The sequence below is a fragment of the Mytilus edulis genome, chromosome 6, assembly GCF_963676685.1.
Source record: "Mytilus edulis chromosome 6, xbMytEdul2.2, whole genome shotgun sequence".
NCBI classification, from domain to species: Eukaryota; Metazoa; Mollusca; class Bivalvia; order Mytilida; family Mytilidae; genus Mytilus; species Mytilus edulis.
In genome coordinates this window covers 70,027,459-70,097,628 of record NC_092349.1, presented here as the reverse complement: position 1 = coordinate 70,097,628, position 70,170 = coordinate 70,027,459, and the positions used below count along the sequence as shown (strand labels likewise).

The following is a 70,170-nucleotide window of genomic DNA, read 5'->3' as shown; positions in this document are numbered from 1 at the left end:
ACATTAGAACAGTGATTAATCAACTCTAATTGCATTTACCTTGACAAACTACATTAAAGACCTACCTAAATACCAAAAATTAAATACTAGTAATTACCTCTTAATAATTCAAATTGCACAAAAACGATATTGTTGATTGAGGCAATTGTGATATCGATGCAAAGACCATTGTATTGACTAGTGGATGTTTGTATGACAGCTAGTGGTAAAATTGGCGATTAACAATTTTTAGATAATATCATATTGTGTACGTTAACTAAACAGAAGTTTTTTAAGTTTTAGAAGTTCGATATCTAACAGTGGGAAAAAATGAAATACAATTTCGGATTGTTGACTTTAATTGAATAATTGAATATAAGTTTTTGAAGTTCGAAATCTAACAGAAGGACTGAAAATAATATCTTACTCCGGATTCCGAGTTGTTCCAATATTGCAATATTATCGAATGCTTAAGCGCATTCCAATATGTCATTCATGTAAAGAACACATAATGGGGGCATACAATTAAGCCTTGATGTATACCTGAAGTACTCTCCCTCCATTTTTATGATTGGTAATTGGTTTACTAGGCTTTACATTTCTTATGAGTCTCATGTATGGGACTCTATCGAATACTCCATTGACGCTTTGAAAATGCAGTCTAGGTGGCATCCTTCATATAAGTATTCGGTCACTCTGTAAACTATCTGCAGTATTTGTAGGACAATTGATTTATTCGACGAAAACACTATAAAGTTAGTTGCTTTCTTAAAATTATCTCCATTAGCTTACACACAACAGACATAAAAGAGATGCGCTCGGTACCAAGGAGATATTCACAAACTGACAACGTCTTGAAAAGAAAAGAAAAACACACAACTAATAGACAAACACGGGTGTCGTTATGAATTACAGTTTGTGGCCAGAATCTCTATAAAGATACATCTATGATACATTTAGTTGATCAATTTAGAAACACTTAACCTTACCTTGATGTTAGTTTTGTTTTGAAATTATCAAGAATTATACTGCGAACATTTACCCAAAGGAACTGACTTTGAATATATTTTATTTGTTACATATGCCATTGCTATGTACTTATACATCCAGTCATTGTGTTATTGTGCCATAGTAAGTTTTTGTTTTCTTGTTTCCAATTTTTGCTTATATGCTTTGTCTATATGCGTTTTTGTGCTTCTTTTTTACGTATTATTTTCATTTTATTTTTTTATAATGATTAACATTATAACACAATGTTGACTGCTGTACCCCTATTTTTGACATTTTAACCTTTTATGTCTGTTTGTTTTGTTTACACATCGTTGTCAATATATAGAATTTTATGTGACTGTCATATAAGTGATAGGTTTAGCTAGCTATAAGACCAGATTTAATCCACCACGTTTTGCATCAGAAAATGCCTTTATCAAGTCAGGAATATAACAGTTGTTGTCCATTCGTTTGGTGGTTTTTAGCTTATTGAGTGTGCCATATGATTAGGGACTTTCCGTTTTGAATTTTCCTCGGAGTTAAGTATTTTTGTGAATTTACCTTTTCAAATATATAAAGTCAGAAATGTTTGTCCTTGTCAAGATTTGGATATTCCAGCTTTACACAGGCAACTTTATTAACTAATGTACAACGAAAGAGACGATTTTTCTTTTTCGATTGTTAATGTTTCCTTTTTGGGACGGTAATGTTCCGTTTCCCCCTTTTTACAGTGTTTATATTTTGGATCTAGTTCTCTATGCAGTGTCGGTAGTCGGGTTATAGATTTCAGGGAACGTTATTAATAAATATATTGGCTATTTATTAAGTTACGGATTACGTAACCATAAACTAATTAAAACTTCAAACAAAAGAGATGATTTCAGCTTCCCAGTTTTGAACTTTCCATTTCTATGTAGCAACATTCCTCCAATGCCTGCGTACGGGATATATATCTCCCAGTCAATTTTCCAGGACTTGTGTTTCCTCTCATGATTTCAGTGATTTATAGTTGCTGCTCAAAAGGAAGCTATTTTACCATGAATTTTAAATAATAAAGTTGAAATCATCCATTCGTAAATTTTACAGACGCCGTCATGAGTTGGTTGGCCGTTATAGAATATCCGTTTCACAGACGATAACGAATATGTTTCAAATATGGGAACTGCAATTCTCGTATCTTTTTCACGAATATTACGTACCGAATTAAACATATTCCCAGGTTTGTATTAACATGAGTAACACGATATGTACCACATGTGGAACAGGATCTACTTGCCCGTCCGGAGAACCTGCGATCACCCTCATTTTGTGTTTTGGTTCGTGTTGCTCATTATTGTATGTTGTGTTGTGTACTTTTCTATGTCAGTTTATCTTTTTTCTTTTTTTAGCCATGGCGTTGTCAGTTTATTTTCGACTGCTGAGTTTGCTTGTCTCTTTTGTATATTTCGCCTCTTTATCTGATGCTTGGTCCGTTTCTGTGTGTGTTAGTTACATTGTAGTGTTGTGTCGTTGTTCTCCTTTTATATTTATGCGTTTCCCTCAGTTTTAGTTTTTTACCCCGATTTTGTTTTTTGTCCATGGATTTATGAGTTTGAAAAGCGGTATACTACTGTTGCCTTTATTTATATAGATACGTTACAACAACGTTTTGTTTATAGATAAATGCCCACTTCTCATAGATACCTGTAGTGACTGTAACAAGAACACTTAGAAACAACATCATTTTATTAATACATGGATCTGCACTTATTCCTCGATACAAAACAATGTTGAAGAACACAAATATCAGTATATGCATAAGGTTTTTCAAAGTAACAAAATACTAACGAACTGAACAACAATAGGGAACAATCCATGGTAAGTGTAATTAAAACAAAAACAAAAAAACGTTATAGTTGGATTAATACAATTTAAATCAAACGCTCTTAGTTTTTGATAGAAGTGATTAAAACAACGTCCGAAGTGGTTTTGTAAAATATAACCGTAATATTTTCTAATATAAAAATTATATATAAGTAAATAATAATAATATGGTCACGACCAATTTTTAGAATAGATATGATAACATTTCTAATAAAATTAAAAAACAAAACGATGTAATAACTAATTTTTCTAGAATTTGGAATAAACTATTACACAATTCGTTATAACAATTCTTAATTTGTATGTATCTATTACTTTGTAATTGTAAATATGAATTAGTAATAACAGAGTTATTCATGGTAATAAAAAACATTCTGTAACAACGCTTTGAAAAAATGTAATGACGACATCTAGACGATTCTTATACAATGATTTGAAAAACTCACATGAATAGTCGATAAGTCTGTACCCTCTGGCAATTATCAATACAATGTGTATGTTTTTTTTTTAATTATCATACAGCTACTAGTATGTGAATTGTAAGTAATAAGTTTAACATACTTTTTATAACATATGTTGTGTATGTTTTTTTGTTTTTTTTTAACTTATCATACGGCTTCTAGTATGTGATTTGTAAGTCACAAGCTAAACATATAACATATGTAAAGAGGAATTTATACAAGACTAAAATATATTTAACGGACAAATTCATTGAATTCTGGATTTTTATTTTGTCTTTCGTTTTCAATTCTGTAAATCTTTTTTAAAACCCAAACATATATATTCTTAATTGTTTTCTTTGAATCATGTATGACAGTTTTCAAAACTGAATCATCTTCAATTTCACGAAATGTTTGCATTGCAGCTGTGTGTTTTGTTTGCCTTTATATATATATTAAAGTGCATATAAATAGCACCACATGACAAACAAATCTATGGGAGTGCGGATTAATCAGTACAGAGATTAATTCAATTTCACAAATAAAATTATAGATTGCCTAACAATGTAATTTTAACACACTATTTAGTATGTAAATATAAGAATGTTTAAAATATTTACAAAATGATGAAAATAAATACAATATTTCGCTAGACCAACTAGCTTTATCAAGCGTGCATCTATCCCTGAGATCTATCCAGGTGAAATCGGATGTAGATGATAAGAAACTTTTGCAGCTCAATGTATTTGTTGCACTTAACTGCCTTTAAAATAAGAAAATTTTGCAGCTCAATGTCTATGAGCACTTGAATTTAGCTGCTGTGAAAATAAGAAAATTTTGCAGCTCAATGTATATGTTGCACTTGGATTTAGCTACCTTAAAAATACATAATTGGTAGTTGAAGTTAGCAACGTCCATTGGCCAATATTACGGGATAAAAAGGACGATGCTTTGTTTTAAATTATTCTTTATCTTTCCTGTATCTTTTTTCGTCTTTTTCGTTAAGACCATCAGGTTCTAAAATGTGGAGTTGGGGGGATCCAAAAGTTTTCTCTTCTCCTTCTCGCCGTGGTGTCGCACTCGGTATTGACTTCTTTATATATATATATATATATATATTTAATCATGTATGGTCGCTTTTAAAACTGATTTCATCTTCAATCCACGAAATGTTTGCATTGCAGCTGAATGTTTTGTTTGCCTATTGTTCTCAATTCTTCAAACTTTTTTGACGTATGCAAAGCATACGTTTTCTCAATTTTTTCTTTGGATCATGTATTGCAGCTTTGAAAACTAATTTCATCTTCAATTCCTCGAAATGTTTGCATTGCAGCCGAGGTCTGTTCATTTTGAACGTTTAACCTTTTACCTGGTTTACGAGTAAAACACTGTTTAAAAGTTGTATATAAATTACTAATTCGATTCCGTAGTCTTTGAGTTCTATATACATATATTACAGGATTTATGGTAGAATTTAATCCTGAAAACAACATTGAGACTGTTCGAGTATTTCGAGAGCTCCAAGGTGTGACATTTGAGTCCATACCTTCACAAATGAGTATAATTGTAAATGGCCAATCAAACACTAGGACAATTCCGGCAATTAATAACGTAGTCAGACACATATTGCAGTCTTTAGCGCTGGCACGTCTAATACCTGCTCTTACCGAATATTTTCTATATTTATAAACGAAAATAAACAGTATTACCATGCACAGTAGTACCGCTAATTGAATTATAAACCAGATTATGCTGATTAAAAAGAATATTTTGTCTGCATGACCACGAAATAAGTTGTCAAGTGAACATTCTGTTAAATCACGGTTAGACGACCATAGTGTAAATTCAATTAGAGTTATCACTATTCCGACACACCAAATTGATAATATGATTGTTACATTCTTTCTATAAGAACAAGTTCTCGACATCTTTTCATATAGAACTAGAACATGTTGAAAACATAGTCCGAAGATATGCAGGATCGATACAGTAAAGAACAGGCTGTATGCAACATATCTGGACCAGCACCCATAATACGTGAAATGCTGGTTGCTGTTCCAATAAGTGTCACCAAGAGGTATCATTGTTATTCCTACCATCATATGTGTTACGGATAAACTCAGTATGTTTAAATATTTTTTCCTTTGCTTTTCCTTACACAGTAAGATAACAACGAAAATTGAACATAAATTGAAGATGATTATAAAAGCACAAACACTTACTGCAAATATAATCAACGGAAGTGATGCGGTTTTGTTTTCAATCCGATTCAAAACAGATATATTACCAAGTACTGTTGAGTTCAAAAACATTGTCAAACTTTGTACGTGGACCAATTCTGTTCCGGTGCTATTATATAAGATACTGCATCTGTTTTACAAAAAAAAGATTTATATACCATACGCATTCACAGAAAGGATAATCCTTTTGACTGAAAGCGTTTTCATAGGTAATAAAACTCATTAAAGATAACAGTGTTCTTAAGTTTATATATTTAAAAAAAACACGGTAATGCTAAATAAAACATATATCTTCATTAAAGTGCTCAAAATTCATCACATTTGGGAGATTTCGTAAAACAATACGATCATTTTGTGCCAGTTTTGCACATAAAAGCACCAGGAAAACTTAGCCTGCAACCTAGGATCCAAACTGTTCTAAGACAATGTGCTAATGTTAATGAATATATGAGCAATAAGGGGGAAGTATCATAAGCTGATTAATAGAACCACATCTACATTTAAACACAAATTACACACAATTAAGGGTTTTTTATTTTGTGATTTATAAGTTGAGGTTCCGAAAAGATTTTGATTTGTAATAATAACAGATTAAACAAATATTTAAATATAAGGTTCAATTTACCCTTTATTAACCCTCTTCTTTTCTGAAAATGAACATATCAATGACATTTCACAAAGAGCCTTGGTGTAGTGTTAGTGCATCGGACTACTAACAAACGTTCCTGGTTCGATTCCCGTTCCGGGACTGAATTTTCGGCTCTCCCTTGACACTATTTGCGAGTATGGTCATGAGGAAACGATAAAAGTCCGTCGGAAGGACCCGATAAATGGCTGACCCGTGTTAAGAGAAAGCCATAACTCTTGCACGTTAAAGACACTCTTGTAGATTTCGAAAAAGAGCAGGCTAATGCCGCTACAAGGTAGCACTCGCACCCTCAAAGTGGAATGGGATTAATATAAGTTGCAAAATTTGTTTCCCAATCCACTATAAATAAATATCTTTAAACTAATGACATTTAATGTTAGCCAACAAATGTTAAATCCTTTGCTAGGTTTACCATCAGGGACCAAACATCCGCCTTATCAGAACTTTGATAATTATTATAATGATTTGTTTTTCAGATAAAAACTCATGAAATACAATTCCTATATGAACTGTTAACAGAACTAATAGAAAGATAAAACACTTGCGTGTAGGTTTTTAAAAACAGCAGATAGGGAGGAATTAAAAATAATCTAAGACAAAATCAGATGAAACCCACCATTTTTACTTAAAATGTCCTATACTAAGTCTCTTCATGTAATATCTCCAAAAAATTACACCGAATCGTTTTATTGTTTTGCACATACATGTATCTAGTTCGCATTATGGAAAAACATATACAAATCCTCAACTTGCAACGCCTCTCCGTAGACAAAAAATGGACTACTGAATTCGACAATTTGGAGCTGCATATGAATGCAATGAAAGCATTGATGGCATATGTATTCTATCTATTCCTTCCTGTAGCTCGGTGAATGTGAGGAATATTTTTAACTCTACTCATCGACGTAGAAACAGTCCTGGGGTTGAAGTCATAAAACTTTGCTCAGTGTTTGGAGCACAAAAATCATGCTCGAAACATGAAATCCAGCATTTTAATTTGATTGGCTGATTTTGGAGTACGAGTACGAAAAACAGACTCGAAAGTTTTATGACCGCAAGGCCTGGTCAACGTCATTATATATCACCAACACTACATGCTGTCTCCATTAATGACTTGCTGCCATTTGTACAAAAGCCGTTAGGTATTCATCACATTTGCGCGATACTTTATTCAATACCCCTTTCAAAACTACATTATCTATTCAATTGAAAATCATTGTTACAAACCCTCATTCAAACCAATACAAACTTACAGCTATTATATCGGATATTGCAAGTCACAGACTTTTCATTCGCATTGAAAAAGATCTTTTCTTAACATTTCCTTTGCCAACAAAGGTCTCGATGGCGTCAACTTAGGCAATATCCTTCATTATAAACCAGTGCAGTCGAACATACCTCTTTATTTTAAAGATCAATTTGTACCAATAATTTCTTATACCTATACCAAACCAACTGCAACTTAATTTTTCAATCACGAACACGTTTTGCAGGATCTCATTATTGACGACTTCAAGTTTAAACTTCCCGATTGCACCTGTGCTAGTTCCCAATTCACACATAATTCGGCTGGCCACGTTATTACAGGAGACCTCAACATCGTTAATAACACTTCCCTGCGAAATGTGTTATCCAAAGGTCCGAAATATCTTGAGCCTAAACCCATCAATTGGAACTAAAACTTCAAAATACTGATAGATTCAGTCGTGTTTTATGCTAGACAATGGGCTAAACGCGAGAAAGAAAACGAAGATACTTTTTCCGAATGTATTAAGGCTGTGAGGTCGTTGATACAAACCAGAATTAAGAAATTAAATGGGTCTACTAATACCCATGCTACGTCAATCTTTAAAGACCCAAATGTTGCAAAACACTTGTCCTACCGTCATTACAAATATGTTGTTGGCCCGAAGATAAAGCCCCAAACAACATCGTTTTAGTGTGTAAATCTAATTACATAAACTGCTTAATGAATTAATTAGGTTTTGCCAATTCACTTGGAAATTCAACATATATCCTCACGACATTTACCAAAGAGGAAATCCTGGATAATCATAGGTCTGTTCTATGTTCCTTTGAAATTTCAACTAAAAGATGGAGAACTGGATCTTCAACCACTGTATTGGATACCAAAACTACATAAGTGTCCTTACAAACAACGGTATAGTTCTGGGTGTAACAACGCTCCACTAAACCTATTTCTAAATTATAAACATTTATTTTATCAGCATCGAACTAGAGATAAAGGATACAACATATACAGTTAAGTCTGCTACACATCTTGACTTACATCTAGAAATTGACAATGAGGATCGGTTGAAAACAAAATTTTACGACAAAAGAGATGATTCAGCTTCCCAATTGTAAACTTTCCATTTCTATGTAGCAACATACCAGGAAGCTATTAAACCAAAAGTTCTAAATGATGAATTTAAAATCATCCCTCCGTAAATTTTACGGACGTCATCACGAGTTGGTTGAATGTTATGTAATTACCGTTTCACCAATGATATTGGATATGTTACTTACGTCATAAATAAAATTCACTCCCCTTTTCACCACGAATGTGACCTACCGAATTCGACTATTTACCGGGTTTGTAATAACATGAGCAACACGACGTGTGTCACGTGTGGAGCAGGACTTGCTTACGCTTCCGGAGCACCTGATATCAACAAAGTTTTGGTGGGGTTCGTGTTGCTTAGTTTTGGTTTTCTATGTTGTGTCTTGTGTACTACTATTTGTCTGTTTGTCTTGTTATTTTTCAGCCATGGCGTTGTCATTTTATTTTCATGAGTTTGACAGTCGACCCTCTTTCAATTCTCTTTTAGACATCATTATATTTTGATGCAATGTTTTCTTTATTTTTCATATATAACACCCTACTATGAAAAAATCCAAAAAAAACCTTTAGTTGTATAAAATGTAATAAAGTGCATCGAGCTTTCCAGAGGAAGGTAAACAAAAAAGCATTCATACGCATGAAATTTATACAGCGTTCTTTTCATCTTTCTTTATAACGTTTTCAGTTCTATCAAATTAATTTGTAAGGTTCAAGGTATAAGTATAAATTCTTAAATCAATTCTTACCGTTAACTTGTATTAAAGTACAACGTAAGTAAATAATGTGAAAACAGTTGAAAAATGCTGGAATCTTTAAACCACACCTGAAAAAGGAGAAAAAAAACGTATAAAATGACAAAAGACACAAAATATCGATCTGAGAGTACTAACATACAATTCCTTACATTGTTGGAACTATATCACAATATTTACAAAGAAATGTTATCATTTATCAGCTAAGTTCAGATCTTTAAAAGACAAGATAGTGAAGCGATCCATTTTGCTATACTAAAGCAGTGATTAAGTATCAAGTTCATGAAATTACATTCAAATTCCATTACTATAAGCCATCTTCTTGTTTCTGCACTTAAAAAATTGAGAAAATGATAATTTTCCTGTTTTATTAAGACAAGGGAAAGGCTAAAATTTTCATTAATGTCTTTGTTAATGAGATGTGATCTCTCATATCTTCAGGGCTAACACCCCCCTCAGATAGGAGAAGCTTTAATTTAATAAATGTACTCTGACAAAAAAATCAAAGATCTCAAGCATTTTTTTAAGATAGATTATTTTAATAAATCAAAATATACGTCGACGTATATTCCCATTTTTTTCTGCTAGATTTTCATCTGTACTAAATATATAAAACATATCACTTTGTTTGGCTTTGGGAAATCACTCAACTATTCTGCTTCAGGACTTTGACAGGAAGTAATTCTTCTGTGGAAAGTCCATAAGCTGAAAACCCACTACGCTCAACCTGAACAACACATCTGACGTAAGAATGCCAAAGCGAAGCTATCTGACGGTTCATGCGTGGCAGTGGACCAGCCCCCGCGTTACAGTAGTCTACACTGCTTTAGGTGTTGAGTTGAGGTAAGCGATATCTAATGAAAAATGCTCGGAAAATGAAACTATGGTATAAATGATAAGTGTAATATTTAAACAGGCGCAGAGAAACTTTGACGAAATAGTGATTAGAAACCACCTAAGTATTTAGATGAAGAGTCCCTCCGGAATTCCCTTCTTTAAGTCAACGAATAACACAACAAGGCAAAATAAAATAAACAAAATATACATATAAAGCAAACCTGCAGTTCGCCATTAGGAAGCCAACGAAACAACTCATGCTAGCTGTTTCTACCATAAAGTCAATGAACTTTGAAAAACCTCTTTTTTCTTATATCTTTATAGTTTGTTCAGGAATATCAAAAGTTGTAAGCAGCCTTACTCCCTTGTTTTGATTTTGAGATCATTTTACGGAATTTAAGATCAATGTAAGACTGGGAAATGGTTTGCCGCTATATAGTTCTAAGGGATCACTACACATTTCTTTCAAATAATTATACATTATTCACAGATATAATAATAGAAGAATAGCGAAGTTACAAACTGGCTGACCTTGGGCAACGAAATATATGAGTATTTCGTTCGAAACTGGACCAAAGTTATTTGTAAATATCGCATCATTTAATAGTAGAAATCTATTTAAATGCACGAAACAAATATCATACACGTCCTTCGTCACTTTAGATATAGACGTTGTGAGTGGTTGTTCGACAAATTGAATTGTAACTGAGATATTTGGACACGGTTGCGGAATGTGTTTGCATCCAGTGCCAGGATTTTGAATCGTTGTATCGGAAACAGATATAAGGCATCACTTATTGTTTTGTAAACCTGGCACGTGTGTTGCACTTAAAAAGAAGTTGATTTAACATGCGCACCGTGCTATTTTTTTTATTAACTTCACAATATACGAACATTTTGATCCGCATTTCCTTATTATCTCGACTCTCGACATATCATTAGACCAACATAACACTTGGGTTTTTTTCATGTAGGGCCCCATATATAAAGAACGAATATACTTCAGGAAATGCAATTGAATGTTTTCTGTTTGCGATGATTGTTTTTAAGTCGATCGACTATAACAAATAAAACCACTTTCCTCCAAAAAACCATCAGTTGACGATGCATCCGTGAATAAATCTATAACGTCATAAGATATCAGTGTAGAATTATAAAACACATCAATTCCATTCCAATTTTTTATGAATCGTAACCAAAATTCATCATGTATCCAACATTTTGTATGTAAACGCATATAAAGATGTTATTCTTTCGCTTTGGTTGATAAATTGATTAGTAAAGACCCATTAGTATAACTTTCAATGCAACATTTCAATATTTAAACGCCTGTAGAACTTTAAAATTAGAACAACAAGATCTGACACTTCTACTTGAAATACAGTCGATACATTTCCCTGAGGTAAACGGTGTTCGATTGTTTGTGAATCTAGGATGATGCCAATATATTCAAGACACGTTACGGTGCAAGATGTTTTGTTCATTGCTATCGGAACATTTTAGCGTTTAAAGATCATCATCATTAATGCAATTGATCGCTCTCCGTTTGCATGTGGCGATTCTATTGTTAAGAAATCTTCTAAAATGGTGTAAAATGTTTTTGACCTTGTTATTGTTTGTGGCATAATAATATTTTGCGTGTGAGAAAGTATCAAATATGAGTGGACTAGATTGACAACTTAAATTTAATCGCACATAAAAATGATAATTTTCTTCCCATTTAAGGCAGATAGGATGTCTTCCTCCATCTTGGATTTTGAAAAAGAAGATAACAATCTGTCTAGATCGTTAATGAAATGTTCAAATTTCGAAGTCATATGTAATTCATGTGTAAGACTTTTCATTTTGATATAGAAAACTATGTGTTTTATCATATTTATGGATGTATTTTACGAAAGTCAGCTTTTTTTGGTTGTATTCATTTTTCAAATTTTGCCATATTTGGGTAGATAACTCATATATTAAAGGAGATAACTCGATAAAGTTACTTTTTGCATAGAATGTGTTGTGAATTTACCTTTTATATTATGTAGCAAAAACCTAGTCCCGTAATCTCCTTATTTCTTTTTCTTATCTTAAAGTATATTATTAGAGCTATATTCTCATATTTTATCCTAAAGTTCTTTGGTGTAGTTTCCTTTTTATCACCAAAATTAAGATTTTCACTGCATAATCTATACAAATTTGTCAATTTTACTCAACCCGTAGCGTGAAAAAAATCACGGTGACCCATACTTTTCAATATATTTTTGAAAAAGGCATGATATAAAATTCATTTTGACAAATTATGAAAACATTCTATGGATTCAAACGAAGCCCCCCTTGTACTTTAATGCAAAATAAAGTCCACGATGAAGGTTAAATTAGTTTTTTAATGCATTGAAAACATCGTACTTACATAACCGAGAGTTTTTCCGTATTTCAGGACAGAATCTATAGCCTTGACGATCTTGGACAAACCACATGTAGCAGATGTCTTATTAATTAATTTTGTGATACTAAAGCTTTGATAAGGTGTCGATAAATCCAGTATAAGTCGGGTTTTCTTCCGCAGCTCCCAACGAACTAACACTGTTACTTGAAAAAGGAAGTAAGACATAAATTCAATTCCACATTCCTTCCTAAACAATTCATTCATCCAGTTAGAGATATAAAATGAAGTATTGCAAAGTTGTTTCCCGCTGTTGAAAAAAACGCTTCCTATCACGAATATCGCAATTATTACCATTTTGTCATTAGACGTGTGGAAGAAACACTTTTTTTCCGATAATTGCAGTGGACAGAATTTAGTTTCATGGTCAAACATATAAAAAAGCTTGCAAATATTGATTTCAACTTCCGCATATATCAAAAACAATTTGCTCCAATCCGCTTTCATTTGTTTTACTTGAAATAGTGTCGTGGCATTTGCTATAAATACTTTCTGGTTATTGTTCTGACCGTATTCATTACTGATCTCTATAATATCCTCCTCGGAGACAACTAATCAAACATCTTCTAGCTGAAAAACCAGTAGTCCTTACACTCTGAAATTTTTCGAAGGTGAAATTCCTGGATTGTTAGTTGTCGATATAAGGGTCTGGCTTATTCTCTTCATTAATTTCAATATAGTTTACCAAAATGGTATGTGACTGGGGACTCATTAAACTAGGACTAATGAGAGAAGCTACGTTAGTTTCCTTTCTGTATATTATTTGTTTCTGTAACGCATCATACGTAGGAACTATATTGACATTAGGAAAATCATCAGACCGAACTCTTGTTTTGTCAAATGCATGAAACAAATGATCTCAAATCATTCTATGAGTTTTGAATCGACGGTACGCTATTACTGGAATTGTATCATTGTTGAAGATTATACTGTTTAGTATCATAAAACTTCTCTGTTATCAGGGTATCGACTGATTTCTGAAGGTCATTCAAGCATTTTGAAAATACTGTGGATTTATTAATATTCGTTGGATACCAATTTTCGTGGATTTCGTGAGTACAGAGTAACCACGAATTTAAATATTCAACGAATTACAATTTTTTTGAAAAGAATATATGTAAACTTTGCCAAAACCACGAATTTAAATATTCTCAAAGATGCAAGTTTACCTTAATCCACGATATTTGGCAACCACGAAAATAAATGAATGCACAGTAGTGTAAAGAGCAGCCACCACATATATTAATGATTACATTTTCCGTACCAGAAATATTGTCAATGCTTTCACGGTTTGAAAAAAGTTTAGGTATCAGATGGCAAACTCTCTGTTGCAAGTAAAGTATTTTGGATTTTTCCTTCGGAATCAACACTATTTTAGTCACCATATTTTTCTATATTCAGTGTTTTGATAACGTTTGAAGCGAGGTTTGTAGTCACTTTGAAACCAATTATGACAGTTCGTCGACAATTTCTTTTCCCCCCCATACTTAGGTTTTGTCATAACCGTTTAAGTACTATATATAGTTGAACGCGGGATTGGCATTTTTTCGGATTCAGTTGTTTTACTTGGATGCATATCGTATATCTTTGTAAACAGTGTTTCGATAATAAGTTTTAAATGCATTTTTGAATAATTTTTAGTCATCAAAATGTCTGTATCTAGTGACAATGAATTGTATTTAGGTTAAGTTAAACATGCAAGAAAAAAAACCCCATAATCGTTGTTTTTTGAAGAGCTTGTTTTGACAATTTTAATCAAAACTTAGGGCTCATGGCAACACATTATTTCAATTTTCACTTTTTAAAATGTTTCAAACAAAACAAAATAAAGTCACATTCTTCTCTGTTGAAGTTGTAGCTGATGCCCTTTAAATTACACAATTTGATCCATGAATTATCTCCTAATATAAGACAAACTTATATACTATTTGCAGACATATCATCTGTACTTTTTCAAAAGCTGTCATATATTCGGACAGTGCAGTTTCTGTCAATTCAGCATAAAGGTCACAGCTTCTTTTTTTTATTTTCAAGAAGTCGGCGTAATGCCATAATTTTTCTTCTGAATACATATTATCATTCAAGTACGAAAACAAGGAAATCTTTAAGATCATAGATCATCTGTAGATAGATATACAGTCATTCCTAAAAATTAATTCTAAATTCAATTTTAAACCGGCGTAAAACATGACAAAAACGTTGATGAAGTCACGGTCACATGACAAAATTATGTCTATAAGATGATAAACAAAACACTGTAAACCAATCAGAAGAAACGTTACATCCAATATTAAATCATTTTGAAATATTGTTCACGTATTAAAAGATATTGGATATTTCTAGGTATTTGAGTTTATTGAAACATATGACTGAAGCCTCATTATTTGTGATTCATAGATAATCACTAAAAAAATGAACAAATGCATCTTCGACATCATCAATTTACAAAAAAAACCAGGCGCATTGCTTATAAAACAGACAATTCTGACAGCTCATGCTATGTCTCAACGTCATCTTAACAAGAACATATTTTAAGCGGTAAAACAAAATTATATGTAATCAATAATAGGTTGTCTTAAGAATGTCGAATGTTTGAATATAGTAAAACACTCGGTATTTTTGTTTTAATGGGAGTTAAGGGTCACACATTAAGTTTTGTGAAACGTATTATAACTGACAACATGAAAACATGTTTTAACTATTTTGCTGAAAAATGTCATAAAAACATTATAAGAAATAAAAAAAAACATTTTGTATGTAAAATATGCCAAAATGTAAATAGATGAAACAATTATAGATACTAATTGTATAGGATGATTTTAACGAACTACTAAAATTAAATCATAGGATTTATTTAATTTTATCTTTTATAGCATGACTACATGATATGAATTCATTGACGTCTAAACCGGAAGTTCGAACTATTATTTTGAAAATCGTAAATGAGACGCTGAAATATGAACTTGAAGCCTTATATCGAGTAGAAGATAATTGACAAATTGAACATATATTAATTTTCCATCTTTGTATGAAATCTTCATAATAACATTAATCAGCAATGACAAAGGTTATGATAATAGTTATCAAAGAAACCAGGATTATAAAATATTAATTGCAATCTGTATAGCATTTAATTGACAATTACTGTAGAAGTTTTGGGATTGTCGGACTTTTATTTTTATTTATTAATGTAAAATATAAAGATAGATTTAATTATGAGCATAGATACAGTTTTTAATTTAATATTTATAACTGACGAAAGTCGGATGATTAACAGTAGTAATCTCATTAACCGATTAATACGGTGCATATGGTGGTCACAAATGAACATTGGGGGAATTACCTCATAAAAATAGCGAGACCAGGTACATGGACTGTATACAAACTCATCATTGATACCAGAATTAAATTTTGTATTTACGCCAGACGCGCGTTTCGTGTACATAAGACTCATCAGTGACGATCGAAACCAAAAATGTTTAAAAGGCAAAATAAAGTACGAATAGTTATCAAAGGTACCAGAATTATAATTTTATACGCCAGACGCGCGTTTCGTCTACATAAAACTCATCAGTGACGCTCAAATCAAAATAGTTATAAAGCCAAACAAGTACAAATTTGAAGAGCATTGAGGACCCAAAATTCCAAAAAAATATGCCAAATACGGCTATGGTCTGGGATAAGAAAATCCTTAGTTTTTAGAAAAAATGATGTTGAAGAGCATTGAAGAGCATTGAAGAGCATATAAGAGTCTTCTGCTATACATGTAAATATTAACCACTTACACTTAGTCCAATCAATACAACCGGGAATGGGACACAGCCATTAAAATAACATATCATTAGACTATAATAATATCTTAGGATCTTAGAACGCAATAAAATGCACTATTGAGGTGAGAGGCTTTACCCAATCTACTCTTGGTGGTACAATCAAGCAATGTATTGTCGAGTTTAAAAAAAATGGTTCTCCAAATTAGTAAGAAAATATTATAATTTCCAAAGAGTAAAATTGCGTGTATATTTTTAGACATCATACATCAACATATTTGTTACGTTTTAGGGAAGTATTTTTTCAATAAAGCTGATATGATTTGCATATTCAGGAATACGTTTATATGACTAGTCGAGAGGGCTTGACGTAATTTCCCCTCAAAAGACGAGTTTGACGGACCTTCTTTTTGTAACTTATATTAACAAGATGGCGTCGATTAAAAACAAACTGACTAGACGTTAACAATGTGTATCTTCACTTCGCATTCATCATGATTAAAATTATAACGCTAAATATTCAGCTGAATGTTAATAAAATATTTTTGTAGTTTATTTTTCTTCAGAAAGCAAAGGAGTAGGTCCGGTGGGCCGATTTTGGCCTCAAAAATCAGGTTCATCTGACAAAAGATTTTGGACACTTTTTAAACACTTAAGTGTCTATTTCAGTTGATTCAATTACTAGTAGTTTAAGTAAGATTTAAACTGATTTAGTTATAAAAAAAAAGCTCCGATTCTAACTTAAATATGAAAAATCTATCTAATATGCGAAAAAATGTCACTTTGCAGATGGTTTTTGTCAAAAATGAAAATAGCCGCATCCGTGTTCATCCTCAACCTTTATATATGTTATGTATTATCATTAAATACAACTTACCTTTCAATATTAAGAATGAACACAAATGCGGCCACTTTCATTTAAGACGAAAACCGTCTAAAATTTAACTAAAATGATAAAATTGTGAAGATTTCAGTAATTTAGTATGACTTAATGACGCTAATACTCGATATATGTGCATTGTATTGTCAGAAACAGAAACAGGCTATAGTTATGTAACAGAAGCATTCAACTTTCCAATAGATAACTAAAAGTTTACATTATAACAATTTTGTAAAACTGCTGTATTTTGGGGCCAAAAAGGGATCTTACTGGACCTACTCCTTTCATTATATATTTTGCGTTTAACAAATTTATATTCATGCTTCAGGCCAATTGAATCACACAAATATAGAATTCACTTTTGATAGAGGACACAAATGGAAAAATTCGTTTCATATCTCTCCATTTTTAAGAATTCTTCGGTTTTTTGTTGTTGCTGACAATGCGGTTTGGGCTTTGCTCATTGTTTAAGTCCGTATGGTGACTCAAAGTTGTTCATTTGGTTTCTTGTGGAGGGTTCACTTGTCTCATTGGCAATAATAAAAACATCTTCTTTCTTATAAGAATCTATTCCCTTTTTAATTGAATTTATTGGTGTATAAACTGGACCGAGTCTATTACTAGCATCCCATAAAAGTCCTTCGAACGATGTTTTGTTGACTTGGTTGTATTTGGTCGCTTTCAGGGATTTTGTTGTTGCTTATAGTGCTGTCAGTTTCTCTATGACTTATGAGTTTTATAGTTTACTTGTTTATTTCCACTCGTTTTTACTTGCTTGTAATACTGCAATATATGTCTGAAATTAACTTACGAAAACGGATAATATATTTTGTATATGAGGAACGGCTTAGTGATTTTTAGATTTGAGCATCGTTAAACTGCTGTTTCGGTTTATTCCTTGAATGCCAACATCATTTGATCTACCGACAATTTACCTGTAAAATTATGTTGGCGTTCGAGGAATAGGTGCAAGGAGTTATCACAACAAAAGTGCATGTTTATCAAAAAATAATACTTATTAAACAGAAACCTTAAGGTAAATTCCATGTGGCTAAATCACATTCATGTTTGTAAAATTGTTGAAAATCATTTTTTGCTGTAACTGCTTAAACCAATATGCTCTTCTCTAAAAATAAATATTTGAAATGTGTTGTATCACACAGTTTTTGGACTTGGGTACTTTTTTCCAATATTTCTATAGTTGTGTGTGCTGTAATATCCTCTTGTATTACTTGATTGAATTTCTCAAAACTTTGTAGTGTTAGATTACTACGTTTTATTTTGTTAAGTTGTTCAGGATATTTTCTTCGGTATAATATTACTCCCTTTTTTATTTATTGAAGTGATTTATAATATATTGTTCAGATGTTTGTTATGTTGGCAATTCATCAGAATTATTGTTACCCTATTTTATGGACTTGAAATTTTGTAGAGTTAAGGAGGATATTCTCATACTTTTTTCAAAGCATAAAAAAATTAATAGTATATTATTTGTTTGTAGACGGAGAACAAAGAAAAAATACATATAACATAAGTAAACATATAAGCAAATTGACAAAAAACCTTCATATGTGATCTGATATTTATTGTTGAATATTTTATACAAGCAATTTTCACATTTAAGAGTCTATTACAAGTGTAAAGTTTAACTAATTGTAAAAAGGTCATATAGTAAGTAGTCATTTAACTAATAAAATATTTAAAATGATATAATTTAAAAAAATCTTTAATATCCTTTTTAGTTTGAAACAATTGTATTTAACTAGAATTTCTTTCATTTTTTAAATATGTCTTATGTTAATAAAAATTTCAATTCCTAAAATATTATTTAAAAAAAAAATGTTTTTATTTCTTTATCATTTTTATGAAAATTCATGATAATTCTAACCCCTAAATCTACTTTTTTCTCATCAAAAAGTAATAATATGTTGCAATGTTTAAGTTCTCAAATTATGTTTTAGATTTAGATACTTATAAAATCATTTAGATAGTTATGAAAACAACTATTGATCTTATATAAACATCTATTGAAATATGTTGGCCTTCCAGGAATAGCTATAGGTTACTTATAAAATGTTGGCATTTAAGGAAGACACCGCTGTTTCATAAACTAATTCAATCGACTTTCTTGAGTACAAAAATAAAAATGATGTTGAATTTCCCTCAAAATTAACCAATTAAGAAATCGCAAAAACATAAATTGCCACGAAATCAATTGAAGAGGACAAGCACCGCATATCTATTAGAATTAATCGGTTGTAAATGACATACCACGAATTCAAGTTTTATAAGAAACACTTTCCTAACAGACCTATAAAATACAATTATTCTACCAATCATTGAAAGGAAATTATTTCAATCAAGCCCAGTTAAACATAAAGACCGACTATAAAGTCAAGTAGTAACAAGAACAAAAAAGATATCCGACGTATTTAAATTTGAGGATAATTATGTTTAAAATTATCATTTCGATAACCGTTACAAATTGTTTTGTGAATATTCCGATCATATTTAAATAAGTGATATACCATTTAAATAACGTTTTCTCTGTTTGTGTTCAGTATTCTCGGTCCTCGTATCTTTTTGTTTACATTCACCAAAAAACCCGCGGAAATCTCACATGCGTAGGTACGTTCTAAAAGTCATGTATGTTCGTACAACAAAGTTTACATTAAAAGTTATATAATTGTCCCGAATAAACAGCTGTCATGGTTGCAAAGAGCTATTGGAGAAACAATTATTTTGATAAAAATATAAATCTTTGTAAGATCTAGTTCAAATATTTATAATTTTTCACTTACTTTCCATCACGATATAATTAACGAGACGTTTTTTCAAACACAACCAAATCACCCTACATGACAGCATTTTGTCCAATCACAGAAAGGATTTTCGAGCATGCGTATTCTGTTGCCATAGTTAAGCGTCCTTAAGTTCAAAGAGCACAAACAGAACTATATCGACTACGTCGGAAAATAAATACGATCTCTTAGGAAAACTAAAAAAGGAAAGTACTTAAACAACTGACAAAAATCAACTAGAGGCTCTAAAGAGCCTGCGTCGCTCACCTTGGTCTATGTGAATATTAAATAAAGGAAGCAGATGGATTCATGACAAAATTGTGTTTTGGTGATTGTGATGTGTTTGTTCATCTTACTTTACTAAACAGTCTTGCTGCTTACAATTATCTCTATCTATAATGAACTTGGCCCAGTAGTTTCAGTGGAAAATGTTAATAAAAATTTACAAATTTTATGAACATTGTTAAAAATTTACCATACAAGACAATAACTCCTTAGGGGTCAATTGACCATTTCGGTCATGTTGACTTATTTATAAATCTTACTTTGCTGAACATTATTGCTGTTAACAGTTTATCTATATCTATAATAGTATTCAAGATAATAACCCAAAACAGCAAAATTTCCTTGAAATTACCGATTCAGGGGCAGCAACCCAACAACGGGTTGTCCGATTCATCTGAAAATTTCAGGGCAGATAGATCTTGACCTGATAAACAATTTTACCACATGTCAGATTTGTTTTTTGCTCTAAATGCTTCTGTTTTTGAGTTATAAGCCAAAAACTGCATTTTAACCCTATGTTCTATTTTAAGCCGTGTCAGCCATCTTGTTTGATGGCCGGGTCACTGGACACATTTTTAAAACAAGATACCCCAAAGATAATTGTGGCCAAGTTTGGATTAATTTGACCCAGTAGTTTCAGAGGAGAAGATTTTTGTAAAAGTTAACGACGACGGACGACGGACGACGGACGACGGACGACAGACGACAGACGACGGACGACGGACGCAAAGTGATGGAAAAAGCTCACTTGGCCCTTCGGGCCAGGTGAGCTAAAAATAAATGGAAAACACCCTTTATTATTCCCGACTTGGTACAGCCATTTTCTTCTGTTTACAATTGTGGGTTCAACCTGGTTTTATAGCTAGCTAATTTTCTCACTTCAATGACATTAATATTTCATTATATCGACAATAATGCGCGAACAAAACAAAAAGACAAGATAGTTTAAATGTCAAAAATAGAGGAGCAACAGTCATCATTTAGTTATTGTCTGGAGCAAGGTAAACATAAACAAGTAGTCTACAAAAAAACCCATTTTACATATAGATAAATCACATCCTCAAAAATGAGACGCAAAATACTAGCAATGAACACAGCACAACAACAAAATGGCGGGATATACAAGTACCGAGTCACGCCCAAAATGTACCAAACAGAAGTGTTTAATAATTTCCAAAAAAACAAATAAAACAACACTATGACATATAATTAAGATGATAATCACGTATAAGTTGTGAAGTTGATACAGAATAATTATCAACAAGGTCTTTGTGTCTTCTGATAAACCGGTTTTAAATATAAAGGACGATCGAAACGTTCGGTGACATTATCCTGGTTCATTAACTTTTTGTTCACACTATGGATTGTGACGTTTTGCAAAGTCTGAGTAGCAGTGGCAGGCTCTTAAATACCGAATGAGTTGGGAATGTATATTCAATATCGAGGTGCAGTTGGTATATTACGACTAAGGTGGAGAAAATTGATAATTTCAAAATTAAAATTGTCTACTAAGTCACATATTCTGATACTGAAATTACTGTGTTATTCAAGGTTATAGTCTAAAAATGAAACAGAAGAAGTCGTGTGTGTTGTTTCTTCAATTTTTAGTTCATTAGGATATATTAATGGAACCCAATCAGAAAAGGTTGGAAAGAACATCATCAAAACATCTTAATTTTAATCAAATGATCTGGCTTCTTTGATCTTTTTGTTTCCTGATAAGTGTTCGAAGAAACACCGACTCATATAAAATAACAAAAGGTCGACAAAGAGAGGCGCACAGTTCGTTTACATAACAAAGCCGACACTTTGAGGAAACAGTTTACATACAAAATCAAACATGATATCAATAAGAAACGTCAGCATCTTTATTTAATGACATGTCTACATACAATGGAATAACAAAAAAACGAGGTTGATATGTTTATTTTTAGAAAGTTGATCTTGATTTTCGTTCGTGACATGTATAATTATTTGTTCACGTGTCACTACCAAAGGTTGCAGTAAATAAATAGATGTTAAAGACATATAAATATTATTTTTGTATCTTTGATGGATTTCTTTATCAATCATATTAAACCCTTTTTCTTTTGTAGAACATAGTATATTCCTTGCAGTTTTAAAGTATGTTTTTATCAAACGGGAATTTGTTATACTAAATGTATTATTATGGGGGAGTTATAAGAATTACAATTTTCTGCAAAAAAAATTGGCAGAATGATCACTTAATTTGAGTTTGATTATAAATAATTGAAATAAATCCAGAACCAGGAATAATAATTTTGTTTAAATTTTCAAACTGAAATGTTTATTTAAATTTTAATTGAACTGAGTTTGAACTGAGTAAATATTTTAAACTCAGATTATGTTTGCAAAAGTCTCAATCGCCACAGTGTGATTGAATCGATTACATAAATTCTACACTATAAATTATCGTGAAGTTGCAATCTATCATTTTCTATGTTCAGTGGACCGTGAAAATGGGGAAAAAACTCTAATTTGGCATAAAAATTAGAAAGATTATATCATCGGGAACACGTGTACTACGTTTCAAGATGATTGGACTTCAAATTCATTAAAAACTACCTCGACCAAAAACTTTAACCTGAAACGGGACAGACGGAAGAACGAACGAACGGATGCACAGACCAGAAAACATGATGCACATAAATGGGGCCTAAAAATGGAAATACTAAAAATATATAATACGAATGTTTAGATAAATCACAATTGCAATTTTGTACTAGTGGGTGGTTCAACTACAAAATGAAACTATAGAAACAAGATTAAACCACCATTATATTTTTAAAATGACTCTACCAAGATATGAATTTGACATTTATTTTCCGTTTGTTTCGTTGGTTGAAAACGTTAAAATTTGTCATTATTATTTTGGAATTTACCGTGCAGTCTAGTATTTCTGTATACGTTATTGTATTTTTAACGGGTACTTAAGGTGGTACCAAACACCTTGAATAAAATAATTTGGCTCGTTTAATTTTCATAAAATTTTGACAAATATTTACTTTGACACTTTGACAAAAATATAAAAATTAAAAAAAAAAACCTTGAACCGAACACATTCTCGGAAAAAACTCATAGGATATATAGCAGTTTGAGCAACACTGCTTTTGATTATTGAGAAGCTTAATATTTCCCTATTTTCTGTTACGTCAGACCAAACACAAAAAACAAGGTGGCATGATAACAAACGAATTCAGTTTGTCAATACAGTTCATAACAAAAAAGAACAGTTATCGGCAATACTAAACGACCTTCACATTCTACACTCGAGTGATCATTGTACTCAACACGAAATTGACAAAGTTGTTGATAGTATTGGCGAAATACTCGTATCATCTGCGAACGAAACATTTGTTAAAAATCCACGCACTACAACACAAAGAACTAACCAGAAACCATGGTATACAAAACAGTGTTACGATGCTAGAAAAAAAAATCACAAAGCAAGAAAACAATATATTTTACACAAAAATGAAACAAATAATAAAAAAAATACTTCACTTTAGCAAACAATATAAGCAGATTACAAATAAAGCTGACAATGATTATCAATTTAATATTGAAAGCAAGATTAGAAATACGGCACAAACAAATGGCAAGAGTAGTATATATTGTGTGGCAGCAGCAAATATTTTTGCCACGTTGACAAAAATTTTGCCCCCGTCAGCAAAAATTGCATAATATATTTGTTGGATAATATCAAAATATTGATTTTTAATTTGTAAAATATAAAAGAATGTTTTTATTTTTTTTTTCACTGCATTAAACAATTTTAATGCATTACCAATCAATTTAACATTGTTGATATGCTGGATATGGAAGTAGTAAAAGTAAATTGAACATTTAAAAAAAATTTTCATTTCATTAAACAATTTAACGCATTACCAATCATTTAAATTGTTGATATGCTGGATATGGAAGTAGTAAAAGGAACATTTAAAACAATTTGAGAGCTTTAATTTGATAAAAGTTTAATTGGTAAATATAATAATTAACCCTAACCCTAACCCTAACCCTAACCCTAACCCTAACCCAAACAAAAATATCATACATTATAAATTATTATTATTATTAATAAAACATGGATGAGATAGAATCATGTGAAAATATAGCCAGACTTGATAACATATTCGATATAATATATGCAAAGTCAGTTTTTGACATTCTGAAGAAGGAAAATCAAGTGGAACACATAAGTGGAGGAAATGCATGGGATTTTTTTTATCAAGTAGAAACAGATAAAGTGTACACCGATTTTGTTAATTTAGTCAGACAATCAAATATTCCAGATAATGTGAGAGTCTACTATCAACTTACATTTTTACAATCAACAGATTGGAAAAATACTATATTGAAAACACCGCACAGAGCATCTCGCATAATAGATAAAGTTGAAAAAATGATAGATTTGGAACCTATTTTTAACAATGGAAAATGATGATTTAGATGAAAAACTTAGGAATGTATATTACAATACAGCAAATGGGGGAGCATACCTAAGTGCTGAAAAAATTTATCAAACGTTGAAGACATCAAGAGATGGAAATGTACCAAGCGTATACAAGATCAGGAAATGGATGGAAAAAATAGACGACTACAATTTACAAAAACCTGTAAAACGTAGAATTAAAAGAGTGAAAATAATTGTATCGGAACCGTATGAGCAATACGATGCTGACCTTATGGATGTATCCAACATACAGAAATATAACAATAAGACACGTTTCCTGTTGGTTGTTATCGATATTTTCACACGGTTTTTATGGATTTATCCATTAAAAAACAAGTTTGGGAAGACAGTAGCTGATGCATTTGAAAAAATCTTCAAACATGGTAAAATCCCTTTGAAGGTTTCCACAGATGCGGGAACTGAATTCAAAAACAAAGATTTGAAACGTGTGTTTAAAAAATATGACATTTACCATCATGTCTATTTAAATTCCGACAGTAGTAAAGCGTCAATAGCAGAGAGGGTCAATTTGACATTTCGGAGGATGATGTTCCGATATTTTACAAAGCATAGAACTTATAGCTATCTCAATGTTCTACAAAATTTGGTAGCAAGTTATAATGCAACGCCACATAGAAGTTTAAATAATACAGCTCCAAAAGATGTGAATGAGAAAAACAAATATGATTTGTGGGCATATATGTATATTAAAACTCCACCCAAAGAAAAACGAATCAGAGAAAAGAAAGAAACATTAAAAGTACAACGTAAAAGAGGGAAACAGTTTCATTTTAAAATCAATGACATGGTAAGACTGAGCCATTTGAAGAAACCGTTTCAAAGAGCTTATCAGCAACAGTGGACCTCCGAAATATTTAAAATATATAGACGATTTCTAATACATGGGAAAATCTTTTATAAAGTACAAGATTTTTTGGACAAGGAAGTTGTAGGCAATTTCAATTATACAGAGTTGCAGCGTGTGAAAAAGGAGGCTGACGCATTGTGGTTTGTTGAGAAAGTGCTTAAATGGCGAAGGCGGAATGGTCAACGTGAGGGTTATGTAAAATTCCAGGATTGGGATAAACGTTTTTGTCAGTGGATTCCTGAGAGAGATATTGTTGACTTTTAAAATGAGCTTTTACATGGTCATTAACAGTAACAAAAATTTAGACATTTACCCACATAACAGACCACACAAATTCCGTACATATCTTCAGACGCCAATAGTGATGAAATCAAAATGGAAAGTCGCATTAGTTGATATTAAATTATCATCAAATAATGATCTATATATATATGCAAACATATGCGGTGATGTAATAGTCGATGGTAACAAACAACCCTTATTGAAGCGAATATGTTGCTGCTCTCAAACTGAATACTACCACTTTGATCAACTTGCATACATTCCAGTGGTGAAAAGTGAAATAAGAGACATTGAATTCTTTATTACTGACATGCAAGGGAGTCATGCATCATTTTTAAAAAATCCAGTGTCGATTACACTGCACTTCAGGTCGTATCCATACTTTGCATGATAATCATGGAATTGAACAATTCTCAATATGTGCTAGACCCTAGGACATGGATAATGTACTATGAAAATCTAGCGAATGACAAACATCACAATTCATATCTTAATAATTCATACAGAAGAACTATCCAGAGTGGTGGTTCCCTCACTAATTCAGCAGCTAGCTTCATGGAACCAATCACATTACCACAAAGTAAACCACATGCGCAATCACCCATTAAACTTGTAACACATGCACAGCAGCAGGTGGAAAATGCTAAGTCGGAAATTAGTCGAGCTGTGAAAAAGATAAAACGCAAACGTGGGAAGTTACAAAACAGTAATAGAAAAAGCCATAGAGGGGAGCAGAAGAAAACGAAAAAGACAAAGAAAGGAGGAAGGAAAAATAAAACAAACAGTAAGAAAGGAAGTGTACAGAGTGTGAAAAAAAGATTAAAGAATCAGCTAATTGAAAAGGATATTTTCCAGTAAAATTCAAAATGGCTAAAATAAATCCTGAAACATTTCATGAGCTGCAACCAAGTCAGTTGTCTTTATTCAATCTACCAGGTCATCAAACTGCAGTCACAAGAATCACATATGAACATATTCGACCAGCTGCAACTTTTACAAAGACATCGCCAATAGAGTTTCACATATCTGGTGGAACAGAGTATCTAGACTTAAGTAAATCAACAATGCATGTACGTCTAAGACTTAAAAGAGGAGATGGAACCATAGCAGATAGCAGTGACGTTAATTGCGGGCCTGTGAACTATGTTTTGCATGCATTATTTAATCAAATAGATGTTTTAATTCAAAATAAAATTGTCACATCTTCAACAGGATTTTACCCTTACAAAGCTTATATGCAAACTTTATTGAAATATGGGAAAGAAGCTAAAGAATCGCAGCTCTCAAGTCAATTATGGATAGACGATCATCAAGGAACATTGGATGATGCAGATTGTAACACAGGATCAAATCTTGGGCTCTACAGAAGAACAGCATACATAAAAAATGGTAAAACTGTTGATCTTGAAGGAAACATTTTCCATCCCCTGTTTTCAATGAATCGTTACATATTAAATCAAGTAGGAGTTACTGTGAAATTCTACAGATCGAGACCAGAATTTTATCTAATGTCGGTTGATGAAGATGCTGATTATTACCTTGAGATTGAAGATATGTATCTATCAATAGCAAAGATCCACGTTCACCCCGGCATTGTATATGGCCACGATTCTATACTCAGGACAGTAAACGCTAAATATCCCATTGTGCAAAATGATGTTCGCACAATTTCACTTCCAGCTGGTCAAATAAGTTTTAACTTCAACAACATATTCCAGAATAATAGACCCAATAAGGTATTGATAGCCTTTACGGGGAGTCAAAACATAGCAGGTGACTACTCACTATGTCCGTGGACATTCAAACATTGCCACCTAAGTGAAATAAATCTTAAAGTTGAGGGAGTGCCAGTTTCCGGGAATCCTGTCAGAGTAAAATTTGACTCGTCAAGTGGAGAATCATCCATTGTTGCATTTCGCAATCTATTTGAGGTTGCTGGGAAAACTCTGCAAGACTGTGGTAATGGATTAAACAGAGACAGTTTTTCTGAAGGATATGCCTTGTATGCCTTTCAACTGGAACCAATTTTTGAAGGTTTAGATTATTTAACATTGAAAAGGAATGAACGTGTCAATTTGGAATGCACATTTGATTCTCCCCTCACTGAACCAACAACTATAATCATTTATAGTGAATTTAGTGGATATTTTGAAATAACTCAAACTCGAGACATCATAATTCAAGAATGAACACTATGCAATTGGAGTGTATGATTAATTGTGATGAACTAATGAAGGATAAAATTGTTGGTATATTTGCAGCAGATCAGATACCTAAGATAGTGAGAAATCGACCCATGGGATTTATTTGTAACACTGAAAATCATTTTGAGAATGGTGCACACTGGATCGCCTTTTTCATAAATGAGGAACGAAGAGGGATATTTTTCGACAGCTTCGCACACTCTCCCGATTATTATTCACGTCACTTCTTAAAATTCTTTGAACACAATGCGATATCTCTGGAAATAAATCAAAAACGATTACAGAGTGAGAATTCATCAGTATGCGGTCAATATTGCATTTTCATCTTATCACTCTTATGTAGAGAGTATGATCTAACTAACATTCACGATTTTTTCAGTGATAATCATCAAGCAAACGACATCTTTGTTTTCAATGTGATTGGTAAAACCTATTCACACTGCATATGAAAAAGTGTTTAAAATGATGAGACACATGGTAACAATCATCATTCGAGCAAGAGGTGATCATCATGAGTTTGGTGAAATTTCAAACACCCATGACTTCAATATGTGTCGGTCCAACGGGTTCAGGAAAAACTACATACATTAAAAGATTATTAGAGAACGCTCAGGAAATGTTTACAATACCACCTCAGAAGATATACTACTGTTACAGCATATGGCAAGATGTCTTCGATGAATTGAAAAAAACTGTCTCCAACATTTCATTTCAACTGGAACTGCCTGATGAAAGTGATTTTCTTGTTGATAAGGATATACACACATTATGGATCATTGATGATAAAATGGATGAAGTAGTGGACTGTAAACTGATGCAGAAGATTTATTGCGTTTTAAGTCATCACACCTTAACATCAATTATTTTTATACTACAAAATTTATATCAGAAGGGGAAGGTTATGCGATCAATCAGTTTGAATTCTCACGTCTTTTTTCTTTTCAAAAATGGTAGAGATTCACTGCAAATACAATCTTTAGCTCGACAAATGTTTCCAGGTCAAGTTCGCTTTTTCATGGACGTTTACCAACGTGCAATTAGCAGACCATACAATTGCTTGATAGTGGATATAGCACCAGGTTCAAACCCTGAATATCAGTTGCGCGCAAATCCTTTTCCGGGGGAGGACACGATTGTTTATCAACCAAAATGATTTTAAAAGAATCAAGTAGAAGCTTCCTTAAATTATTGGCGAACACTACACCTGAACAATCTGCTCAAATCATAAAAAGCACGGACCACAGACAATTACAACTATTAGTAGAAATAGTATTCAACTGTCTAAAAAGCGTCATACCATTGTCTGAGAGGGTTAAAAGGAATCTTTCAACTTTTGCAAAGTTCATTCGTGCTGTGGTAGTTAATAATATAACACCTCAGTTGAGGAGAAAACGTTTACTGAAGATAATTGTTATTATTCCAACATTGATATCATCTTTTTTCAAATACTATGACTCGGGAGTTAATACTATTACCCAAGGAGAAATATGAAAGATTGATGAATATGTCCAACCAATGTGAAATTGTTAATGTGAAAGAAAAAGAAAAGGAATATGATGGTAAAGATAGTGACAGTATAAAAACAGAAATAAACCTAGAAGAAGATGTAACCAAACAACATGGTAGTGGTCAGGTTTTGCAAAAAACAGAATTGAAAAATTTAAAAGAAACTGTAGATCGATCAAAATCAGACAATCAAGAGGAAAATAGGATGGATGTTGATGAATATGATGGTGCAGCAGAGGGTAAAGCTATCAAGATGTCTCCTGAAAAATTCTTAAGAAATGTGGAAAAATCGCAAAATCGCAAAAGATTAAAGAGTAAATGGTTATCATTTCATTTGTAATGAAGAAGTGGATTATTTAAAACTATTGGAGACTTCAATCAATCACTTGTATTTTTCTTTAAATTTGTCTATATTTATATATGTATATAATATATTGTCTATTTGTATATTTACACTGTGTACCTTTAAATTTAATTAATAAAATAAATATTTAGATAACATATGTTCGCCTATTAGTTCTAGTCCACGATCGCGTAGTATATATAAAACGTTGAAAGTGCTATTGATATCACAATTGTCATGGCTGATGATCATTTCTGCGAGGATTTATTGCGTCTTTATCCTGACAGTAACCCTCAATATCAACAGCAGTTGCGAGAGTTAAATGATCGATTGAGTGTTGATAATGACAACAGATCAAATCTTACGGTTAAGGTCTATTCATGTTATTATTGTAAACTTCTGTTTGATCACCCTTCCAAACTGAAGAGACACCAGAGAAACAGTTGTACATTTCCATGTCGACAATGTGATAGACATTTTGATTCAGCGGAAAATTTGTTTAAACATAGCAACATCGATCATACAACTTATCAGACTGGTTCAGGAAACACTGATTCAAATTCACATACTACAATCAAACATAAAAGTGTGGATAAGTCTGCTCTCTTGGGAATAGCACGAGCTCGTTTCATTTATCCGAATGAGGATAATGGGGAAAAGTATGATCTTCTAGCATTTTTATCTGGAATTAAGCATGAGGTAAAAACTCATTTACAAGAGATGTGTGATGAACTCGGTCATATTAAGTGGTATATGAATTGTCTTGTGCAAATGATCAAGCCGAATGGAGGTGAAGGTGGTAATGATTTAAAGAATAATGCACATTTTATCTCGAAGACATCGAATCTAGTTGATAGAGCAAATATAGATGATGAACATGATATTAATGTGACATATCAAAAAATATTCAAAAGTTTTGATGAGTATATACGAAATGGGAGCGGTTGGTCATTAGATCATATTAAACACATTGAGATTAATACAGCTAAATATAAACCTTTAGGCGGTGGATCGTATATACCCCTACCAAGAACTCTTGCTGCAACCAGAGCGTTACTCAACATAAGAAACTTAGATGAAAAATGTTTTGTATATGCTATTATAGCATCCATACATCCTACGTGTTCAGGTGACCCTTCTAAAGTGCATCACTACATCCCATATGAACATGAATTGAACATGGAAGGTATACAATTGCCCGTTGCACCATCATTTGTGAGTAAATTTGAAAGGCAGAATAACATTTCAGTAATGGTGTTAGGATTTGAAGAGGGTGAATTTTTCCCCCTCCATGTAACAGGTCTAAGAGAAGCTCATCATGAAGTTGACTTATTGTATTTGAAAAGTGGGAATAAAAGTCACTGGTGTTTGATTACAGATCTCAATAGACTTTTATATCGAACAAAATGCTTGGGACGCAGTCATAAGTATTGCAGATTCTGTTTATCAGGTTTCACCAGTGAACATACTTTAGAGAAACATATAAAATACTGCTCAAAATTTGAAGCTCAACATGTGACATATCCCACCAAGGGGGTAGACGATATACTAACATTTCAAGATCACGCCAAACAGTTACAAACATCATTTGTTATTTATGCTGACATGGAAACATTTTGCGAACCTATGGTTACTGAAGAGCCAGAAGATAATCGAACCAGCACAACGAAATTAACAAAGTTGATACCATGCGGGTACGGTTATCAAGTTGTTTGCATCGATGACAGATACACTCAACCACCTAAAATATATAGAGGTGAAAATGTTAGTGAACACTTCCTTCATAGTCTTCTTGACGAAAATAAACGTATAAAGGCTATTTTGAACAATCCTGAACCCTTGTGCATGACTGTTGAAGATGAGGAAGATTTTCAATCAAGTACACATTGCCACATTTGCATGGAAGAATTTACAGATTCCACTATCCGCGTTCGAGACCATGCACATGTTTCAGGTAAATTTCGTGGCGCTTCATGCAGAGATTGCAATCTTAATTTTAAAGAACACACATTCGTGCCAGTTATATTTCATAACCTGAAACAGTTTGATGCACATTTAATCTGTTCCTCGATAGGTATTTTCAAGAGTGAAGAAATTGGCTGCATAGCCACGAATGCAGAAAAGTACATCAGTTTCAACCTATCCAATCTGCGCTTTATCGATTCATACCAGTTTTTGAATTGTTCACTAGAGGAATTGGTATCGTCAATGTCTAAGGAGAATCCGAAAGAAACATTTAAACATTTTACAAAAGAATTTGATGATGATAAGCGGATTGCTCTTTTGTTGAAAAAAGGAACATATCCTTACGAATACATTGACAATGCAGCAAGGTTCAATGAAACTGAATTACCCTCTATAGACAAATTCTACAGCAATTTATCAGAGAAAACAATTAGTCAAACCGAGTATGAACATGCGCAACGGGTATGGAATCAAATGAATATTAAGAATATAGGCGAATATCACGATCTTTATCTAAAAACTGACGTTCTATTATTAGCTGATGTATTTGAAACTTTCAGGAAGAAGTGGATAACGAACTATTCCCTCGACCCTGCAAATTATTACACTCTTCCAGGGCTTTCCTGGCAATCTGCATTGAAAATGACTGGTGTGAGACTTGAGCTATTGACAGATCCTACAATGTGGCTCTTCTTTGAGCAGAGTATACGAGGAGGTTTAACAATGGTGAGCTGCAGACATGCAAAAGCAAACAATCCCTACTTGAGCAATTATGATCCAGCTTTACCAACTTCATACTTGATGTATGTAGATGCGAACAATTTATACGGTTTAAGCATGAGCATGCCATTAGCTGTGGGGAAATTCCAGTGGTTGTCAGAAGAGGAAATAAACGATTTCAATGTCTTAAATGTATCCAATAACGCTGACATCGGATATGTCATTGAATGCGATTTGGATTACCCAGATAACTTACACGATCTTCACAATGATTTTCCTCTTGCAGTTGAAAAAGGAGTGATAACAAATGAAATGCTTTCACCTCATTCACGTCATCTGTATGAGCAAGCAAATGATGATGGGAAAGAATACCAACCGAGCACCAAATTGCTAGCTACTTTGAAAGATAAAAAGCATTACATCTTGCACTATGTGAATCTAAAGTTATACCTCAAACTAGGTTTGGTTTTGAAGAAGATTCACAATATAGTTTCATTTGAACAGCGTCCATGGTTGAAACAGTATATTGACTTCAATACCGAAATGAGGAAAAAGGCTACTAGCAATTTCGAGCAAAAACTTTTTAAAAATGGCAACAATGCTATTTTCGGTAAATCAATGGAATCGTTGCGGAAACATATCAACTTCTCTCTCTGTCATAGGTGGGATAAGTTTCAAAAACTTACTGCAAAATCATCATTTAAAAGCTTTAAGATATTCAACGACCACTTGTGCGGCGTGCTACAAACCAAAACAAAAATTTTCTTCAACAAACCAATTTACCTAGGACAAATGATTCTCGATCTGTCAAAGGCGCACATGGTTGATTACTACTACAACCACATGAAAAAACTATACAAGGAGAATGTAACATTATGTTACACAGATACTGACAGTTTCATTATGCATGTGAGAACTGATGACATATATAGAGACATGTCGTTAAACAGTGAGCTATATGACTTTTCAAATTATCCAGCTGATCACCCTCTTTACACCAAAGACAGGAAATCGATTATTGGTTTATTCAAAGATGAATGCAAGTCCATTCAAATGGTGGAATATATCGGACTAAGAGCAAAAATGTATAGTTTTATCACCGCAGACGACAAGGAAACTGTAGTAGCAAAGGGTATTAAAACCCGAAATGTTAGATTCGAACAATATAAAAACACCTTGTTCAATTGTTCTCCACTACTCTCGCATATGTACACTTTGAGAAGTTTCAACCATCAGATTCACATGGTGAAGGTTGTGAAAAGTGGACTATCACCATATGATGACAAGAGACACTTGCTGGATGATAATGTGCATTCGCTAGCATATTTTCATAGAAAATTAAAAGAAAAACATTAATACAATTGTAAATTGAAAAAAAAAATCCATATCCGTAATAAATTCAAGAAAAAGAAAACACACTGTACAATAATTATATAATATTTTATTTCATGTAAATAAATATATGATTTTATAATAAAATATATCAACATATTTAAGTTTTATCCGTTTGCTATCAACCTGGGGAAGTGAAATACATAGGGCAATGGGGAGTAGCATGGTAAAATGGCGACTTTAACTTAAAAACCCCAATGAAAATACATAACTTTAAAACCCAAATGGACCTTCAAACAAACTTCAAACATAATGACAATAGGACAATGGGGAATAACACCTTCAAACATTAAGGCAATAGGACAATGGGGAATAACACCTTCAAACATAGGACAATGTGAAATAACACCTTCGAACATTAGAACAATGGGGAATAGCACCTTCAAACATTAGAACAATGGGGAATAACACCTTCAAACATTATGTCAATGGGGAATAACACCTTCAAATGGGGAATAACACCTTCAAACACACCAGTGAAATACATTGGACAATGGGGAATAACACCTTCAAACACGATGAAAATATTACAAATAAATTTTAGATTAAAATATAAGAGACATATTCTTTGGTAAATTAAACACAATTATGAAAATGGGGAATTACACCTTCAAACGCACCAGTGAAATACATTGTGCAATGGGGAAAAAGACCTTCAAACACGATGAAAATATTACAAATAAATTTCTTAAATTTTAGATTAAAATATATGAGACATATTCTTTGGTAAATTAAACACGTGAAAATCGCATGTTTAATATTTTCCTTAGGGAATAACACCTTCAAATGGGGAATAACACCTTCAAACACACCAGTGAAATACATTGGACAATGGGGAATAACACCTTCAAACACGATGAAAATATTACAAATAAATTTTAGATTAAAATATAAGAGACATATTCTTTGGTAAATTAAACACAATTATGAAAATGGGGAATTACACCTTCAAACGCACCAGTGAAATACATTGTGCAATGGGGAAAAAGACCTTCAAACACGATGAAAATATTACAAATAAATTTCTTAAATTTTAGATTAAAATATATGAGACATATTCTTTGGTAAATTAAACACGTGAAAATCGCATGTTTAATATTTTCCTTAAAATATCGGAAAAGTTCTCCCTATTGAACGAAAGTCCGAGTGAATTTAAAACAGACCCTGGGACGTTCTTTAAATGAATGAATATCTCTTCAGATGTGAAATGGCTGCATTCCCTTATCATTTTATTTAATTGATATCTTTGATCAAAAATTTCCTCGGCAGCATTAAACACATCTAATTCGGCAAATCCAGGATTTAAAACAAATTGAAAGTCTGCATAATCCATAAAAATAATTAAAATTGGTGAGGGAATTTTACAAAAAAAATCTCTCATTTGAATATCACATTTTGTTGTTAATTTATTATAAATACATGCAACAGATAAAGTTCTTAATGAAGGTGGAGCTGACCGCTTTCGTTTTTCACTCAGTGTCTTTTTTTCTACTTCTTCTCCCATTGTCCTTTTTCTGTTCTGATTGGCTAAAAGAAATAAATAAGATACATAAACTCTAGTAAAATAGTTTTCACATCATAAATCTACAGATACATGCATGAAAACAAATGAACAAAGTGCGACACCTGTATTAAGAAATTGGATTTCATAATGGAGATTTCTAAAATAAATGAAAAGGATGAATTGAGTAGTGCAAATGTGGAAGAATATTCACTTAAAATGACAGATGAGCATGATTACAATTTTATCAATATGGATACAGCTGAAATCAGTGACCAGTTTCCACAACTGCACTGGCTTGGTGCAAAGATGAAAATTGTCGGATTGTTATTCTGTTCGATAACTCTAGCAGTTATATTAATAAATGGGCCATTAAACAGTGAAAATGATCCTCCATTCATATCTGATGATGTTAAACGAAACAGTAGCGGAAACGATTTATTTTGTAATAAAATGGACACTTTTGCTTTATCTGAAGATATTTTTGTAAATACATGTATATTGAATAGTGAACTGTTTGTATTATTGAGAAATGATCCTCTTAGAAATGAGATCGCTTTAAATCAAAGGCAATGGTTTTATCTTAAAGCGAGTATTTCACATATTGATAAATCAATCTTTGATTGGAAAAATGTTGCTAAGTTATAAATGATTTCTATCCTAACTATTGTATATAAGAACATATTAGAAACAGAATAAAAATTTGATCACTTACTGGTGTTATCTTCACTCGCCATCTTCAACTGCTTCAGAAAGTATGAATCCAGCTCCAGCTGTTTTCTTTTTCTTCTTTAGCCCCTTGAACGGGCCAGATTCTGCTGCAACAATCACCTTTCTGACGTCCGACTCTGACACTCCCGCCTCCTCATCGCTATCGCTGATAGCAATCACCTTTCTCTAAAATAAGAATATCATAATATAGAAAATCATCTTAAAATTTTAAAGTTATTTCAATGTTTTCAATTTTTTTTTTTTTTTTTTTTTTTTTTTTTTCTTTTTATGGTACATTTAATTGGATAATTACTTTAAATTCATAAACTTGAAAATTATAACTACTTATTTTGATTTACATAGAAAAAAAAAAACAAAAGTTGTTTTACCTTTCTTTTCAAAGTAACTTTTTTTACTTCTTCTTCTTCTACTTCTTCTTCTTCTTCTTCTTCTTCTTCTTCTTCTTCTTCTTCTTCTTCTTCCTCTTCAACAACTATAACCTTCTTTTTCCTGCTAGGTTTTTGCAGCTAAAAAAATTAATATATAATAAAAACAATTGAACGTGTAAGAAATCATATAAATCAACGTTTGCTGTGGGAAAGAAATTCGTATTTATTAGCGGTTGAGAAATTTACCTAGAAACAAAAATGTTGAAATATCTGCAACTGAACGTTTATCAAAACATTTTTTACTTGCTATCAATAACTTTGAAAATTAATACTAACAGTGGTGAAATCAACCCAGAAACAAGTGAAATATCTGCAGCTGAACGCAAGCCGCTTGTAAATACTCTCTATCAATAACTTACTTTTAACTAAAACGTTTGTTGTATATTAAACCTATAAAGTATATATTTATGTTCAATTATTTGCTGTTGAAGGATAATTAGAACGTTTATCATATAGTTTTTACTCGCTTTCAATAACTTTGAAAATTATGTGTACTTACTAGCAGTAGTGAAATTTACGAAAAAACATATAAGGTGAAACATCTGCAGCTGGTGCTTTTATTAAACACTCGCAATATCTTACTTTAAAATAATTTTGTAGATCGCTCCTATTTCTTAGAGAATAAAATATATATCACGCTCAACTATTTGCTGCTGAACGATAATAATTTAGCTATATGTTCATGTAAATATTTACTGCTAAATATTAGAAATCACTAACCTGTTTTTTTATTTCTGCCTCAGCTTTTAAAAGAACTGGCTTCAGATTGCATAGCTCTTTAAACTCATCAGTCCCAAGAGTTATGCTTCTGCTACTTGTTAAACTGCCTATGTGGATATAAACATATCCCTTGTACGGTGTAACCGCAATGTTCTTCTTTCTTCCAAAATTCAACTCAGCCCGCTCTACTTCTCCACCAAATCCCCTCATGTACTCAACCTGGTTCATCATTTTTATCGCTTTATGATAGAATTGAGTGTACCGCGTTAATAAAGGAATAAAGCTTCCGTTTCATTAAATTATGAATAATAGTTTCCAACACTTATTTACTCCTAAAGGCTCGCCAACCTTCCATTATCCATGTTACACCATTTTATTAATTCATATGTAATTTCAGTGTAGATCTGTCCCGATCGCGATTTTTCATGTCAGATTGATCTCCAATATTGCGGCAGTATTTGGATAATACACCTTCTGTTTACATTAAATCTTAGTTCATCAGTTTAAATATAAAGTGTTTATCACCTTTCAAATTTGAAAAGTGATCATTACTCAATAAATTTTTGATTGTTTTTATTTAAGATCAATTATATATTATAGATTTGTTCGAACCGGATTTTGATGGTTATTTTTTACATCTCATTACTATTTTTTCTCTCTATATATAATTTTTCCTTCATTAAAACAAAACCTATTTTCTTTTCTTTTCTTTGGATCATATTTTCAATGGTAAATCGAGTTGGATTTTGACGATTATTTTTACATCTCATTACTATCTCCTTTTTTTTTCTCTCTCTCTCTCGCTCTAATTTTTTTCATCGTTAAAACACCTTTTTTCTTTTCTTTGGATCATAGTTTCAATGGTGAATCCTATCTCCTTTTTCTCTCTCTCTATTTTTTCCTTCGTTAGAACATAAGCGACTTTTTTCTTTTCTTTGGATCATCTTTTCTTTGGATCATATTTTCAATGGTGGATCATATCTCCTTTTTCTCTCTCTCTCTATTTTTCCCCCTACATGCTACTTTTTTCTTTTCTTTTCTTTGGATCGTAGTTAATTGTTTTGCTCATGACTTTTTTGCAGCTAGCTAATTTTTCCCATGTGTAAATATTTCATTTGATAAGATTTGAGATTGAAGCTTGTGGATTACCATCTTTTATAATTAATAGTTGATAAAAATGTTTTAAGCAAAGTTTTTGTTTTGCAAATTTCTAGATATGCTCTTTTCTTTTCTTTGGATCATTGTAAATGGTGAATCTTGTTTTGTTCATGACTTTTTTTTCAGCTAGCTTCTTTTTTCCTGTGTAAATATTTCATTTTCTTGACAAGATTTGAGATTGAAGCTTGTGGTTTGACCTCTTTGAAGAGTTGTCTCATCAGCAATTAAACCATATTTCTTTTATAATTAATAAATTTAAAGTAGATAAAAATTAATTAAGCAAAGTTTTTGTTTGCAAATTTCTAGATGATATACAAATGGTGTCAACTGGTAATCATCCACATTGATTGGGGTAGCAATGCAGTGGGAAAAGTTTAAGAAAAGTCTAATTTATTAACACATATCAAATACAAATACTTTATTCCATGAAACAACATAGTAAGTTTCAAAACAAATCAAGTTTTCTGCACTATTTATATAACAATTGTAAATAATATAAACAAGAGAACTATCAAATGAAATTTGGTTATAAAAAACTTACATCATTTGTAATGCACCATTTTTTTCACATAAAACATGTTATAGAAAGCACCATGACAGCGGTTACAAATCAAGAATTTTTATATATTTATCTCTAGGTTTAACTTAATCATATAGCACTATAAAAAGTAATAAAAACAAAAGAAAAAAAGTTTAAGCAAACACAATATGATAAAATATGCGATAATATGTTGTAATTAAATTTGGATGCTGTAAATTCTCATATGAAAAAATTCCAAAGATGAAAATGATGATAAAGTAAACATAAAAACAAAAAGTTCTCCAAACATTATATACATATATATATTATTTACATATATACAATAATACCAATCATATTTGTTTTTTAATTTAATTTATTTCTATTACAAAACTAAACATATGTAAATGGAAAACTAAAAAGAATAATTTAATGAAAGGAATAGATTAATAATGAACTTTAATACCAGAGAAAGTAGATTATTTAATGAAAAGAATAGATTTATAATGAAATTTATGGTTTGAATGAGCATGAAACATATAAACTAAGGTGAATTTATAAAAACAAACTACATGTATACTACTATTTACAATATAATAAAATGAGAGTAGAGAAATGCGAGTATAATCAAAATCTTTTCTTTAATTAAAATAAAGTGTAACTAATCCAAATAAATCAAATGAAAGAAAATTGAAAAGTTTTGGTGATATAATTTTTCATAATATAAGTAGATTTGTAGAATACATCCTCATCAGTGATTATTAAAATTTAGATAACAGTGTATAAATAAGTTTATAAAATTTAGAAAAAAGATTATAAAATTTAGAAAAAAAAAATAAAAAAAATATAAAATTTAGAAAAAAAATTTAAAAAATTTCATAAAATTTAAAAGTTTAGAAAATTAATCATAGGTTAGTCTCTGTGGCCGAATAGATATCCTGTTTGATCTTCTCAATATTCTTGGTGGTTGTTGTTGTGCTGGGGCTACTCGTCTGTTATTTTCACGTGGTGGAAAAAAATAATTTATAATTTCTTGAAGCCTTTCATAAATTGCGATGAGGATATATTCTACAAATTAAAAAGTAGTAAATACAGAGATAGATATTAACTTAAACAGTTTTTTTTGGTGTATTAACAAAATCTGCAATTTCTATTTCGGATAGTGAATCTGCATCGACATTGAAGGAGAATTGGTGTTGGCGGAAATTGGTTTTTGCAGTTCTCTTCTTTTTGCAGATGCAAAATAACATCAGCGACAAGAGCATAACACATGCTAGAGATGCTGTAAAGATAAATTTGAATATGTCACTTACTTTAAAAATTATAAAATATATTGATATATATAAATAGATTAGACCATTGGTTTTTCTGTTTGAATTGTCTTTATAGCTTACTGTTTGGTGTGAGCTTTTGCTCTGTGTTGAAGGTCATACTTTGATCTATAATACATTGGCACTCATACCGCATCTTTTTCTTATTTATAAATAAGTGTTTTTATTAGAACATGTATATATTTTTATTTTATTTATTTATTTTATTTTTATATTGTTTGTCAATCAAATAAATAAATTAAATTTAGATACTTACCAAAAATCATTATAAGAATGATCTTAATATTATCTAGACCCTTGTCTTCCTCCTGTGCATGTGGTGTTGACTTCTGAAATAAAGAAATAAAATCATGTATTTCATGAAAATGTTGATATTAAAAAATCTTATCCTTCACATTTTAATTTGTTTTTAAGCACTATACTATAGAGAATACAAATTGACTCGTTCATGTACATGTATTTCCTAATAAAAATAGAAAACAAAACGGACGTTTTAATTAAAAAAATATCAGATAAATGCTTACCAGTTGTTTATCAGTGGTGCCGATTGACAATGTGGATCCTGGTGTTACTCTTGTTGCTGCTGTTGTTGTTGTAGAAGCTATGACTCCATTCTGTAAAAAAAAAAATATACATAATGTAAGAAATGTTTTACACAATAAAATTAATAAATAATATATAAGATCTGCTCATAGTTTAGGTTGTTTCTAGTCACTTTACATATAGAGACAATACTACGTGATTACTTTAAAGCTCTTATTATTCTGTTATTCTTTTCTAATTTCCTATATACTTACATCACAATGTATACCATTAACAATTGTTATTGTTTCTGGTGCTGCTAAAACATTGCTGCATTTAGAATTTCCTTGTTTGATCTCAATTGAATGCAGGTCTCTATTATTTGCAAGGTCCAATTGTCCGGCAACAAAAAATCTTTCGAATACGACTTTCTTTACATCTAGTCGGATTCTGGTGTTGTAGAGCCCTGCTCCAGTCCATCTGCAATGGAGAGTATCCCCCTCCACTGTGCATACATCTCTCAATTCATGCGAGCATGAAACAGCTGACATTGTGAAACAAATGATGATGAATATAAACATGGTGTTGATGGGTGACATTTTGCAAATATTTTGAGGAATTAAATACCCGGATGAGAAATAAAAACAATAGTCTAATTAGGGAATAAATTAGGGGTAATTAATTCCGTGATATATGGTTGGGATAAGAGTGGTAGATGGATAAGGTTTAATTAATGTTTGAGTATGGATTGTTTTAATAAATAATAATAATAGTTTTTACAATATACGCTAGGGTTAGGGTTAATTAATATATTTTCAATTCTTATTCATTTTTTGTTACAAATGAAACTTAAAAGTTTTATAAAATTTCTTCTCTCAACGCGAAGTCATTTAATCTTCTATTTTTTCAGTTTTACTTTTAACTTCTTTATCCAAAATATTAACAATTTAAATTGTCTATATGTTAAATGCGATGGAAAATAAATCAAAACATTCTTTTATAAGTGAAAAAACAAAATTTTCATTTAATATTATACAACAGTTATATTATGTAATTTTCTTGACGTCTGCAAAATGCAACGTGTGAAAAAATCAAAACAGTCTTTTATATTTCTACAAATTTTAAAATCCAATATTTTGATATTATTCAACAAATATATTATACAATTTTGCTAGCGGGAACAAATTTTTGTCAACGTGGCAAAAATATTTGCTGCTGCCACACAATATATACTACTGGCAAGGAATTCTGGAAAATCTTGAATAACTTTAATAAAAAGAGTAAAGATGATCCAAACATTATATCTATGGAATCTTTGTACAATTATTTTAAGGACTTAAATATGAATGATATGGATGAATGTAGAAATGATATAGATGTTAACTTTAATGATATGTCACCAGAATTAAATGAATTATTGAATAATCCTATGACTGTTGTAAAGAAGTAAAAAAATGGCAAATCTGACGGACAAGATGGTATACTGAATGAATATATTAAAAATACATTAGATTATATGATGCCTATATATATTTCGCTATTTAATATCATTTTAGACACGGGTCTTGTACCTGAGAGCTGGGGTATTGGAATTATGATTCCTATTTTCAAAAATAAAGGATCTGAATTAGGGGTATAACTCTTAACTCCTGTCTTAGTAAAATATTTACGGCCGTATTGAATTGTAGATTAAACACATTATCAGAGGAAATTGAATTAATTTCTGAGGCCCAAGCAGGGTTTAGATAAGGCTTCTCAACTGTAGACAATATATTCATTTTACAAGCCCTTATATCATTATATTTTTCTGCAGGAAAAAAAAATGTTTTGTTCGTTTGTAGATTTTAAAAGTGCTATTTGATACAGTCTGGCGAATGGGACTGTGGCAAAAAATGCAAAAATCAAATATTCAGGGTAAAATTTTTAAAGTTATATATAATATGTATCAAAATATTAAAACATGTATAAGGAAAGGAGACGAAGTCTCAGCGTTTTTCAGTTGTGATGAAGGAGTAAAACAGGGAGATAGTGTGTCTCCTTTCCTCTTCTCATTATTTTTAAATGACCTTGAAAGTTTCTACAACAATGTCGATTTTTTACAAAAAGTCTATGCAAAATGTGAAGAAGAATTGTCTTGTCTACTTAAACTCTTAATTATCTTGTATGCAGACGATACTGTACTACTGTCTGAAACAGAAGAAGGTATTCAACAGGCCTTGTTAGCGTTTGAGCAATATTGCAATTTATGGAAACTTCGTATTTATACAAACAAGACAAAAATTGTAATATTCAGCAAGAGAAAATTAAAACCAAAAATTGTATTTAATATTTATGGTAAAAATATTGATGTACAAGATTCATATTCATATCTTGGTGTTATGTTCAATTATAATGGTAGTTTTTGTACTGCTAAAAAGAAAATATTGGATCAGGCAAATAAAGCATTGTATGCTTTACTGCAGAAAATAAGAAATTTGTCAATTCCATTAGATTTGCAATTAAAATTGTTTGATTCACTTATTACTCCAATTCTTGTCTACTCAAGTGAAGTATGGGGATTTGAAAATAAACAGGGTATAGAAAAAATACACTTGCAGTTTTGTAAGAGAATTCTCAATTTAAGAAACAATACTCCTAGCTATATGGTATATGGAGAACTTGGACGTTCTCCAATGCAAGTTGTCATTAAATTGAGAATGGCGTTGTTTTGGAACAACCTTTTATCCAGTAGTAACAATGTCAAAATATCTAGTATTTTGTATAGACTTATGTTCAAACTTCACGAGAGTAAGCAAGGACATTTTAAATGGATTGCTTATGTTAAATCTATTTTTGATGAAACAGGGCTTAGTTTTATATGGAATGATCAAATACATATTGATAACAATATTCTCAAGTCTATTCTAAAACAGAATTTGACTGATCAATTTATTCAAAATTGGTTCTCGGAAATTAATAGCTCATCTACGGGGAATGTTATGGACTTTTAAACATGAATTTAAACTGGAACCATATCTACTTAGATTGGCTGTATCTGATAGATTATATATGTGTAAGTTAAGATGCTCAAATTTAAAATTTCCTTTAGAGACAGGAAGATGGGCAAAGATCCCTAAACAAAATAAAATTTGTCATTTATATAACTTTAATATTGGTAACGAATATCATTATATATATATGTTTACTTGTACATATCCACAAATCGTGGAACTGCGCAAAAAATTTATCCCACATTATTACAATACAAATCCATCAGATATCAAAATGTTTTTTAAGAATCTACAAATATAACGATATAATTTTACATTGCAATTTGACAGCATTCCAATCATTTTGATCTCTGATGGATGTTTATTGCAATAATGTGGGATAAATTTTTTGCGCAGGTCCACGATTTGTAGATATGTACAAGTAAACATATATATATAATGATATTCGTTACCAATATTAAAGTTACATTAATGACAAATTTTATTTACTCTTTTTATTAAAGTTATTCAAGATTTTCCAGAATTCCTTGCCATTTGTGTGTGCCGTATTTCTAATCTTGCTTTCAATATTAAAATGATAATCATTGTAAGCTTTATTTGTAATCTGCTTATATTTTTTTATGATTTGTTTCATTTTTGTGTAAATTGAATTGTTTTCGTGCTTTGTGATTTTTTTCTAGCATCGTAACACTGTTTTGTATACCATGGTTTCTGGGTCGGATCGGTTTGCGGCGGATACCGTATTTTACAGGCTACAGGTTTAAAAAAGGGTTAACATTTGATTAATCTTGCGGTAATAATTTTTGAGGGGATCTTGAAATTCTTCGAATGCCTGCTTGATTATATCTAAGTTCTTCTTTTTATTCTCTATTACATATGGTTTGACTCGTATTTCCAATCCAACAAAAATGCCAGACAATAAATGCCTGCTGTTCTTTTAATTATCCATCCAAAATGTCAACTGTCACAGTTTATATAATTTTTTATATATATATATGAAATAATTAGGATTTTAATTAAACTATACTGTACTTCCTCTTGAAAAGTCTGCGTGTGTGAATCTTTTATTGATTATGCTTAACGTGAAGGAAGGCCATTAAATGTGTAAGAATATATATGAAATTTATCAGATTTCATACTAATGAAGTCCTTCGTGGTTTACCGAATGATGGTAAACTAAAATTGTAGTGACAGCTACAATGATTAGGAAGAAACTATGGACACATATAATTAATCCCACTGCAAAAGTCAAATTGTACAATAGTTGTTAGTATAAGAAATAATCAAAATACTGTTTCTATTGTAATAGATACCAAAACATTGACAAAATCAGACATAAACTTGAAATTTCCTGACACTAAAACATGTTGTAGAAATGATATACTATAGTAATGATGTCATTCGCTTACTGTAATTACCCTAGGAAGGTAAGCGGTACGTTTTCTTCCGGCGACCACTGTAAACAAACTGATTTTTCGAGAGTGATTTATTTTTCGACTTTCGCAAGTAGAAAAATAACGCGAACATAAATCGTCGAGAATATGTAAAACTTGGATCTTTCCTTACCAAACAAACTATATCAAGTAAATTAGAAAATCGCGAAATTAAGGTAACACCAAAATTTTCCTCTCGTTTAATTTTTCTTATATTTATATCATTGAAAGGTAGGGGTCTGTGAATCACCTGCAAAAGTCTTAATGAAATTCACCGTTTCATTTTATGTTTAGGGTATATTGAATATGACCAGTTTTGGGGTACCCTAATAAAAATTTGAAAACACTAGTAGGTAAAAATTGTGTGTGTGTTTGCACATGTTGTCATTTAAAATATGCATGACTGTTAGAATGCATAGTAGAAACATACTTCAAAGTAAATTTGAAATTTTTAGGTAATACAAATAGCTATATACATAGCCTGAATAAAAAAGAGTCTGGCCAGCTCAGATAACACTTTTTTTCAAACTTAGCCAGAAAAAAAATTTGTCGTTTAATTCCTGCCAAAAATCGTTTACACATTTATTGGTTATTAATCTTGAAAATCACAAACTTTTATCGAATTTGACAGTTTGAAATTTTTAAAATCTTCAAAAAAAATTGGCTAACAAGGCACCAGAAAGAAGTAGAATTTTGGGACAAAATTCATTCCCCCCTTACAAAACCTTCTACAGACTGTCTTAACATTATTTGTATGTGTAATAGTCAAAGGTGTACTGTCCCAATAATAATTGTAATAAATTCTATAAGGAAAAACAGTTATATTAACTATGGGACGAGTACCCTTTGGGCGAATTGACATATTTTTTTTATCACAATTATATATTGGTTTCTCTCCCATACTTCAAAATGCCCGTGTCATCAATAACAGACGCTATCAGAATTCATTATGTTGACAGTCTGTTACTATCTTAGTACTATCTTTGTGATAATGTAGATTATCTATTAGCATAAGTTTGTACTAGGATTGATGTTCAGAGCATATCTTCTTGAATAGAGTCTTTTATATATGAAAAAAACTTAAGTACAAACTCTTTATCAAAGACTTAGCACTAAAACCATACTACTTCATTATTTAATCCATTCGTTCAAATCGAATTACCCAAAACTTCCAAGATTTTTTACTAAATGATGCCACAAGACACTATAAACATGATAATAGTTGGTATAGTTGCTCCAGAACCCCTCAGACTCAGTTCATTGGAGTATTTTTTTTAAAGCATTTCATGTATGAAAGGTTATGTTCTACCTTTTCGTCTACGTCATTAAAAAAGATGTTCTTTAGTTTAAAGCCATCTTAATTTTTACTGCTATGTTAAAACGCACTGATGACTTTCAATACATTTGTAAGAGTTGTCTCCCATATACCAGGTCTACCCCATTAAATATCCGCGAAGTGAACTTGAACGTGTGAAACGCAAATAAAGTATTCGCGAAAATAAGTTGGTTTTCGACTATATGAATCCTTTATGTTGCTCGCGATAACATTTACTATATATATTTGAAAGGATTCATAGTCGACTCTTTAAATAACTCGACAATAACTATTGACGACTTCAGTTTACAGGTCATATGCTGGACTCGTATCAAAGATAAAAGACAGTCATTATAAAATGACGTTTCATTTACATATAAATATTCGAGTCAACTTGCCCCAAAGGGTGACTTGGAATAGAAATATGGTCACTTATTCTTCTTCAGACACGTCCGGTCAGAATTGGGACGTTTAATCCGATGCCTCGTGTAAAGAGAGTGCCATGCTCTTTCTTTGCACGTTAAGAACCCTTTCAACAACTCTTTGAGTGGTCCTTGGGTAGCGGCTTGCTGCAAGGCAAAGTGTCTCTCCATATTCAATATACCCTCAATTTCCAGTGGCAGTTCAACTTTCTCCGGATGGCCTCTATTACAGGATCTACCTATTGTTTTTATTGGTAACTTAAACATGCATGAAACATTTGCCTCTAGACGTTAATCAACCAACAATCAATCAATCAATCGATCGATTACAACTTTGTTAGACTATTTCAATAAAAAGTTTTACTTGGTGTTTTTTTAGGTTTTTTTGGTTATCTTTCACCCGAACAAAAATACGACATGTCGAATTATTCAAACATTTAGTTAAAAATTTCAAGAATCAATTCCAATTCGGATCGTTTTTAATCTTCCAGTCTATGCTTATGAATCTTTAGCTAATTGAATCTATAAAAGACTGTTGTACATTTTTGTAGAGGATTACTAGTAATTTAATGCCATTTTTATTTTCCTTTACTTTGTTATTTATCTCATCGCAACAACGGTTTAAAGGGAATCTTGTAGCGGGTGGTTACTGTATTATATATGGTCTTTCAGCGGATTTTTACGACACTTTGAGTACACATTCAATAAAGTGCTAGAAGCCAATTTATTTCATAGATCAAAGGACATAGTCACAACGATATTTTGTTACGAGGGTATTATCTACTTCTTAGTACCTTTATAGTGTCACGATACTTTCTGCGATGTTGCGATGAGACATAAGAAAAATGCCGGTATCAAGACAGGAATATGACAGTTGTATCCATTCGTTTGATGTGTTTGAGCTTTTAATTTTACCACTTGATTAGGGACTTTCCGTTTTTAATTTTCCTCGGAGTTTATTTGTGATTTTACTTTTTTCTGAATGGATTCGAAGCAATTTGGAATCAACTGCCCGTTTGGATTCATATATATATCAGCAGCACCTGCGTCTACAGTTTATATATTTCATTGCATACTATAAAACTCTGTGATATTGCAGAGTTTTGTAGAGGCATTTATTGTCCTTTTCGTCAGTCGTAAACAATGTTTGTTTGAAAATTAGATATCAACATTAAGGTAAGTTTTTTTTGGAATTTTAGATCCTCAATGCTCTTCAACTTTGTACTTGTTTGGCTTTATAAATATTTTGATATAAGCGTCACTGATGAGTCTTATGTAGACGAAACGCGCGTCTGGCGTACTAAATTATAATCCTGGTACCTCTGATAACTATTTATCTGCCACGAAAACATAAAATATATAAAAGGAACTTTTCGTATCTTCTCCTTTCTCAATTTAAGAAATAAGGATGATTTCTAATTAACAAATGAATAACAGTAAGAAAACAATCATCGGAGTAAGAAATGAACAAACATGTTTCAAGCCAATAAACTACTAGTTAAATTTGAAAACTACACGTTAAATAAATTGCTTGCGTTCGAATTGCTTTTCTGGATTTACCTTCGTCAGGAACATTCAAAACAAATTTTCACGTGTAATGGATCACAATCCGCTAGACATTATTTTTTTTTATGTAATGCAATATTTATTTTGAATTAAACTAGTATTACAATGGTACCAACCACCTTGACTAAAATTAATTTTGTTCGTTTAAATTTCATACAATTTTGATTAAATAAACACTTTTCTCTTTTGATAAATATATCAAAATTAAAAATACAAATAACTTGAACCACACACTTTACTTGATAAGTTCGTTTGGATATGTAGTATTTCCTTAACAATAATACGTTATTAAAATGTTCAGCTGATTTTTTCAGTGTTTTCTATGATTTTATGTACCTACTTTAACTTTAACAGAATGTTGAAAAAACCTGTATACGCGAAATATAAAATGTTTCATTACGACCTTTTCTTAGGGACTGGGGTCTAATAAAATAAATTAAAAAAAAAAAGATCTCCGAGGGCTTCCAAAACGGAAATCAAGATTCTACCACTGCATCAACTGTGATACGATATTTATCCACTTGAGACAGGTAAATTTTCAAAGTTAAAACGCAAGACAAGCTGAGCGTTTTAAATATTTAATATTTCAACTATTATATGTAGTATCCTATTGGACGAGATTTGGTGGTGGAATCAGTTTCTCTAAAGATTTAAAGACGATATGCAGTCAATTTTTATAGAGATAACTGTATTGTATTTGAAGCTTTGCGGACGTCCGTCGGTAGTTTTACTATCGCAAATTTAGTTTACCTGGAGACGCGTAGCGGAGACAGGTAAACGGGTATTTGCGACAGTTAAACTACCGATGGACGTCCGCAAAGCTTGAACTACAATACCGTTATCTCAATTCTAATGCAAAACAAGTTCATAATTTAATTTCAATCATTATTTCAGTGTAAAATCTTCATTAAAGAAAATTCCGCGAAAAGATGTTATCTTGTTTGGTCCCTACACTAGGTGACGTCATAGGTATTCTTCCGGCGTCAAATATAAACACCGGGCTTCTGTGCCGCTTCAGAATGTAATAAAATTTGATAAAAGAATATTTTTAGGTGCAACATGTGAGTATTTTGGCTTATTATTGTAGAAATTTCATGTCAATACATTCAGCATTTCAAAATGTCGGCTTCCTTAGTTTCAGACAAGGAGAAAGAGAATTTTACGCTAACTGTCATCCAATCAGAACCGTTGATACAAAATAATTGCATTTATTTCTACTTTTCAAACAATTTGCAAAAAGATGTTTTCCTTCTACCTGACGTCATAATCGAATTTGAACCTATAAAGATATTAGATCAAACGAATAACACGTTGATTAGATAAAAAATGAACGGATAAGGAAAAGAATAAATCGAGAAAGAATTATAAAACATCCTATCAAATGGCGAAATCAAAAGATAAAACACATCAAAAGAATAGATATATTTTATCATTATTATAAAACAAATAACACTATTATTAAAGAAAAACAAAATAACATTCTATAGACAAAGGTATATGAGCAAAAATATATGACAACAATACAAAAATTATCATAGCAAAATAACACATTGGTGGGATGTATGAATAGTTAAAACAATTCATCATCAGAGCACAATGGCTATCTAAGCACTACGTTGTTCTTTGTTTTGCCATTCCATACTGTCTTTAATTACGATTTCTTTTTAATCATTTTGGAGTCTATATATTTTGGTTCATATAAATTCTTCCGAATTAAGCGTAACACACCCTGAACAAACAGTATGTTTTGAATCTTTATTATAAGCTTTACTAATAAATAAATGGTAAATAATACGTTGACTGTTTGGTAGTTAAAGTATTTAATCATCTGTTTAAAGATAAATGTGTAAGTGTAACCAATATTCGGTTTAATGTTATCATTGATACATATGTTCTTCCCTTCGGCATTATGTTTATCAGATTAAAAATAAAAGTCGTCCTCAATTCCCCGGAACGTTTGCAATGCAGCTAAAGTCGTTCATTTTCAGCATTTAAACTGTTATTATATATGCATGTTATACACTGCTTAACGGTTGAATATAAGTTTTGGTAATATTGCTCATAAAAAAGTTGTCGACTGAACATTCTGTTAAATTCCGATAAGAAGATCAAACTATTGATCTAAATATGGTAATCACTGTTCTAGAACTCGAAATTACCTTCTATCATTACCGAACTGTACATGCACAGAAATAACACGACGGGTGCCGTATACGCTGCTGGAAATGTTTACCCTTCCGGAGCACCTGATTTCACTACCGGTTTTTAGTGGAGTTCGTGTTGTTTCTTATTTATTTTTTATAACTGTTGATGTATTAAATGTACTTAGGTTTTATGAGTCTTTGTTTTACTCCTTGGTTTTGATTGTTATTGCCTTGATACATTAGTTGTTACATTTCTTCTGTACCTATTTGTTCCTTTTCCTTATACAAACTTGACATGCTCGATGCTTAAAATAATAAAGAGAAATATTGCATTGAGATCCTGAGACCCAATACAAAAATGATGATTATTTATTTAATGCTTAAGGAAGTGAGAAAAAATAGTTTTCAAATAAGATGGTAGGAATAACAATGATTCCTGTCGTTGACACTTGTTGGAATAGTTATCAAAGGTACCAGGAGTATAATTTAGTACACCAGACGCGCGTTTCGTCTACACAAGACTCATCAGTGATGCTCTTATCAAAATATTTATCACGCCAAACAAACTTAGTACAAAGTTGAAGGGCTTTGGAACAGTTACACATATTTCGCATATTAGAGCTTTCTAACAATTAAATTAACGAAAGGTACGTACGCCTGACGAATCAGACGTAAGACTCGTTTTAGGGATCCTTTATTTTGACATATTTAAATGATAGTCATGGAACCTCGGACCATTACCCTACATGTAACGACACTTATAAAATTATATATATATATATATATATATTTTTATATATAGGATTTTGGGACGTACGATAGGTTAAAACATAAAATCACCAGGTGGAAGGAGATAACTCTACAAAATGTCTTAAATATAGGGTAGTCAGAAGAAAAAACTGCCCCTAAAAACTAAATAAAAAGTGCTCCAACCCCCTCCCCCACTCTTCAAAATTACAATGTTGCATTCTTTAACCTAAGAAAATATCAAAGCAAATATATTGTCTTCTTCTCTTTATACAGAAAAATAAGAAAATAAAAAAAAAAACAAATACTTCATTGATTCAGTATTTGCAACGACAAAATAATAAAATGAAGAAAAAAGACAATCTTCATACTATGCCATATGCTGCTGTATGATACATCGGAGTTAGGCTCTCATATTGAACCGTTGTTTAAGCGTATAATTGCGTTTTGCCTACAATACTGAACATTCATGAATTATATGCCACTGGACGTTAAGTGACAACTTCGCGTATATCTTCCAAGCATGTGTACTGTTAAATCGTCATTATAAAATCCACAATATATATAATGAAAATTGGTAGATTTATTTTCTTGATATACATTTAGGTGTTTAAATGTGTATGTAAATGAACCAAACAATCTACATGTATATAATAAGCTGATCTATAAATAAAGCTCAAGGGCAGATTTAGAAGGGATTCGCACAAAAGTACCTCTACTCAACAGACACATTCCTAGTCCCAATTCTAAATCTTTGTCTTAATTTGTTATATAAAATTAAGTCAGTTAGAGAGAGAGAGACGGTTTAATTTCCCAAAACACCCAAGTTTTTCGTTTTTACTTTGAGTGTAAGGGAGCAATTCATTTCGGAAGAGGGTTTTGCGTTTTTTCCTTTAAAATATTCTGATTCTCTATTTGACTAAAACAAATATTGTGGTCATGCAGATTACAAACAAAAAATTCTAAACCCTTTACCCTGTAGTTTTAAAATTTTGATTGATAGCTTTGAAAAACTAAGAAAAGAAAAAAAAACATCATTGTTTTGCAAATCTCGATATTCCACGTTGACAATTTGCTGATAGTGTATTATATAAAATAAAAACAAATGTGAAGCTTGTCGTTAAATATAGACTAACGTACTTCAATAATGCCATTAAAATTTTAATCGGGAAACTCGTGCTTAAACAATTCCCGCGGAAATGTGTGTACTCGTAGTTTCGTAAGTAACGTATCGGAAATAAGTGTATTTGACACTATTTTTCTTTGTTTTTTTTTATATTAAAAGCGTGTATTATTTGCGATATACATTTTTTTGAAAGATAAATTTGATCTAGAAAAGAACGCTGTTTTACCGAAAAAAACAAAGACTCTTAATTGTTATTATGGAAATGAAATATGTGCTCCCTCTACGTTCATTCGTACCTTTCGGCAATTTGTAAGAAAGCTCTATTAGAGCTTTCTTACAAATTGACGAAAGGTACGTACGCTTGACGAATCATACGTAAGACTCGTTTTAGGGATCCTTTATTTTGATATATTTAAATAATAGTCAATGAACTTCGGACCATTTACCTACATGCAACGACACTTATTAAATTAGATTTTTTTTAGGTCTACAGGATTTCGGGACATACGATAAGTTAAAATATAACACCACCAGGTGGAAGTAGATAACTCTAAAACATATCTTAAATATAGGGTAGTCCGGCAGAAAAAAAAAATGCCCAAAAAACTAAACAAAAAAGTGCTCCAACCCCCCTCCCTCTACTCTTTCCAAAATTTCAATATTGCATTGTTTAACCTTAGAAAATATCAAAGCAAATTCATTGTTTTCTTCCCTTACAAAAAAATGGAAAAAATTAAAAAATCAAATACTTCCTTGATTCAATATTTGCAATGCCCAAAATAATAAAACGAAGAAAAAAAGATGATCTTCATACTATGTCATCGCCTCTCCCTGGGTTATATGCATTCCTCCCTTTAACGTGTTTATATGATATTCCGGCGTGAGGCTCTCCTAATCGTTATTTTAGCGTATAATTGCGTTTTGCCTACAGTCCTGAACTTTCATGAGACGTTGAGTGACAACTTCGCGTCTATCTTTCAAGCTTGTCTACTCTTTATAAAATCCACAACATATATTGTAATTTGTTTTAATCAAAGTGTTATGTATTGCTTTTTAAAAGGTGATACGTTAATAAAATATTGTATTGTATTGTATTGTATTATATGATGCAAACGTGTAGATTTATTTTCTTGATATACATTTAGGTGTTTGAATGTGTATGTAAATGAACAAGACAATCTACATTTATATTATTTGCTGATCTATATTTAAAGCCCAAGGACAGATTTAGATTGGAATTCGCACAAGAGTGCCTCTACTCAACGGACACATTCCTAGCCTCAGATTCTAGATCTTTGCCTTACTCTATTAATCTATTATATACAATTCAGTCATAAAGAGAGAGAAAGACGGTTTAATTTTCCAAAACAGCCCTTTTTTCGTGTTTGCTTTAAGTATAAGGGAACAATTAATTCACTCCTTTTTAAAATATTCTGATTCCCAATTTGACCCAAAAAAGTATTGTGGACAAGAAGCAGATAACAAACAAAAAAATCTTAATCAAGATTTTACCTGAAAAATAAATAAATTGATTGATAGCGTCTAAAAACAAAGAAAAGAAAAACCCATAGCCCCCTCCTCTTTTGAAGTTCAATGGTTGCGCTCATAACTCGTTTGTTTTAATTCTCCCGCTCCCCCCCCTTCTCCTCCCGCATTTTATACTTGTTTAACAGTGTGAACTTTGTAACGTTAATATTAACCTTAATTTGCAATTAAATTTATAGTTTCACATTTGTCGGCTGCGGGCACAAGAGTAACATTACCTTTTTTAACATTTTTAACATACCATTAATACAAAAAAACTGAATCACAAAATCTATTTACTAGATCTATTTGAAATTACTTTTTCAAAACAGTGTAGCATCATTGTTTTACAAATCTCGATATTCAACGTTCACAATTTGCTGTTAATGTACTATACGAAATAAAAATAAATGTGAATCTTGTCGTTAAATTTGTACTAACGAACTCCAACAATGCCATTAAAATTTTAATCGTGAAACTCGTGCTTAAACCATTCCCGCGGAAATGTGTGTACTCGTGGTTTACGTAAGTAACGTATCGGACGTAAAAGAGGGACGAAAGATACCAAAGGGACAGTCAAACTCATAAATCTAAAACAAACTGACAACGCCATGGCTAAAAATGAAAATTACAAACAGAAAAACAATAGTACACACGACAAAACATAGAAAACTAAAGAATAAACAACACGAACCCCACCAAAAACTAGGGGTGATCTCAGGTGCTCCGGAAGGGTAAGCAGATCCTGCTCCACATGTGGCACCCGTCGTGTTGCTTATGTGATTACAAATCCGGTAAATAGTCTAATTCGGTAGGTCATATTCATGAAAGGGAAGGGGATTGTAGTTACAACGTAAGGAACATATCCGATATCGTTTGTGAAACGGTTATTCCATAACGGTCAACCAACTCGTGATGGCGTCCGTAAAATTTACGAAGGGATGATTTCAACTTCACCATTTGGAACTCTTGGATTAATAGCTTCCTTGTGAGCAGTAAACCTCTATCAAGAAAATCATGATAGGAAATGCAAGCACGGGAATATCGTATCAATTGGGAGATATATACCCCGTATGCAGGTGCTGCTGGAATGTTGCTACTTAGAAATGGAAAGTTCACAATTGGAAAGCTGAAATCATCTCTTTTGTCGTAAAGTTTTGTTTTCAACCGACCCTCATTGTCAATTTCTAGATGTAAGTCAAGATATGAAGCCGACTTAACTGTATCTGTAGTATCCTTTATCTCTAGTTCGATTGGATAGATGCGTTCCACATAGTCACCAAATTTTGAATTGTTTAGTGAAAGAACATCATCTATATAGCGGAAAGTAGAGTTAAAGGATATTGCTAACTTCTTATCTATCTTTCTTCCTAAGAAGTTCCTGCATGAAGTCAGCCTCATAATAATAAAGAAACAAGTCGGCGAGTAGAGGGGCACAGTTTGTTCCCATTGGAATGCCGACAGTCTGTTGAAAAACACGTCCTCCGAACGTAACAAATATGTTGTCAATCAAGAAATCAAGCATCTTGATAATATCAGTTTCAGAGAATTTTTTGTTTGAATCAGAGTGATTCTTTACAAAGTAGGATTTATCCCTCCCTAAGACAAGATACTTGTATCTACGTTGGCCATTCTTTTTTATGAAGCAAAGTAATACCAACTCTTTCAACGTAAGTGCATTTGACACTATTTTCCTTTATTTTCTGATAGTAAAAGCGTGTATTTTTTCCGATATGCTTATTTTTGAAAGATAAATTTGGTTTAGAAAAGAATGCTGTTTTACCGGATAAAATAAAACTCTAAATTGTTATTGTGGAAATTGTGGAAATGAAATACGTGCTCCCTTTGCGTTCGTTCGTAACTTTCGTCAATTTGTAAGAAAGCTCTATTATGACTGCTGGTTCAGATTTATTGAATACAGCATAACCTTTTTGAATCAGTGCAATATATAATCATTATTGTTTATCCGATGTGTTGATTTAATATTGAAAACTATGAATATAATTTGTAAAGATTAAAGTTGTAATCTGAATTGGAAGTTATTGAAGTTAAAATAATATTATATATTGAACTTTATTTTACCAATGTATGAATAATAAAAGGTAGATAAATGTCATAAGGATTTTTATATGAACCATTATATATATGGTAACTTACTATCATACATAAATAGCACCGAAATAAATTCATATATTAATAACAATAAAAATGTTAGTTTTTTTTCTGTCAAAAATAAATTAATATGTTTCACCTATATAAAATAAGGAGATGTAGTATGATTGCCCATGAAACAAGATTTCAAGATTTCAATGAAGCATTTAAAGGCATCCGTATGACATTCAACAATGAGAAAATCCAAAACCGTTAGTCACTGATAAGAAGTCCCTACACGAAAGTATGAAACAATTGTGAAAAACTAACGGTCTAATTCATAACAATATAATTTACGAAAACCAAATATTGCAAAAGAAGCAACCAACCACTGAACTATAGGCTCCTGACTTAGGACAAACACATAGTACATAATGTTGAATTGAACACACCTTTCTTTAGTTTACTATCGGAAACTTGGTAAATTTCCCATATTTTTTCCGACAGAGAGTTAAACTTTGGCTCTGCATATACATTTAATATTCGAGAGTGACAAGAGTAGTTTTAATTCGTTTTTCATGTGCTATTTAAGCAAAGCCTTAGAGACTGCGTTTTCAGATTAATTTCATCAAATTTGCATTTATCTTTCTCAACAAGTTGTAAATGCCTGACAATTAATGGTTTACAATTGTTGCATTCATAAAAAAATGCTTAAGAGTTTTAATAATATTATTTTAATCACACAAGTAAAACTTTTCGTTTGATATATGCATCATTTGCAGTCTGTTGTCAGTATATTTTTTCTGATGTATACATGTAACTTCTTAGAAATTATTTACATCTATTTCGTTAAACATACCGATTTTTGTTATCAAGACCTAAAATGTCAGAACAGTGTGCATTCAAATTTCATATCATATATTTTTAACCAAAATTTACCTGTGGGTTTATACTAGATAATGGCTTGTATTATGTCAAATATAACGATTTTCTGTATTAATTTTCTATCCAACTATCCAAATTTCTATCCCCATGCCTTCATTTTAAAATCTAATCAGCAAACCTTTCTGTCTACTTGATACTTTTTACTATTCAAAATAAAATCCTATATCATTGTACTCCAATTTGTTTTTTTAGGGGGGAGGGATATTTTTTATGTATACTTCCTTACTCTAACTCACACACTGGGCTAATTAAATTCTAAACAATAAGGACTATTCAAAAGTATGACTATTTTCTACCCTTTCGGAAAAGTACACAATTTTGTATCTGTTCTAAAAAAAAATTAAGTATTGTCATTGCCATTAATATAACCAGTCTAACAATTTCAATTATTTATCTAAAATACTTATTTTACACAAACAAGTATATTTTATTTTAGGGTTTATTTTATCTAACACAGGACTATATAGTCCAGTAGACCTTTCGTGTGCATCGCGTTATTAGCACCTACTGAAATTGCAGAGGTGAGTTACAAATCAGTCGACCATTGAGTAAAGCACATGTTTTTTCTGAGTTTAAGAGTTGGTAATAAAAGCAGCTGGATCCCTATTTAAATTTCAGTTCAGGACATGGATATCCCAAGGCTTATTATCACAACACTCGGATATTAATATCCGGTTTTGGTGTATGAACAGAACGCAAAAAAAAAACCGTCGTCTGATCGGTGATATATATTATCGGAGATACAAATGCGGTTTAGTTTTAATATGGTAAAAACGCGATGTTTGCTGATATTAATTACAACGCCGTGAGTGTCATCCGTTAGAAATTTAAAAAAAATGTCCGTTAAGGTTCACTTGGACAATTGGGTTAAATATTTCAATGACATTTTTAGAACTGACAAGCCTGACTATCCGAATTTGTGTCTAAGGCAGAGCATACTTTAGATAATTAAAATTCTAATTTATTTTGTCTAATATTTCAAAATATTTTTTAACTGAAATTCCATTTTTGTTAAATAGTTGCGACTCGTCTGCAAACATATTTAATTTATATTCTAGTAGTTCACCATTTTCTTTTCCTGTAAATATGATGTCCTGAATGTCCTTTTCATGACCAATATTATCTGTAAAATTGATAAATATTATACGCATACGTCAAACAGATAAATATTGTGACCAGAAACGTTTTTATACAACATGAATATTACATAAAAAAACTCTTCAAATAGATCAGGCTAATTATTTGCTAGGCCGGAAATCATTTCGTCGTTATCAGACTCACCAATGGCATTCAATCGAAATAGTTAGATGCAAAAGTTGAAAAACATAAAAAAAAAAAAAAAAAAAAAAAAAAAACGTTCCGAAAATGTGTCACTAGTACTTACATGGCAATATATTTTGAAGTCCGATCCTTCAATTCTGAAATCGATGCAGGCGAAGCCACGGTTGATAAAGATGCTGACAGTTCGTTTTTTTTGTCTAACTATTGACAAATTACAGTATTTAATCCGATGAATTATATTTTTTATGTATGACACTACATCAATGACCTTGGTTTATACAATTTAAGAGTTATTGACCGGCGATGTTATATAGAGCATATATATTTTACTTTTAATGATCAGAACAATAATTGTAAAACGATTATTCTAGAAAAAGAGTCCTAAAATTGTAACAAAACACCTGCGGCATATACACATCGGATTTCCCTTGTCGGATTTGTGACATCATACAATTACAACTTTCCATTCCGTCAATAAATGTCTTTCAAGAGAGGGACAATGTGTGGTTTTACAATAATACGCTCTAAATTAAGCGATGTTGCATACATAGTAAAACATTCTTCACAGAAGAACAGGTGATCATTATGCAAGATTTTATATTTACATCATATTTTTTGGAATCGGAAGAAGATTTGTTTTTAACAGTCGGTATTGAAATGTGCACCTCTCCTTGCCAATCTCTTCGTACTCTCATATTATAATAGGTGGAGTCCGTTCAGAAACTGGTCATAAAAAATGTTAAGATGATAAATCATTAAACTTTATATTCAGAAAGGTGTTCTTTCCATTAACAATCCAGAAATTTCTGATTAGGACCCGTTAATATAATTTTAAGACCTTATAATCAAGGTAACAACAGTCACGGCTTCATCTGCCGCTATTTAGACTTATACCTCGATTTTGATATAAAAGTTATCTCAGTTCCAAAATCTATGAAAACGACACGATTTTAATTTTGAAATTATCAATGTCCACCACCTTAGTTTTCAAATTGCAAATAGGATATACATTTCCCAGCTCATTCGGTATTCAGATCTTGCAGTCGCTACTCATACTTAATAAGTCGCCAGCAGTGGCAAAGCAAACAATTGATGAGCCAAGGCTATGTTAAACATGTCAAAGAACGTCTCTTTCTTCAGTGAAAGATACATGTACTTACTCTTGTTGTCTGATATTTCGTATAAACTATACAAATAATGCATGATGGGCTTGAAGTATAGATTCTTGGTACTGACGTTGCTCATCATATAAATATCATGTTATACTGTTCCTTTTATTTGGTCTTGTAGGTTTTTTTTAATTCTTATTCGTAATACAATTTTAATAATCGTCTGTTTTAAAAACTTGGTTTTCATTTCAACATATGACGTTGGTCTATAGAATGTCTTTATGTCATTTTGTTTTTCATTGTTTAAAACTGTAATTTGTTTTTTAATTGATTAAGTTTATACAACTATTGTGACTGCTTTACCCCAACTTTGACTGCTATACCCCAATTTTTGACGTCTTTACCAGTTATGTCTGCTTGTTGTGCAACATCGTGCACTTATGAAGCTAGGTTTTATCCGCGATGTTTTTACACACAAGGAAATGAATAATTAAGTCAAGAACTGGTTTTAAGCGTCTCAGCGTGTTGTTTTGCCATTATATAAAGGACTTACCGTTTTGAATTTCCTGTGCAGTTTGACCATCTCAGGTAAAAAATAATATTCCTGCTGTAAATATTCCGATTGAAAAAATACATACCACAATACAATTATAAATCAATATGTTAAATTCCACGTGGTTAAATTCACACAAAAATACAAATGTATAGCTTCACTTTGTTAGTTACTTTTCATAACTCTTTGATAGACATACAAATAGAAAAAAAAGTCTTAGAAAAACTCCACTTTATCATCCCAAAATTGAAACTACAAATTGACAAATTACGGGATCCAATGTTTTGTTTTATAAAGACAGTCTTTTGTCGTCTTTTAATCAACCAAGCCATTATGGCCTTCATTTAAATGGTTTATATTCTATTTACAGGGAAACTAACATATGTATCGTTTTTCATCCTTGAAAACCTTTATTTTTACATACTAAAAATGTTTGTGGTTAATTCAATTACAGTAAGGAAAAAACGCATTGAGGTATACCCTATTTTGTAGAAAAAGAGAAAAAAACCTACTGTGAGAATAGAATGAAAAATATACCACTATCCGCCGATGATAGTGTTACGTGAACAGATATATCATGTTTAGGAGGGGTATTTGCGAAAAATACCAGTCGAGAGAATGTTAAATTTCACGAGCCGTAAGGCGAGGGAAATTCATTCTCAAGACTGGTATTTTTCGCAAATACCCCTCAATAACATGATATATCTGTTTAATTACACCGAATGTTAATGTACTAAAACGCATTGATGATCGTGACGTTACAAGCGTCCAGTCGGATAGAGTATTTTTTGGCAAATACCACGGCAGAGAGGGTAAAAAAGGCATATCCTTTTAGCAAATACCCCGGCGGCGTTAAAAATGAACGATATTCATTTGATAACAGTAAATTGGTGAAAAATACACTGGCTATTAACCAATCAAAACCCCGGATTCTTACATAAGGTGTAATTATCCTGTTAATTAACTTATTCATGTTATAATTGTTTCTATTAATTCATCATGTTTATAATGTTGTTCTATTATTGTGTATATAAATAATTATTCTTGTTTGCCTGTTTACCTATAGGAAACAGGTTTACATTTGTTTCACATGATTGACTTTATGTTGCTGATTTACCTTGTATGAGTGTATTATGATATCACGTGACTGGTCAGTTCAACTATAAAAGGCTTCTGAAATTACACTTGGGTGTTCAGTCTGTCGATATACACAGAACGTTACGAACCCTTGGTGAAGGCAGCCATGACAATTATAATTAAGTTATAATTAATTAGTAGACATTGGTTACAACCCATACTTGTGGTTAAAGATACCCAATTATTGTGGTTCCTGATAACCAGGAACTGTGGTATAACTATACCAATAACTGTGCCGGTGTGTGACCAGTTGTTTTTGTCATTGTATATTAAGACTTGTTATTATTACTATAATTAAAGCAGTCGATACTATCCGACCGCTAATAAAATCATTTATTCTTAGAAAATCTGGTTTCATCTAGCCATATTAACGATATCGGTTCATGCTCGCAACTGAAACACTTAATGCACTGAACCCAAAATTGTAGCGAAAGGCGAGTTCGTTACAATAGCCAATTGTTAAGATACCTGCAAAATTGGCACCTCAACATACTCAATTATCACAGAGAAAGATTAAGGATCGATGGGTTTATGACAAACTGTCAAACAGGTGACAGAATTTTTCATTGCGAACCCTTTCTACACACAATTCCAAGAAACGTAAAAATTGGCAAGTACCGTGGCCTCATTTTTTATAAGGGACACATAAATGAGAACAACACAGACATTGAATGCACCAAATGCTTGCAAAAAGGTCACAAAAAAACACTGTAGCAATGATTAGAAATGCAAGACATGTGGTGCAAATGGACACATCTCCAAGAACTGATCTTCTGAATTTGATAAAAACAGTTAAATTGTCTCAGAGGATTCAACAGAAGAGTCGGATGAAGAAAGTGAAAATGAAACGGAGAAAGATGAGGAGATTGTTCCATCTCAATCGACTGAAAATCTCTTACATACTGATGATACTCCACAGAATGAACAAACCATTAAGATCACCGAACTTACCAAAGATACCAGTAAAGTAGATGTACCAAAACAAAACCTATCTACATGTAAATCGGAGTCAGAGGCACCCATAGGACAGTCTCCTGAACAAAATTTAAAAAAAAAAGAAAAAGAAAAAAGTATCCAAATCCCAGGAAAGAACTCACGGTCCACTGGACAAATATCTTGGGACAACCCCGCAGCAAAAAACAACAAAACGATCTGCAACCACACCAACCGATACTTTGCAGGACCGTGAGATTGGCTCAACAAAACCAAGAACTTCCGAAAACTCCTAACTATCACAAATTAAAATACAACCATGAATAATTGTAAATATTGCATTATATTTTTTACTTGTTTGTCTATATTTCTTTTTATGCAGAAAAAAAAAACAAAAAAAAATAAGTCAGAGTGTGATATAATTCTAGATTATGTACACCTTGAAATTAGTATTAAAATAAATATTAATCATGTTAATGAAAATGTATATATATGTAATGAACTGTGTATGATATTGTTTATTTTGGAAAAGGACGATTTTCAAATAACCCCATATCGCGCGTGCATTCCTTAAATCAATGAATAAATGTTTCTGATCTCAATATACAATCCAACAAACAAGAGATGAGAACAAGTCAAGTTGTGATAAAACAATCACTAAAGTAGCTTTCCCTGTTTTAGACAAATACATACGGAAAAGTGTATTGATAATCAAGTTTATTAAGACGCAAATAATAAAGAATCAAAATACAATAAACATATTAAATAAATATATTTTTGAACTGTTTATAGAAAATAGAATAGCTGTCAGAAATAAAAATAAAATGAATAAAATAGATCCAACAAAATTAAAGTTTATAAAGAAACTATCCCTGATAAATAACATTTCATTAATCCACATATATCTGAATTCAATTTCTCTGTTTATCTCACTAACTATCCGTAACAACCTCTCCATGATACATCCTTGCTTAATAACAAATTATCCGTCCATTTAAATCCTTATATTAGTAGAACTTATTCATAGTCCATGTAAATAACGTTCGGATATTACATGTAATCCACATATTAGGAACATTTCAAATGCCCAATTTAATCCACAATATAAACATCTTTTGTCAATCCATCGCAAGTCAAATATCACCATCTAACATGTTCCTCTGTATAAAAATGCAAGTACTGATTCTGCAAACTATAATTACTCCGATTGTTTTCGTAATTACTGTAAACATGGTAAACGCCTACATCATGTACATGGTCCTACAATCTCATTATACTGTTAAAATAACAAACCTAAAAATAAATAACAGTGAAATTATTATACATGATATAAAAAAAAATATCTTTTTTTTTTATTGTATATTTATAGTCTCAAATTATGGCAAAAAAGCAATAGTAAAATCTAATGCATGGGAACAATTAAATGAAAATATGTGTTTTAATACATGTATGTATGCTAATATATATTTGTGTTGTTATGTCTCATTTTCTTCCATGAACATTGTGAAGTATGTGTATATATTTTGTTTACCAGTACTGTATATATTTAAATCACAAATAATCATGTACATGTACCAATGTTTTTATAGTATACTGTGTAACTTTAAAACCAAACATTTAATGAAAGTACTTTGTAAATATGATGTGAAACAAATATGTCTCCTTCTAAATGTAGTTTTGATATCAACTACACTTATAAACTCTAAACTGAACAATGGTGTGAAAATCTTCATATAATATCACTAAACTGTCAAGGTTTAGGCCAAAAAGGCAAAAAAGAAAGATTACAATTATGGACAAAATATAAAAAATGTAACATTCTTTTCATTCAAGAGTCATATTTTATAGAAAATAATGAACAAACAATAAATAATGAGTTTGATGGCAATATGTTTCATAGATATGGTAAAATACAATCAAGAGGTGTTTCAATCTTTGTCAAAAATAATTTAAAATGTAAAACAATAAACGAAATAAAGGATAATGAAGGTAGAATAATTTTGATAAACATAGAAATAAATGACAATATTTTTACTCTAATAAATGTATATGCTCCAAATCTACACAAAAATAGAAACAAATGTTTCAAAAAGGTTCATAATATAACTGAAAACAATCGTTTGGGTATCCTTATATTAGAAGGTGACATGAACGAAACTCTCTCAATTAATGATAGAAAAACTAATATCATCCCAAGAAACTACAAACCAGTAAATAGCTGAAAAAAAACTAATACAGAAAAATAATTTAACAGATATATGGAGAAAACTTAATCCAAATACTAGTCAATTTACATGAAGAAGGAAAAATGATACAAATATAGCAAGCAAAATTGACTTCTTCTTGATTAGAGACCGCATGTTATGAAAGCAGATATTCGACCTGCAATGATCTCATACACTGATCACCAAACCATTTTTTTACAAGTTAGACAAAAATCAGAAGAAAGAGACAGGGGTTTCTTTAAAATTAACAATAGTTTACTTAAAGAGCAAAAATATATTGACCTCATAAATAATTTCATCAAAAACTATAAAATACAAATACTCACCAAAAATTTAAAAACACTCTGGGATATGTTTAACCCTTTCATGCCGAATGTATCCTTTTGGCACACCCGCGCGCATGCCGAATGTATCCTTTTGGCACCCCCGTGTAGATGCCGAACGTATCCTTAAGGATACATAGATTTCTATTTTTAGACGGTCACAGTGCAAACAGTAACAAGAGGCTGTCACAACGACAGCAAACCGGATTTATTAATATTTATTTGTGTCCTGGCAATATCACAAGAACCATTACTGATGAATGGTGAAAGTGAAAATCGTCAATATCAAATTAGACCTCCATTTTGTCATCAGTATCAACATCTTCAAATTTGAAAAGCTTAGATTGAATGGTTCATGAGTAAATGCAACAACTTGAATTGAAACGCCATTTCGCAATCTTTCAAGAACCATACCTCCTGAACGGTAAAAGTCAAAATAGTCATTATTGAACTTGACCTCTAATTTGCCATCAGTAACAACATATAAAAATTTCAAAAGCTTTGGTTGAATGGTTCATGAGTAAATGCACGGACACGACTGGAAACACCATTTTTCAATCTTTCAAGAACCATAACTCCTGAACGGTAAAAGTCAAAATCGTCATTATTGAACTTGACCTCTATTTTGTCATCAGTAACAACATATTAAAATTTGGAAAGCTTTGGTAAAACAGTTCATGCGTAAATGCACGGACACGACTGGAAACACAATTTTTCAATCTTTCAAGAACCATAACTCCTGAACGGTAAAAGTCAAAATCGTCATTATTAAACTTGACCTCCATTTTGTCATCAGTAACAACATATTACGATTTGGGAAGCTTAGATAGAATAGTTCATGCATAAATGCACGGACACGACTGGAAACTCCATTTTTCAATCTTTCAAGAACCATAACTCCTGAACGGTAAAAGTCAAAATCGCCATTATTGAACTTGACCTCCATTTTGTCATCAGTAACAACATATTAAAATTTGGAAAGCTTAGGTAGAACAGTTCATGCGTAAATGCACGGACACGACTGGAAACTCCATTTTTCAATCTTTCAAGAACCATAACTCCTGAACGGTAAAAGTCAATATCGCCATTATTGAACTTGACCTTCATTTAGTTGTCAGTAACGACATATTAAAATTTTAAAAGCTTTGGTTGAACGGTTCATGAGTTAATGCACACGGACAACATTTGATTGACGCCCGCCCGAGCCCGACCGCCCGCCCGAGCCCGACCGCCCGCCCGCCGAACATCCCCAAATCAATAACCGACATTTTTGTCACAAAAATCCGGTTAAAAATAACGTTTAAACATGTTTCTTGGCCCAGTTGCTCCATGGATGTTATGATAAACACCAAATGCATTCGATATTTTAGTATAGGGCGTAAAAACACTGTTAAAATATGTTTTTTCAAAGATTGTTGAGAAAAAAAAAAACTCGTGAAAAACAAAATGGCGGAATCATAAACAATCGTGGTCAGGAGTTTCATTTCGAGTTGAAACTTTGAGAAAACTTAACCTGCGGTCATGAAAGTCGTTTAACTTGAACAAAAGTAGTGATTGAACGTATATTTTTGAGTTGTGAGAAGGATATTTGTAAAACAACCTGAAATAGAGACTTTGATTGTCGCCATCAGGTGCACGACTGTAAATAATTATTTCTCGTTGCCGTTTGACAGTCAACCATTCATTACCGATTGAGTCAGAGTCTTTTATCATCGTTTTAGACACTCGCAGGAGTCTGTAGTGCTACGGGTTTTATTTCTTTTCATTGAAAGGCTGTACTGCAGTATATAGGTCGACAAAACGAAAGTCCACTTTCATTTAAAATAGAACCGGATATTGACAAAATTGACAGCTGAGTCTATAAATAGTGCGGTTCATAAAAACACGTGTTGTTACATCTCATAGATTTATTATTTTACATAAAAGTGGTTTCGAAAGATGAGACAATATTCTGCAATCTTATTCGTATTTTAATCGAGTGTAAATTATTGTACATGATGTATCTCGTCTTGTGACAGAGGTTTTTAAAAGTCTTGTTCAGCATACACAAATTTTAAAAGTTGTTTTGAAAAAAAATAATGTTGACAGAGATCGAGTAAAAAAATCCTGAAAGATGATTATTTTTATGTAACAAATTGTTTTCTTTCTCATTTAAAAAAAAAAACATTGTCAAAGAAGGGAAGTGAATAAAATTATATTTGATTTAGAAGGGAAGGGGAAATTATTTTTTTCAGAATTAGAAAGGGGAAAAAAAAAATTTTTTTGCTGAAGGGAAGTGATTTTTTTTCCACAAAGTGAAATAACATAAGGTGTTGTCTGTTGCTTCTGATTAATCTTGAGATGGCATCATTTATTATTGTAAAATAATACTGTTCCTGTCTGTTTCTGAAAACAATATAGGGGTTAAATTTTTTGTTTTGGAAATTATGAGGAAGAACTCCCCCTCATGTTGCACGCTAACACAAAAGATGAATGACCAGTGCGGCAGTGCCTAAAGTTTATTACAACTTGTAATGCCAATATAAGCAACCATTTTTAACACTAGGCAACATCTTTTTTGTGTTCAAAAAGGGACTTCAAATGGTATATAAATTGCTTCTTCTCTCAGATGCCAAGTCATATACATGTAGTAGTAAGGAGTAAGAGAAAAAACTGATCAAATTGGAAATGGGATAATGGGACCACATTAGGGTCTTGTAGCTGTCACCTTGTAAGTCAGCTTCTTAAATTAACACTGTTTATGGGACTAGTACACATACGGTATCTTCATACCACATTAATATATAGGCTTATATGTAAGTAACACTTGCTGCTGGATGTAAAAGATTAATTAATAGACTGGTAACAATGGTTAAAGTATAACAACCTCACTCAAGTAATTTTTATTTACTTTTTGACAAACCATTCCATTAAATAACCCAACAATATAAGCAGAAAATTAAAAAAAATAGTTTCCATTGTCCTCACTAAATTTTAAAATCAAAATTTATGATATGAATCCGCCTATTCAATGAGTATGCAGCATTATAAACTAAAACAAATTTCATAGCTTCCAAATGTTATTACAAACTATATCATGCAGCTTCCTTTGTGTAGCTTTCCATCAATGAATTTTAAAACTGCATTTTGCAGTAAAACATGTACATGATGTATTGGAATCCCTTTTTGGCAATAGTTTTCAACGACTTGCATCTGTGTGTACATATCATGAGTTTAAATAAAACAGTACCCAGTAGTTTCCTGCATATATTATCTTCTTTACCTCTACTGCATGTGATTAATAAATTCAACTATCATGAAAATAAATTTATAAAATATTAATTGCCAGCTTTTGGTATTTATTTGTGCTGCTTTAACAAACATCAGTTGATGTACTTGTCAATTTTATGTTATCTTATACATCCTAAATTTTGACTACATAGTTCAAATTTAATTTCAACAATTTAAAAATAAAAATTCACTAGGCTCTTTATCTTGAGATACAGCTGAATATTTGCTTATTTGTAGTATATTTATAAATGCTTAAATATTTTTTTTATTATACAACCCCCATGACCCAAATCAAATTTATTGGAAATTTCATGGATTTAGAACTTTAAAAAAAATCACTTTTTGGGTTCATTTACTTTTATTTATTGAAAAGCTTTATCTCATTCACATGTGGAAGAATTAAGGGCATACGATACAGTTACAGGGGAGGTAATGACGTTGCTAACGTAAAATGTTATTTTCGCGACGTCAAACTATGACATATCGGGAAAAGATGCATTTTTCTACTGTTTTTTATCATTCAAACTGATTTAATTTGAAAACGAGTGCATGGACCCCTATTTTTTAAAACGACATTTTGTTTCATTTTGCAGGGAGATTATGTGGACCAAATTTTATAAAACTGTAAATAGAGGATTTTTTTTAATTTTAATAAATATACAGCAAAAAAATACGATTTTTTCTTAATTCATGACCATTTGATAAATATGAGTTATCTCTGAATAAAAAATGCATATTTTTTATGATACTTTTAAAATACAAAAATTAAAAATTATCTAACAAAAAACAATTTGTGTTTATCTTTTAAAACAAAAAAGTTATGGCTTGCTTTCGAAAGAGAAAATACGGCCACAAATCCGAATTTTGAGGAAATATACAAAATTTCCACCTCATTTAACTCAAAAAGTAGCACATGAAGGTAATTTTTTTTATTACATATTTGATTTAAGCAGGCAAAAACTAGCCTATATGGAAATTTTCATCAAACTGTAAATACAGGATCAAAACTGTATCGTATGCCCTTAAGGCATTACTGGGGTTAAGTCATAAAGTAATAAAGTCCTATCGATTATTATTGCAGTTAACAATTATTTTTAATTAGTTCAGTAATCGCACTTCAACGATGGGGGTATTATACAACTCGTCTCGAAGAGTTATTGTCCGTTATCGAGCCCGAGTTATCTTTCTTCTTTCGAAACCGTAAACAAATGGCGGCCAAAATCTACGTGAACGACAGTCTCGATTTACAAGTATTATTGCCAAGAAAACGAAAACGGAAACGGGTTTTGAAAGAAAATAATTCAGTAGCTCATAGAAATAGAATTTTGAAACACACGTGTGCTTAAGAAATGTTGCCGAATGGAAGTGAAAGTGATTTACGGTAGGTAATGACAAAAATTATCTTCCGACTCAATCAATCTACGTTTTCGACACGCATTTTTAAGGTAAACTGCTTCTCACTCTATGAAAAGGTTACGGACGCTCAACCTATGATATTTATCTACATTTTATCAAAATTTGACCGCACAACTCACTACGGTTCCCGAGTTTTCAATGACCAAAACTACGAGGTCGTTTTTGCTGAAGCACATGTCAAATTAATCCCGGTCAGGCAAACGGCTCGTGCAAATAAATTTCGGCCAAGGAATCCCGCGAAAAAAATAAATTCAGTAGTGAAAGTGTTAAATCAGAGGTAAGAACTGCAACTCTTACTTACTGCAAACAAAGATCATCTGAAAATAAAAATGATATAAAAAATTTAGAAATAAAATTAAGAAAGCTAAATGAGAAAACAAATACAAGCCAAATTATATAAAAAAAATTAAAACCATTGAAAATGAACTTGAACACCTCTATTTAAATAAAGTTAAAGGTGCACAAATAAGATCAAGAGTACAATTGCTGGAAGAAGGAGAGAAAAATACTAAATATTTCCTAGGCCTTGAAAAATCAAGACAAACAAAAAAGAGCATTACAGCGCTCATACATAAACAAGGGAAAATAGTAACAGATTCCGCAGAAATCCTAAATATAGAAAGATCATACTATGAAAATTTATATAAAAGCACTTCTCCAAATTTAAATGATGTCAAAAATTATATAAATGAA

The 70,170-nt window shown here is 31.6% G+C and overlaps 5 protein-coding genes across 6 annotated transcripts; 3 read left to right on the top strand and 2 right to left on the bottom strand.

Moving 5' to 3' along the window:
• Positions 1 to 24,712: 24,712 nt before the first annotated feature.
• Positions 24,713 to 25,867, top strand: LOC139526587 (uncharacterized). Its single transcript, XM_071321745.1, has one exon. The coding sequence runs from the start codon at positions 24,713 to 24,715 to the stop codon at positions 25,865 to 25,867; it is 1,155 nt and encodes a 384-aa protein (XP_071177846.1).
• Positions 25,868 to 26,751: 884 nt separating this feature from the next.
• LOC139526586 (uncharacterized protein F54H12.2-like) lies at positions 26,752 to 28,074 on the top strand. Its single transcript, XM_071321744.1, has one exon. It carries the CDS (start codon positions 26,752 to 26,754, stop codon positions 28,072 to 28,074), a length of 1,323 nt encoding a protein of 440 aa, XP_071177845.1.
• Positions 28,075 to 30,175: 2,101 nt separating this feature from the next.
• On the top strand, positions 30,176 to 33,979 carry LOC139526585 (uncharacterized). Its single transcript, XM_071321743.1, has one exon. It carries the CDS (start codon positions 30,176 to 30,178, stop codon positions 33,977 to 33,979), a length of 3,804 nt encoding a protein of 1,267 aa, XP_071177844.1.
• A 65-nt stretch (positions 33,980 to 34,044) lies between these two features.
• Positions 34,045 to 37,945, bottom strand: LOC139528295 (ABC transporter F family member 4-like). The gene is made up of 4 exons (XM_071324209.1): positions 37,397 to 37,945; positions 36,617 to 36,754; positions 36,232 to 36,413; positions 34,045 to 35,542 (listed from the first exon to the last, which is right to left on the bottom strand). The coding sequence occupies exons 1-3, from the start codon at positions 37,625 to 37,627 to the stop codon at positions 36,243 to 36,245; spliced, it is 540 nt and encodes a 179-aa protein (XP_071180310.1). The 5' UTR covers positions 37,628 to 37,945; the 3' UTR covers positions 34,045 to 35,542; positions 36,232 to 36,242.
• Positions 37,946 to 38,957: 1,012 nt separating this feature from the next.
• LOC139528287 (uncharacterized) lies at positions 38,958 to 41,526 on the bottom strand. 2 transcript variants are annotated; one of them, XM_071324199.1, is made up of 4 exons: positions 41,203 to 41,526; positions 40,930 to 41,019; positions 40,662 to 40,734; positions 38,958 to 40,142 (listed from the first exon to the last, which is right to left on the bottom strand). In XM_071324199.1, exons 1-4 carry the CDS (start codon positions 41,524 to 41,526, stop codon positions 39,976 to 39,978), a joined length of 654 nt encoding a protein of 217 aa, XP_071180300.1. In that variant the 3' UTR covers positions 38,958 to 39,975. The 2 variants fall into 2 exon arrangements, with proteins under 2 accessions (XP_071180300.1, XP_071180299.1); XM_071324198.1 differs by having other exon boundaries at positions 40,004 to 40,356.
• Between the last annotated feature and the right edge of the window lie 28,644 nt (positions 41,527 to 70,170).

Coding starts and splice junctions, on each gene's coding strand:
- LOC139526587 (XM_071321745.1), top strand. CDS start 24,713: ATGGAAAATGATGATTTAGATGAAAAACTTAGGAATGTATATTACAAT.
- LOC139526586 (XM_071321744.1), top strand. CDS start 26,752: ATGGCTAAAATAAATCCTGAAACATTTCATGAGCTGCAACCAAGTCAG.
- LOC139526585 (XM_071321743.1), top strand. CDS start 30,176: ATGGCTGATGATCATTTCTGCGAGGATTTATTGCGTCTTTATCCTGAC.
- LOC139528295 (XM_071324209.1), bottom strand. CDS start 37,627: ATGATGAACCAGGTTGAGTACATGAGGGGATTTGGTGGAGAAGTAGAG. Junction 36,755..37,396: donor AGGCAGAAATAAAAAAACAG/GTTAGTGATTTC, acceptor TAATTTTTTTAG/CTGCAAAAACCTAGCAGGAA. Junction 36,414..36,616: donor AAGTTACTTTGAAAAGAAAG/GTAAAACAACTT, acceptor TTCTTATTTTAG/AGAAAGGTGATTGCTATCAG.
- LOC139528287 (XM_071324198.1), bottom strand. CDS start 41,526: ATGTCACCCATCAACACCATGTTTATATTCATCATCATTTGTTTCACA. Junction 40,735..40,929: donor GCACCACTGATAAACAACTG/GTAAGCATTTAT, acceptor TCTTTATTTCAG/AAGTCAACACCACATGCACA. Junction 40,357..40,661: donor CATTCTTATAATGATTTTTG/GTAAGTATCTAA, acceptor TTATCTTTACAG/CATCTCTAGCATGTGTTATG.